The 54,271-nt window shown below is 37.8% G+C and overlaps 1 protein-coding gene across 1 annotated transcript; it reads left to right on the top strand.

The window, feature by feature from the left end:
* Positions 1-2,124: 2,124 nt before the first annotated feature.
* Positions 2,125-41,817, top strand: LOC104459201 (putative pre-mRNA-splicing factor ATP-dependent RNA helicase DHX15; the record flags this gene model as incomplete). Its single annotated transcript, XM_010080090.1, is given in 14 exon segments — positions 2,125-2,179; positions 2,182-2,537; positions 6,873-7,066; positions 8,156-8,315; positions 8,707-8,925; positions 20,945-21,112; positions 25,161-25,247; positions 27,055-27,204; positions 27,360-27,468; positions 28,632-28,823; positions 31,830-31,952; positions 35,250-35,440; positions 39,893-40,062; positions 41,253-41,817. Coding segments are annotated over 14 exon segments (2,292 nt in total), but the record flags the coding sequence as incomplete, so codon positions are not given.
* Between the last annotated feature and the right edge of the window lie 12,454 nt (positions 41,818-54,271).

The following is a 54,271-nucleotide window of genomic DNA, read 5'->3' as shown; positions in this document are numbered from 1 at the left end:
TGCCCCATCCCTGGAGTCATTCAAGACCAAGCTGGATGGGGCCCTGCACAGCCTGCTCTAGTGGTTGGCACCCCTGCCCACAGCAGGGGGGTTGGAACTGATGATCTTTCAGGTCCTTTCCAACCCAAACCATTCTGTGATTCTGTGATCAGTTGTGGATGCCCCATCCCTGGAGGTGTTCAAGGCCAGGCTGGATGAGACTTTGAGCAACCTGGTCTAGTGGAGGGTGTCCCTGTCCATGGAAGGGGGGTTGGAACTAGATGATCTTTAAGGTCCCTTGCAACCCAAACCATTCTGTGTTCTGTAATGGAGCCTAGTTTCTTCTGTTTTTAACAGGGGTAACTTTTCCATACCAGACAATATGAACCTACTGGGTTCTGCAGTATTTGCCTACCATTTCACAGTAAGAAGTGACTTCTAGTTTGTACAAGATTTGATTATGTTGGCAGTAGTGTTTTATGGTATCTCAGATTCAAGCAAATGATCTAAAGGGGCCTTAATTTTCAGACAATTCAGCATCCAAAGCTTTAGGAAAATCTATATAAAAATGAGTTAGGCAAGTGACAGTAAACAGCATAGAATAGTTTTGTAATCCTTTATTTTAAATGGGTCTGTGTTTAAAAAAATTAGTCTTAAAAAATACTTATTGTGACAACTGCTGAAGCCATAATGTGTTGAAGTACTGAGGGGAAGAAATACAGCCTGCATAGATTAAATTCATTTATACAAGAACAAGAGTAGTGGTTCTTTCCAGTGTGGAGTACCTTTTAATATAGTCTTGATAACTTCATCTTCCTTGTAGGTAAGAGTTTACATTTTACTTTACCAGTTAGATTTGAAGGTCAGCTGCATGTTTGTTTGTTTTTTTTTTAAAAAAAAGCTGTGGAGGGGAGTGTTGGCCAACAGTTTCCTTTAGACATACTCTACTCTTTCAGGCATGCCTGAATGGTGGTAGACAAGAGGCAGAGGTTTTGTTATCCCTTAATGACTATTTCTAAAAATGTTTATATATGCATTTACTGTAGAGCTGGTGTTGGCTTGTTGTTTTGCCTTTCTGATGGCATTTCAGTTCATGTACAGAAGAAGGTGAAGCCGGGGTTATCCTCAGTTTTGCAGGCAAAGATGCCACTAATCTTTTGATTTACACTAGATTAAAATGTGATGGAGCGTCTTTGTAAAGTGGGGCTTGTTTCAAAGTGCTGAATTAGGGGATGGGGATTTTGATTAAAAGCATGTAGCTATAGTTCTTCAGGTCAAACTGGAGATTTCTTGGAAGTGTTTCAGTGTTTGTAGAGAGAGTGAGATTATGTGGAAGAACAAGCATGTGGATTTGCAGAATCAGAAACTGCCACTAAGACTGAGCTAGAGGTTGAAATTTGAGTGTGTAACTATAGTAAAAATACTGTGTTTCTTTTGCAAGTGCAGTGAACTTTTTTTACTTGATATTTGGAACAAATGGTAATATCGAAACGCTGGTTTTGTGTGGTAGGAGGTTATACTGAAGAAGTTGGTGTGATTTTATGGGAGTGTTAGATTAATGGTTGGACTTGGTGATCTTAAGAGTCTTTTCCAACCTATCTGTGAAGTGTAGTGGCTGGCTTTAAGTCTGAGGTCTCATTGACCTGTATATCAAAGTTGATTGAGCCAGAATTGTATGGAAGGCTTTGAACCAAAAAAGCTACGAATTGTGGGGTGTTAAAATCAAACTTTTCTTCTAGGTCTCACTTACGATCTTGAGTTAGTTTTATATGGGTTAGCATAATTCCCTTGCTGGGTAGGCAAAAAGGCTATTTAGTGTTCTCTTATTTTTCTGCAGCAGCAGCAAGTAGGGATGGGAAGTATTGTGAGACAAATCTGGAAGATACAGCTGATACTTCATAGTCATTAAATGAAGAAGGTTAGGATGTTCTCTTCATGTGATAGATTTCTTCAGTCTTGGCTGTAGTGAGGAACTGTGGCAGTGCTTACGTACAGTGATTTTTAACTATGTATATGTGATAAGTTCAGTCTACTTCGTGTACTCCTTGATGCTTATCCTTCCAGGTAGCTGTTTGCAAGGCTTTAAAAAAGATTTGGTTTATATCTACTCTTTACCAGATACCTTTCAAGTTGCTTTGTATTTAAATTCCTACATTGCATTTAAATACTTAAGTATCTCATTTTCTGTTCTGTCTCTTAACTCTTTTAGGAAAGATCGTGACCGGGACAGGGACCGTGATGACCGTTCTAAAGATCGCGACAGGGATCGTGACAGAGATAGAGATCGTGACAGAGAAAGGGACAAGGAAAAAGATTTGCGACCTACATCTAACTCTACGTATTATGCAGCTGCTGGGTTACCAAGTATAAAACCAGCAATGATTCCACACAGTATTAACCCTTTCACAAATCTGCCACATACACCACGATATTATGACATCCTGAAAAAAAGGCTACAACTTCCTGTCTGGGAATATAAAGAAAGATTTACGGATATTTTGATTAGGCATCAGTCATTTGTGCTCGTTGGAGAGACTGGGTCTGGTAAAACAACACAGGTGAGTTCTTATCTGTATGATACTGCAGTTTTTTGAAGGTTGAGACTGTTGCTAAGTGTGTGTGAGGTGAAACTTCCTTTGGTTTCTTGAAATTCATTGTGCAAAAGCACTTCAAATTATGAGCAGAACTAATTTGTTAAATATTTTGTTTGCTTAATGAATACAAAAGTGAGAGGAGTCTTTTGGCATCTTCCCCTTTCACACTCTGGTCCTGTTCTCTGGCTGCTACTTCTGTTAGGCTTTATGATTGGTAGTTATCTTTTTGGTAAAGGAAGATAAAGAGATTTTAATGGCTAGACAGAAGTGTTCTAAAACTGAAGTGATGGTTCTACTTTTACATCTACAGTTTATTTATCTGTTTGTGTGCATAGCAGATGGAAGGTAGGAAAACTGTTAAAGAACTAGGGACTTGTTAGTGTTTTATGAAACTTACTGCTACAGATATGTGCTTAAAGGGAATTGAAATGGCAGACACAATTCTGGCATGATCCGATTGGTGATATTCAAACTTGAGAGGAGGAGACTTGTGTTTCCTTGATACTGAAAATTCTTAGAGGTCTCATAACTGCAGCTTTCCAGTGCTGCAGTTAAAATAACCTTTCTTTTGTAGATTCATGGCTTTAAAAATCTTCCTCAGCACAGAAAGTAGTGATAACAGATCTGTGGAGCCTCCTTAACTGCTAAGAAGAATTTTGGGGATCAGTAAACAGGGAAGATCTAAGATTTAAGGAGCACCACTGTGTATTTATAGCAGGGCAAACTTGCTCAAAACTTCAATATGTCCTCTGGTTTGCTGTTTAAAATCTGTGTGGAAAACAGATGTAAAAGTGTTGTGTGTTTTTTTTTTTTTTCCTGTAACCTGATAAATTCATTTTATCTACCCAGAAAATAAAAACTGAAGGATATTTTACTCTTTAGAAAATGGGTTATAGCTAGCTTACAGTGTCTTGCAGAAATAAATTTTTAGTCATAAAATAAAACTTGGATGTCTAGAAAATGTGAAGGACGTAATAGAATGTTGGATACCTTTAATAGCTGTGCCTGAAATATTTAAAGTTACATTCCCTTCTTGCTGCAGATTTTAGGAACCAGTGTCTTGTTTGGAAGGTGCCTTATTGCGTTTTTAACATGTATAATCGGAGACCAGGATTTTGTAGAATTCTTCAGAAAAGTTTGATTATGTAGTTACTTGGAAGAGATAGTATTCTCAACATTCATGTGAAAAAATCGGTATTTATATAAAACCAAAATTTCCTGTTGCATGATCTGAGAATTTGAAGGTCTAAAGACTTTGTGTTCTTAATACCTTGCTTAAACTTCAAATACATCTTACTATCGTGTCGTTCCCAAGGCATAAAGCTTTTCCTGATTTGTCTTACTACTTTACCCCTTATTTTCTGAAAGGACTTAAGAAACCTAAGGCATCTTTCCTAAAAATGGGGTTTAAGCTACCAAAAGCACATAATCTGTCTTGAAAGCTTCACCGCTTCTTCTGAATTCTCTGTCTTGATAACATTGCAGATAATGTTTTGAAGCAATTCAGAGTGCCTTTGTAGGAACATGATCCTGCGGCCTCTTAATTAAAACCTTGTTTTGCATCTGGTAGTGTCACATCCTTTTTGTGATCACATTCTGTCTTAAAACCAGTTGGGAGGTTGTTGTTTTTCTTCTTACTTTTGCTGATCAGAGCAAGATAAATAATTATCTTTGAGAAACCCTCTAATGCTCAAACTGGAGGTGGGCACAAACTGTTTATGGTTGCTTTTATTGAGATGAAGTTGGTGTTATTTGAAATATATAATGAAGTGTTCTTCCAAAATCATGATCTTCCCTGTCTTGGCAATAGTAGAAAGCTGTATGGTAGCAAATAATATTTTTGAGAGTGAGCTGCTACCTGTCCAGGCCCTTCCCTGGTTATTAGGTGTTTATTTTCCCTTTAGTCTTGTAGAACACCCAGGTTTGGGAATGCTTGGCTCTGACAATGGTAACAACAGGAGATAAAACTTTTCTGAAAGGCTTATTCCACATAGACTTAAAAACCCCAAAGCACTGAAGAAGTATCTTGGAAGCCAAAGCTGTTCGTTTTCAAGTCTTTGGTATTTGTAATGGCTTGATTTGTGATTTTAAACTTAGAAGGTCGAGTTAACTTTTCTTTAAATCCTCTGAGAATATGCTCAGTGATGGCATGGGTGTGCTGAATTTCTTCTAGAAAGAGGTTAAGTACTTGCTGTAATGGCAGTGTGTACTCCCTTCTAAATGTGGGATCATATGTGGTGTTGGTATAATAATTTAGATTTCTTCTGTAGATGGAATAGTATAGTAGCATCTGCTCTCACTTGAGAGCTGTACCTGTAAAGGATAGGATGTATGTGAACATAATGTAAGGGATGCCACTTTGTCAGCAAGTTTTCTTGGCAGATGAAGTTCAGAAGCAAGATGTTTCTGAATAATCTCCTGCTGTCCTTGTAGTCCACAAGAGAATTGATATGGATAAAAGTCTGACACCTTTTCAACTAATTAAAATTCTCAGAATTGTACTGTATAACTTTTTATGGAGAAAATTTTCAATAAGTTGAAGTGTCTCAGAAAAGCTAGAAGGACAGTGACTTTCCTTGACTTCGGAGTAGTCTTTAACAGCCCTTGATGCGTGTATTTTTGATCTTAGAGACTGCGGTATCTGTAGTCCCTGCCTCCTGTTTATGGTGGATATATTTGAAAATCTCTCAATTGAGGAAGTCCTTGAGGTAAAGGGCTGCTAACTACAGCTGTTCCTTGTGTCTGATAAAATGGCTTTTTTTAAAGAGTTAAAGGTTTTGATGATTTGTAATTTTTTTTCTGTCAGCAGAGTTGAGCTAACTTTGTTAGGTTTTGTAAGAAACAGGTGATAAGAAGTGTTCAGTATATTGCCAGTTACAATTGAAGTAGAAAATGTAGAATGGCATGGTCCTTTTGTGTGTCTTTTAAAGCTGGACATGAAAAGTATTCTGGTGGTCATCTAAATCAGTTCAACACATTGAAGTCTAGCCCTTTTCTTTCATTTGACACTAGTGCTGTAGGTTTTGCTGTTTGCTGGAAAACTGCTTTGACTATTTTCATTTGTACTACTGCTGCTTGACAGACCTGTTTTGAAGTTTATTTCAGGACTTGCTCTGTTTAAAGTTAAGCTTCACCTAATATGCTTAGGGTTATATTTTTATTAGTGACTTGGGAAGCAAGTTCCTTTCTTTACACTGAGCTTTAAGGGAGTGTGTGTGTTACAGGATAGGATATACTTGAAACCCTATCAGTGTTCGAGCACTGCTATTATTTTTAGTTTTGAATAGGGTTTCCAGAAATTTGAGTTGTTCTCAGCAGTCTAGTAGTCTCCTGTTGTATTTTCATCATCTTTGCTTCCTTTATTTATCATACAAGTATGTTCTCCATTTAAAAAAAAAAAAAAACCACTTGTCTCCTTGTGGGTATGTTTTAGTGTTCACTTGCATCCGTTTTGTTGTGGAAAATATGGTATTGTAGACAAAAAATTTTCCTGCTTTTCCTGTTTTTTCTGCATTGGTGCAATGTATAAATATTGTGTTTTTCTTCTCCCTCTGTAAATATGAGCTTTTAAGAATACTTGAAAAGCAATTACTAAGGAAGAGTGGATTTTTTTTTGATCTGTAGACTTGGAACTCGTTGTGCCTGGAGATGTCTCATAAAAGGTCACACTAGGAACATGTTAAGAGTATTCCATCTTCATCAAGCTGTTACTGACAAATCGAATGAGTGTTAACATAGGAAGGAAAACATGGGTTTCATATCTGGTTGACAAAATTTCAAAAGAGCAGTAATAACCAAATGAACACAACTAATTATTTTATTTTGCGTGATTCCTGGCTAAGATAATTTTTATATCACTAAAATATTTTCTTGCTTAATGTATTAATAAGCATTACTTTTTAAAGCCACAAAGTATAATTTGTAAAACTTTAAAACAATGAACAGTGCTATAGATGTCAAAATTCTGAGTGTTAACTTTTTAATTTTTGTTGCTTTGGAGCATGTTGGCTGCTGATAAATATCTGTATAAGGTACTGATCTAACAGAGCTTAAATGTACTGTGAACCTATGTATTTCCTTGATAATTTTAAAGATTGTTACGTACATGTTTGAGTGTCCTTTCTTTAGTGGCATTGGGTCCAACTAGCTAGTCTGTCTGCTCTGCTGTCATGTTTTGAATATTTTTTTTTGCATGCAGTTGGCATCTCAGTAGAATTGTAACTAACTTTATTTGATACAATACAAGGGTTACGTATTACATCTGGCCATTTGTTTAAAAGTGAATTTTGTTCTTGACAGATCCCTCAATGGTGTGTTGACTACATGCGTTCATTACCTGGACCAAAGAGGGGAGTAGCATGTACCCAGCCTAGGAGAGTAGCTGCAATGAGTGTGGCACAGCGGGTTGCTGATGAAATGGATGTTATGCTGGGCCAGGAGGTTGGTTACTCTATTCGATTTGAAGACTGCAGTAGTGCAAAAACCATTTTGAAGTAAGTATGGCAACTGCCAGGTAAAGGTATACTTGGAGGTGAGGGAGTCACGGGGTAGTAAAGGGTGTGAGCAAAGTTATGAAAGGAATAACGATGAGGGGAGTGAATCTGTGGACACGTACTTCTAGCGTCTGAGTAGAGAAGAGAGGAACTTGGAAGGTGGGCCTTGAATAGAATTGAAAATGAGTCATTCCTCCTAGGGAAATTGTTGCACCTCATGGAAATTAATATTAAGTGATCCATAAAGAAGAAGATGATATGAAGAATTTTTATGATTAAGATACTATTCAGAATAAAGCCCTTCAGCATTCAGTTTCTATTTGTCTTATGCATTCAGCTGACCTTTGTCTGTGGTATCTTCCTACTCAGGGTAATCTTGATGAAGTTCAGTAGCTTAGTTCAGTAAGGAGAACTAGCTCAGAACTGGCCTATGCCTGACTCTGGGACACATAATCCGTAGTGTTTTAGTTGTCAACTGTTCTGGATTCCTGTGCTGTGTAGGTGAAACCAGACCTACTTAGTGTGTCATTTGCAGATGACATTCGGAATACTCAGTTAAAGGATTCCACATAGTGTGGTTCAAGAAGTAATGTTTTTCTTTCAAAAGATATGTTGAAGGGTGGGAATAAAGCATTAGCTTTACGTATTAGTGTAAAAAGAAATTTAACTGAGATAGAATAATGAAAAGTGAAGAGATGGTCATTAAACAGACAAGGGAAGAAGCAATTGCAGAAACAGTATTTCTATGATTTCAGAGCATTTTTCCCTTTCTTTTTCTGTCTCTGATTGTAGACCTGGAAGTCTGCCTGTAATAGTCTACAAACTAGTTATAAATGTTCCTAAACCTTGTTTCCCGTCCTACTCCCTTTTTTTAAGCCTCCCCCCTACTCCCAGATTTCACCTATACTCTGCAGTAATTTCTATTGGAAAACTTAAATGGTCTTGTTACTGTGTTAGAAATAGTTTACTGATATTTGTATTTAGAAAAACTTGAAAGCTTATTTCAAGCAACATAGTGAATTGTATGAAAGGGGATTCTCTATCAGACTTACTAAATAAAATTTGTGTTGAAATTGTTTTTGTATTCAGGTATATGACTGATGGTATGCTACTTCGTGAAGCAATGAATGATCCTTTGTTGGAGCGTTATGGTGTTATAATTCTTGATGAGGCCCATGAGAGAACACTGGCTACTGATATTTTGATGGGCGTTTTGAAGGAAGTTGTAAGACAAAGGTCTGATCTGAAGGTCAGTAATGATGAAGCCCAGCAGCATCTCCTTTCTAGTTGCAGGCAGACCAAATAAGGCATCTGTGTGCTTACCATTAGCTGATTTTCATAATGAGCTGAAGTAGATCAACTGTTTTTTGATGTGGTGATTCTCTGTATTGGAAAGATAACCCTAGGAAATTACTAGTGCGGTTTGTGTTGAGGAACAACATAATAATAGCTTAACCTTTCCGTATTTGACTAGTAATTTTTTTGGTCCTTTATAACAAGGGTGTTGTAATCAGGTGATAAAAGCATGCTCAAATGACAGTTAACAGTTGAGTTTAGTTTCTTTTATGCGTTGTATGCGTAGCATTTCACAAATTCTTGTTAACCTTTGAATTAACTCTTTTTTTCCTCCAAAACTACAGGTTATAGTTATGAGTGCTACTTTAGATGCTGGCAAGTTTCAGATCTATTTTGATAACTGTCCTCTTCTAACTATCCCGGGTCGCACCCATCCTGTGGAGATATTCTATACTCCAGAACCAGAAAGGGACTACCTTGAGGCTGCCATTCGAACAGTGATCCAAATTCACATGTGTGAAGAAGAGGAAGGAGATCTCTTACTCTTTCTTACTGGACAGGAGGTACTTTCTTTTTTTTTATCCATCGATCTGTACAGGAACTGTTTTAAGTGGTTTGTGTAGGCTGAAATGTGTGGTTTCGTTTTCTAGTTTATCATTTGAATGACCTGAGGTTCTCTACCTGCCATATGCTTCAGGTCCTTGGTCATCGTATGTATCTGTGGTATACATACTCTGTGCAAACCCTCTCTAAAATGAGTATTTTCATCTTACTCGTGGTTCTAAAATAGAAACCTAGAGTATGAACCTTAGGTTTGTACTGATGTGAACTCAAAAGTTTTAGATACTTGATGGCATCTTTGGTTTTACTGAAAATGTAATTCTTTGCCCTTCTGGATGTGTAAGGTACAACTTGTGTGAAAAGTAACACTTTGGTTCTGCTACTTGGCTATCAGTAGTAGTTCTTTTAAACATGTTTAGTGTGTGTTTTTTATGGATAGCTTTGAGTATTAGGTTGTACTCTTTCTGTACCACAAACACTGGGAGTTATGTCTCAGAAATGGACTCAGTGCCTTGCAAAAGAGGATTGTACAAAAGCACTTAAGCTAAACTACATCAGGAAACAAGGATTTTCTGGAAATCTTAAATCCTTTGCTTGAAATAAACTGGGTTTTTTTTAGTCCTAATCTCTTGCTTTGAAGCAAGTGTCCCTGTTAGTGGACCGAGATGGAGAAGAGGTAAAAAGAACCCCCGTAGGCATTGTGCAAGTTTATTTCACTGGTTCAACCTAAACCTAAAATTAATATTTTTAGCAGGGGGAGAAACTCATCTAACGAAAATGTTTTTCTGACTCGTTTTTCTTGGAGTCACTTTTCTTGAAGAAATACTCTTCAAAGGATGTGGGACAATTCAGTGTTCTTAATCTAAGCATGCAGAGTCTTAACTATGCCAAGGGGGGAAAAATGGTACAAATAATTTATGATGCTAGAGGCGCACACTTTTTTTAGTAGATTTGCCAGTCATAAAGGTGTGTTGCCTCAGATGAGTTTTAAGACATTTGATTAAAATGTCTTCTGGCAGGTGGTCTCCTCCCTTAGAAAACTAAAACAAGGACTGTCACTGTAAAAGCAGATACTCTGGCCTTTCCATTTGTCCTTCTTTGACTGGACTATTTACCTTAACGATTGTGGCTTTGAACGTGACTCTTGGATTTTAGTTGCAAGTTCTAGTTCAGGTAAATGTGAGAATTAGTGAAACAACTGTTTCAAGTGGGTGAGTGAACGAGTGGTAACAGAAAGGAGCATTGCTGTCCAGCTGTTCCAGCAGATTTTGTTTTCTTAAAAGGATGCTACATCAGACTGATCTTTAACCTTTCATGAAGAACAAATAATTGCCCTTCTAATTATAAATTACAAATTAGATCCTTGCTATATTGGTTGCTATGTATTGCTCTAAGTAACATAACAATTACGGGAGTTAAGTGGAGGGGGTAGACAACTGCCTTCAGATGTTACCCCCTCTGAGCACTACTTGTGTTTAGCAAATGGCTCTAGACCTAGTTGGTCTAGTACCAGACAGTGCTGCAGAGGTACTCTGTTCTATTGTGTAAACAAGCTCTTTGATTTCCACTGGGTTAATTTACAGGGCATAATGTCTTAAACTTTTTTTTTAATCATGCAATAGTTTATGCAGGGGTCTGTACTGGAACCAGTGTTGTTTAACATCTTTGTCGGAGACATGGACAGTGGGATTGAGTGTACCCTCAGCAAGTTTGCCGATGACCCCAAGCTGTGTGGTGTGGTGGACAAGCTGGAGGGAAGGGATGCCATCCGGAGGGATCTTGACAAGCTGGAGAAGTGGGCCAATGCCAACCTCATGAAGTTTAACAAGGCCAAGTGCAAGGTCCTGCACGTGGGTCGAGGCAATCCCAAGCACAAGTACAGGCTGGGTGGAGAATGGATAGAGAGCAGCCCTGAAGAAAAGGACTTGGGGATATTGGTGGATGAGAAGCTGAACGTGAGCTGGCAATGTGTGCTTGCAGCCCAGAAAGCCAATTGTGTTCTGGGCTGTATCGAAAGCAGCATTAGCAGCAGGTTGAAGGAGGTGATTCTCCCCCTCTACTCTGCTCTTGTGAGACCCCACTTGGAGTACTGTGTTCAGAAGTGGGGTCCCCAACATAAAAAAAGACCTAGGACCTGTTGGAGAGAGTCCAGAGGAGAGCCATTAAATTGGTCAGAGGGCTGGAGCACCTCTCCTGTGAGGACAGGCTGAAAGAGTTGGGGTTGTTCAGCCTGGAGAAAAGAAGGCTCCGAGGAGATTTAATAGCAGCCTTCCAGTACCTGAAGGGGGTCTACAGGAGAGATGGGGAGGCACTCTTGATCAGGGAGTGTAGTGAGAGGACAAGGGGTAATGGGTATAAGCTGAAAGAGTAGATTTAGACTGGACATTAGGAAGAAATTTTTCACTGTGAGGGTGGTGAGGCAGTGGCCCAGGTTGCCCAGGGAAGCTGTGGATGCACCATCCCTGGAGTTGTTCAAGGCCAGGCTGGATGAGGCTTTGAGCAACCTGGTCAAGTGAAGGGTGTCCCTGCGCATGGCAGGGAGTTGGAACTAGATGATCTTTAAGGTCCTTTCCAGCCCTAGCCATTCTATGATTAATTATATCTGTACATAGAAACATACATGTGTCTAACAATATCCCTGTATTGCCTTACTGAGTAGCTTAAAACTTGCACTGGTAAGCCACCATCCTCTGTTTTTTGTCTAGAGTTCTCCAGTCCACATATCTATCCATGGATGATACTGTTCAGGGGCACTGGAGTGGCTCTGCCTGGGGCTGGTCTGAATTTATCTAGTTAGCATGAAGTTGAAGTCTGGTTTAGCTTCTGTAGAGAAGCTTTGAAATGTTATCCATCTGGATTCATCATGTTTTGGAGCCTCTGTTGAGGCCTATCTTTGAGCCTCATAATACAGTGTATGTGTGTACCACGTTGAATCTAGAGTGATAGGACCTAGCGTAATCTCAAGAACTGGAAAGTCTGCTCTAGGTACCACTGTGGTTTGGGTTCAGTAGGCTTAGTAGCTCGAGTCTTGCCATTGATTTTTGCTGGGCAGAAATGCTTTGTAGTTCTTTGTTTTCCAAAATAAAAAATATGAAGAGGCTGCAGGATGATTTGATTTTCTTGTCAGAAAGATGCACTTACAAAGCCAATGAAGCTACATAAAATGAAGATGTTTTAGGTGAAACCATGCAAGTGTGAACTGTTTTGAGTTTTAAGAGGCTTCAGATGTGGAGTAATTGTAGTGGTCTGAGGCAGAATGACGGTCCTTACTAGCTAGTGCCTTCACTTCCAGCTGAACCTGAAGTAATTTTATGTGGGCAATAAGATGGATAGCAGTTGATTAATACAGATTAGTTAAGACATGAAGTTGATGGAATGTGGAGATACTAGGGAAGATTTTGTATTGTTGGGCCCAAAAAAAAATTTAAATATATTTGGAAACCAAAGGAGTCTTAATTGTATAAGCCTGTTACTGGATTAAGATTAAATTTTTGTTAATGGTACAGAAATAAATGCTCAATAAAAACTTCATTCCTGAATCCTGAAAGGAGAAAAAGTGTATGATGATGTTAAATGAACTGCTTTTCAAGTCCGTTAGTAACACAAGAGGATGTTTTAAAAACAACATTTATTGGGAATAAACATTTTGAAACAGAATTTGGCCTGCAGTCCTTGTAAGGAGGAGAGCCCATCTCAAAAAACCACACTGGTATATGAGGGAGATTCCAGAAGATGAAAGTAATGTTCTTATTTTGTGCCAATATTAAAACAAGGTATAACCTGAGGTAAACCTGGAAAACTGTAAGCCAGGTTACCTGGCATCAGTCACAGGCAAAATTGGAACCTCTAATAGGAAATTCTGTTCTCAAGGAGATAGTATACTTACATTTCAGTCAACGTGTCTGTCTTAGACAGTAGGTTTTGTCAAATTTATTCTCAGTCACCGAGATGATAAATTTGGTAGTCTAGTTGTGTAGATACACATTTGTTAAACTCGACTTTAAATGTCCCAAGTCTGGATCACGTGCAGATCTCAGAGGTAGCTGGTTTATTGTCTACTGGAGTTCTGCTAAAACAGTGTTAAATTTCATTCTCTGTTAAGATCAGTAATCTGAGAGTAGGTGTAAAATCCCTACAGATGAAATCTGTGGGGTGGAGGAGGCAGAAATAATGACACAGAAACTGTATAGATCTGTCTTGCATATCTTGGTAACCTAAGGCATTTGTGAATGCAAAGTGTGTTCTCTGCCACCCCAGTACCGCCTTCTCCATAAGGCCAGATACATCATTAGACGTTTAGGAGGATGAATCTGGGCTGCACCTGGAGGTTTGAAGTACAGCTCAGCACTGTTGTTCTTGACTGTAGGTAAACATACTGAAAAATATTGCTGTGAAATTCTGGTGTTGGTGTTCTAGGGAGGTTTAAAGTGATGTTGGTAAAACTGATGTTGGTGTAGAAAGGAGTTGCAGAGCACTTTTGAGGTTTTGGTGGAATGTTTTGTAAATGAGGATTTATTTTAAAGGTACACTTTTTTCCTTGCAATGGGGCTGGTGAAGCACTGGAACTGTGGAAGAAAGTAGCAGAGACTTATGAGGAAATAGAAGTAAACACTGACAACATTTTTAGTCTCAGTGGTAGTGATTGAGGGAGGTTAAGGCAGTAGGTGTACTGGGCTGCAATGAACACAGGTTGTGTCTTGTTTAGCCTTGCACAGAAAGTATTGAGGAGTTTGGGAGCATAAACTGAAACGAGTAATTTTCTGTTCAAGTGCTAAGGGGAGGAAGTTGTATTTGCTTTTCATTCATTTGAGGTGATGTCAATATTAAATATTTCAAATAGACCAGGTCAAAAAGAGCCTGAGTATAGGAAGCATGCTGAGACAAGATCAGTTATAACTTACTGCCAGAGCAGTTCTCAGTTACAGTCAAGTGTTAACTTGTTCCATGGACAACTTTTTTTGTCCAGGTTTGTAATTTTACAAAGTTTTGTTTCTGAATTTGTATTCAGAGCATCTCCTGAAATGGCATATTTCTTGGGTTCAGTTATTTTTACTGTTGTTTCCTCATTTTAGCTTGTAGCAGTTTGCTTTCATTCCTGGGGGAAGAAAGGGAAATTGGTGAAGCTCCATGCAATTTTGAGGACAAAGACTAAATTTCTAGAAGGTTCTTGTCATTGAAGTCACATAAGATTGTCAGTGCCTCTGTCTGTGATAGGATTTCAAAAGAGAAGCGGGAAGGTTAAGGTGTCTGCCAAACATCTCTGGTTTGAGAAGTCTTTTTATTTATGCATTTATTTTTTGGTGTGCTTACTCATTTTACAGAAGGTAAAATTGCCTTATACTTTTTTTGGCATTTGTTTCCTTCAGGGTTTAACAGTTACGTCTACTTGACTCATTTATCCAAGGTGAAGATAAATCTAATTGTGTATAGCGTAGCAGCTGATCTGCTGTAGACAAGAACGTCATCTCTTTAAAAGATTCTTAAAGTATGTTCTATTTGGAGCAGTCTTGAAGTTTTGCTCACCTAATGAGATTCTTTGTAAATGCTACAAATATAGAGTCAAATGCAAAAAGGGTTTCTGAAATAATGTTCCCAAGTACCGTGTTCACAAAATCATTGAATTCTATTTTGTATGCCAAGTGCTCGAATTGTTCCATTAAATGTGCTTAAAATTACATCAGTAGCCAACATCTTTCTGTAGAAACAGTTTTTCTAAGGATAATGGGATACAGTTTAGGTCTTCAGATTGAGTGGCCTGACCAGCAAGTTAAATGGATGTTTACCTATACCAGTTTGGCCTGTGAGCCAGAGTGAATGCCAGCACTTGAAGTACTCTAGTGGCTCAGGGTAACTTGGGGTCAGTCATCTAGTAACTGCTGTTGAGCAGCAGTGTGATTTCAGGCCTCATCCATGGACGCACAGATGAGTCCTGCACCCAAACAAAAGGGAAGGGAATTTGGGTTATTGGATTGCTAGCTTAGCAGGAGCAGTTTAACTTGGTAATGTAATTGCTGCTAGTCTTTGTTTGCTGATTTTTATGTTTTTGGGGGTTTTGACTACCGTTCAGTGGAACTTTTTGTGTAAGAATCTTGACAGTATTTGTTCAGCACAAACTTGCTCCTTAAAAATGTGGTGTACTAACTCAATGTATGCGACTGCTCCTGTAACTCTTTCTGTTTCTATTCTTGCTAATAGTAACCTTTCAGTATGAGCACCTCACTTTTTACTGCATAAATACCATCAGGGAAAGAAATTAAAGTGAATTTCTACTGAGCATTCAGTTTGAATAGTGTAATAAAGACTTTATTTTCAACAGCAGATAAAAAAAATGTGCTGTGCATGATAAGAAGCAAAATTGGTCTCTTCTGAGGTTAATTTTATACAGCTCATTTTAGATGAACTGGTAATTATATGTTCACATCCTTAGTTTCTGAGCAGAGCTAGGGAGTATTAAGTGTTGGAGTAGTGAGATGATAAACTTAAGACATAGAGATGTGGTGTTGGAGGCAGCTGGGGAGGTATTGGTTTGTGGCTCATTTATTTCTGAGTCTCTTTCTCAGCTGTGTGTACTGACACAGAGCCCAAGGAACCAACATGTTTCTAAATTAAGCTGGCAAGACCATCTTTAAAAGTCATACCTACAAGATTTTTGTGATAAGGCTCTCAAAAGTGAGATGTTATAGAAAAAATACTGCTGAGTGTTCCTTAGTAATACTAAATCCTATTTATGTTTTCAGTATTGTTAGTATTTACTAAAGCAAGACAAAGAGAATGGGGGGAGTTGAGTGGAATTTAAGCACTAGTCCTTTAAGTGGTACACTTGAAGTTAAGCCATAGGAAAACTATCAGTTCCGTTCCTCTTAGTTTCTAACGCTTGACAGCTTTTCATCATGTCTTCCCAGATCGGTTATGTCAGACTAGAGAAACGAGCTTCTCCAGGAGACTCCTTTGTCCCCTTGTCATGCTGTCCTTTGAACAATTTTTCTCTCTCATTGCGGAAACTTTAGCACTGTTATGGTGATAGAAGGAAAAGGATTTAGTTTTACAAATAAGAGGGGTAGGAATTCAGCTCTACCCTCTGTGTCTTTTTCTAGCTGAAGTAGTTTTTCTGCATGTTCTAGGATGAGGGAGGGATGCAAGGAGTACTGGGCGGTATGAGAAAGATATGGAAGACAAAGGGGCAGCCTGTGAAAAAACAATTTTGAGCATTAAAAAAACTAACCTGCAAGTAGTGCTTTCTGTGGTTAGTTTAAGTCTTAAAAAGAAGTCAGACACTGACCAGAGAGCAGCATTCGATACTCATTGTGCAAAGAGTAAATGCAGCCAGGTGTGTTTCCACAGTTACAGTCCAGCAATTTTAGCTGTGAAATATCTCCATGTGTGACATTGAATATGTTAATCTCACTGAATGGTTGAAAGTGCTTTGAGTACTTAACTTTGACCACAACCTGAAGAATTAAATACACCTTCTTTTACCTGAAAAGCACCCGTAGTTCTTCTGTTTTCTTTGATGCTGTAAGATGCGTAACCTTTTCAAAGTGGGTGCATATTTTGTGTACTGTTACTATAGTATTTAGTGCTTATTCATGAGTGAGTGTTTGTGACTTGGGACTGCTGTTCTGTGTTTTGACTGCTTATGTAGTTATGTATGCTTAGATGAAGTTTTCTCACTGTATTTCAGTGGAGCTGGAGCAAAAGTTCTGCTCTGTGTCAGCTTGAATAATTTAATATAACCAGTTATTTCACTTGTAGATGTATCGATCTGCCATGAGAAGGGGAAAACAAAGAAAGCACCATGCTTTTAATTTTTGAGAGCTGATATGAATAGTAGGCATTGCTGTCCATGTCGGGAGGATGCTAAAACAATATAAGCAGCAGTCCTGGCTTTCTGAGAATTCAGGACTCCTTTTGTCAACAGGCTTTGAACTTGGAGTTTTCCTCTGGTTTGGTGGATCTTTACATTTCTAGCTCCTCAGAAACATAGCTTCAGTGAGAGGAATAAAAATCCTCTGCATCTGGTTAAGATGGAGTAAATATTCTGCAAGATACAGGAGGCGTAAGTACCCAGTTTGCTGTTACGTGAAAATATAGATGGCTGCACTGCTGTTTTCTAATAAATCGGGGGAAACTGTGCACTCCGTTCCTGCTTTGTTTTGTAAACAAGGGCCTGCTAAACATTGATTCCCATACAAGCTTAGGTCTTGCTGAAATTTGTGGCACAATGCAAGTTCCTGTTGAAATCATGAAGCTTTTTGGTGTCTCAGAATTGCTTTCTGATACTTAAGCTCCTGAATGAAATCCAATCTAATTGGACAGGTATTGTAAGTACTGCCTGTTGTCTACCAGTTGTTTGAAAACCCAGCAGCCATCTCAGGACTGTTTGTAGAACCAGCCTTAATGACACCAATTTCTTGGAAGGAATACCATTTAAATTATCTTAAATTTGATTTAATAAAAATAATCTTATTTTCCTTGTTACTGCTTTTTTTCCTTCTGTAACCTATCATTAAGTGGATGTAGAAATTACAACTTGCTGACTGTCTTACTTGAATGTTTAGATGACTTTCTTTGCCCTGGTTAAAAAGCACTCATCACCCCATTACCTCCTTGATCACTAGGATATCCGTAAAAAATATTTTATCTTTGCTGGTTCTTGTCTGTCTTTGGAGCTTTTCCAGTGAGAATTGCTTATGCTGTTGAGGGTGTGTAAGAATGTTGAGGACTCCATGTTAATATTCAGAGTATGCTACTATGGAGTTACTAACTGTTACTTGAATCTGGTTTCCATAGTGTTGCAGCTGTACTGTAGCTATTGTATGTATATTGTTAATTCATTTTGATTGGATTAAGGAAGAAGTTTTTTGGGAACTTTACAGTACATAACAGACTGGGACAAATCTGGTGCCTAGATGTTGTGAAGTATACATATGTTGAGTCTAAATAATACTCCTAAGAAATCTTTGGTTTTGTGAGGAACTAGGATTAAGCTTAGTCTAGTAACTTCATCATTGTTTGTGCATATTAGGCTTACTTTCTTCTTTGATTAATTCTGAAGCAGGTGTTTGTGCTGATGCACTGGGATCTCATGGGTCTGTCTAGCTCTTTGGATCCTGTGGCTGTTCCTACTTCCAGTACCCTGGTATCTGCTATTTTGGGTAGTCAGTGTGATAGGCAGGACCCTGGGTAGTTTTACAGGCATAATCTAAGCGCAAGGCAAGTTCACTGTAACTTCCCTTTTTTCCCCCCAAAGAAGAAGAAACTTCCTCTTACGTGTGGGTTGCTGGAATAATCCACCTTCAAGGGGTTTTGTAATGGACTTGGAATAGATGGTGTGCAAATACTTAAATGAGTGTGGTATGTTTTTTTTTTTTTTAAAAAGCGTTTTGTACTTGAGTAAGTTGGGGCTGTTGAATGAGACTTGCTGAATCTTCAGGGGATGAAAGTTAGTATTGTGCCTTCAACTGTATCTCTCATCTTCAGATTTGAATGTTTTCATGTGATACAATCAAATCTTTAACACTTGATTAATCCTTAATACTTTCAAACTATTCTTACTACACATAGGCCTTCTAGATTGTGTACTTTGGGATACCAGTTTTAGTTGTCTGCTGGAATTGGAGGATCATTGTGAATACAGTTGAAGTAGAGATACTATTTTCTGCCAATGTGGTAAATAAAGGGAAACCATTGTGTTGTGTTTTTTAATAATTAATTCAGCTCTAAAGAATTCTCTTTTACTGTCTTTAGATGAATGACGGTGTCTCGTGGTGACTTGCATCCTTCTTTCAGCAGTTTATGATGAGAGGTCTGTAGGTACCTCTGCAAATCTGCAGAGAATAATGTTTATATATGCACTTGCCATCTCTATGTTGAAGTATTTTAATGAGTCCTGATTAGGGATACTTTCAAACTACATTGGGAAGCTCTAGGGAGAAACAACATTATCTTTTCTGAAAGATGATAGGAGGCTGTGAACACATGTGACCTGAAGAGTGTAGTGCTTTCATTTATCACTGCTTGTATTTTACTATCTCTTAAGTATGAAACTGTCCTGGAGTGTCTAGTCATTACTGTTGAAGATTAAGCATCCTGTCCAGCATCAGGGCTTTCCCAATTACACAGGGTAATAAGCTCAAATTCTATGAAACACTGTAGTGACCTTCAGATCAGGAGCCTAAGGTCTGCGTTACATTTTTTGTTCTAGCATTGACTTTTTTTTTTTGCAAGATGCAACCAATTTTTTTAATTAAATATTTAACAGGCTTGTCATGAATTTGACTGCATGCAGATTTGAGAGGGAGTGTCGCTGCCTAGTGTGTCAGCTATTTACTTTTAACATGTTTTCTTTTTACATAAGCACCATTGTTAAATGACAGATTATATACAGCAGCTCAGTAAAGTAGTACTTTAAGTTTTTCCTGTTCACTGGTATGCTGTTACTGGACTTCAGGGGGTTTGTCAGCAGAACACCAGGTATTGACACCTGTGTGAAGAAATTTATTCTCTGTTAATAAACCAGTAGGGGGCATTCCAGCTTAGTCTCTTGTATGCCTCTTACATTTTTGTGAAGGGTGTATTGGATTTGTTGGCAAAGTGCACCTTTGCTTAAAAGATTTCTTGTAGATATCTGCAGTTCATTAAAATTGGGAAAATAATACCAGAAGGCATTAGGCTTACTATTAAAAGGCTCTTTGACATCAAAGAGGAAGAGCCTTCATTTTGCCATGCTTACATTTCTTATATATTCTGATCAATACAGAACATGAGTATTGTATTGTCTGTGCTTCTTTAAAGCATACTGAATACAGTTGTGCTGAAAACAAGTCTCTAAGAACAAATGAAAAAGGCACAGATTTGTTCCAGGTTCTATCTCAATTTATGGTTTCTAAAAAGGCGGCTGCTTTTGCTTTTCTAATTATGGTTCAAAGCAGTAATTTTACAGAGCCTTTAGATTAGCATGTTCCGTATACTTGCTTAAGCATCAGTTCTGCTTCAGGCTGGTGAAGTATTTGTGATAAGGGAGGTCTGGCCTCTTTCTTAGAGTGTCTTGTAGCCTTTTTTTTGGTTTTGCCTACTATTGCTTCTTGTCACGATGACTTCATTCTCCCATCACTGGTTCAGCTGTAATATCAATAGTTGTTAAGTGTGCATCTTAGTTATACCAGTGGAGGTTCTGTTGTAATTTTTAAGTTGAAGTTAATGAGTTGTGTAACTCGTTGACCTACATTTCTGTGCACTTTAATTTTCATTAAATCTTGTCATAACTATAGGTCACCTAGCTGACTTAAACGTGTTTTTTTAAAATGAGACAGAGCTATAAGTGACTGGGATGTGGTGAACTTTTTTGGCTGGTAAGCTAGCCAGAAAATAGGCTAGCAAACAGTGTAAAAAATACGAAGGCAAAAAAGTCACAAAGAATCTTTCTCATCTTCAGGATACTTCACTGACTTTTCTTAAGCTTAAATGGGATTTCAGTTAACTTAAAGTAAAATCGGTAGCACTGGATTGAGAGGTTTGGTTTTGAGCATCCATGTTTATACTGTAAAGGTGTTTGTTCTCATTAGGTACAATGAAACAAATTTTCCATATAATTGCATTAGTGATACGTGACATTAAAGCTTAATTGGCTTATTTTAAATATCTTGCACATCAATTTCTTTTGGATTGTGAAAATTGAGAAGGTCATGAGTGCAGTTTAATATTCCAGGGTGAGAGATTTCAATTTTAGTACAATTTGTAGAGAATTAATTAGGAAACATAACTAAAAGGATGTTGAATACAAATTAGGCTGTTCATCAGAGTATAAAAGCTGAGGCATTCTTGAAGTACTGTGGAAATTCAATTGCAAATTCAGCAAGCACCTTGATTGATTTATTTATTTTATTTTTATTTTTTAAAGTAGAAGTTATTGTAATTGTTCTTCAGGGTGTAGACTTAATGTGATTGTCATAAGGCGCTCTAAAATAAAATGTGCTGCCTTTTTCATAGAGTTCTCTTTTAACCGATATTTTTCTTTTGCAGGAGATTGATGAAGCCTGCAAGAGGATAAAACGTGAAATTGATGATTTGGGCCCTGAAGTTGGTGACATCAAAATCATTCCTTTGTATTCCACCCTTCCTCCACAGCAACAGCAAAGGATTTTTGAACCTCCACCACCAAAAAAACAAAATGGAGCAATAGGAAGAAAGGTAAATAGAATGCTCTTCAGTAATTAGCTACTCACAGTTGTGTGGGCAGTTACATATGAGCTTAAGCTGTTTTAAGTGTATTTTTGATAGCAGCAAGTAGAAGGTTTTTTGATGAAGTCTTAATAATGCAGTATTTTATCACTCTAAAATTAAGATAACTCGGAGGTTGTTTCGCAGTGCAATTCAAAATTCTGGCTTCCATCTATGAGGCCGGAATGTTCTAGTAAAAGTTGAATTTGACTGAATGGGAGTGGTATTCACATAGGTTTCTTATAAGAAATACAATAAGTCAGATTAAATACTGAATTTGACAACCACATGATTTACATGGAGGGATGTGATTTTCCGCTCGCCCGCTTCTTTTGGGAGTGTATTTTCCCCCCCCCCCCTCCCCCCCCAGCAATTATTCTGAGACATGCTCTTTTTGGAAGTGAAATAGACTATCCCTTCATGGAACATTATCAGGCAGGTTTTGTCTGTTTCTCAAGGTTTATGGGAAGGTGCACGTTAAAACAAGTAGGTTGAAGCTAGAGGTTTGTTTTCTGTAATAGTAAGCAAGGAACTGAGGTACTTTCATCGGGCAAAATGGATGAAGAAACTGAAAAACTTGAAGTGACCCTAGTGAATGTTCTTCATAAAATTAGTAGTTCATTTCCTGAATGCTCACATAAACCACATTAGAAACTGTGTGATTATTGCTCAAGAACTGAACATTTGGAAGGAGTCTTAATAGAGCTTCCTCAAGTTAAAATAATGCTATATGAAACTGTAGCAATCGCAAAGTTAAGATTTTGAAGGTCAAAGCTGAATCATACTATCTGCTCTAGGCAGGGTTTGTTTCTTGATTATTTGCTGTTTTGTGCAGTACAATGCATGTAGAATACTAGTGACAACTTTCTAGTGTTCTGGAAGAATAAATCACTTAATAAATTTAGTGAAATGGTTCTCTTTCCTATTGAAGTTGATTGCAGAAAGCATTCACTATGAAATAATGAAACTAATGCTGCAACAAGATTGTATTAGCAAATGACTTAAATATGTTAAATTGCTTTTCAGTGATGAACAAGTGATAGCTGTGTATTTCATTAAATTTTCATTCATGTTTAAAACTGTCTACTTCAAACCAGACAGTTTCTGGTTTTCTTGATAAGAGGATAACAGATGCAGTGTGTAGTTTTCATTATGTTGAACTGACAAAGCCAGTACCCATGTCTAAGAGTAAGATGCTCTCAGTGTAGCAACTATTTCACTACAAGAAAAACTGACATGTTGGAAACATATAAACCGTAGGCAAAAGCAGGCACAATATATGTAAGTAGCAGATTCCTTTTTGACTGCTTTGGCTGAAATGTTCTGGCTTCTGTGTTTTGATTTTTATTTCCATAGGAAATCTAACAATGAGTGAAAGTGTGTCTGTGTGTTGTAAATTTACTTAGATGTTCTTTTAGTTTCAGTTGCTCTTAGTGCTCAATGTATGTAAAGTAGGACCATGGGTTGCTGTGCCTCCATTATCTTGTGAAATGTCTGCTTTCATATAATCTCCTGTGGGGGTTGAACCTAGTTTTTAGAACTGCTGAGGGGAGAGAGCTAGCAGGAGGCCTGAATCATTTCAAAGGCTGTAATGGTCATAAAAACTACAGGAAGTGCTTGCCGTATATTAATAAGTATCTCTTGAGCTTTAACTTTTTGAAAGAAAAGTAAGATACTGGAAGTTGTGTGGCATCTGACAGTAGTAGTGATGGTAACAGTGAGTACTGAATATAGCTTGATAACTTTTTTGGTCCTCTTAGATGTGCTAGGCAAGATCAGCTATTATTGCAAGAAAGCTTAAGGTTAAAGATAATAAAATGTTTTTACTAGTTACAGTTAATCAGTGTGTTTAATTTATAATTTGGAGGAAGATGAAATTGACTTAACAAGGAGCCTTTGTCTACTTGCCTTTCTTTCCTACTTTATCCGTTCTTTCCAAACTGCATTCTGTTTTTTGTTTGAGGAGTCTTAAGCATTGCTAGTTAGTATGTATGTGTGATATATCTATATTTTATATAGATATTTTTGTATATAGATAATATGTAGCTTTTAGTATTCAAAGTAACTTGTTTAAATTTATCTCTAAAACTCTTTAGTGTATCAAACTGTTAATCTAATATTTAAAAACATCTTTCATTAATTTCAGTAATTGCAAAACTGCAGTTAAAGCTCATTAGGTACAATTTATTTTTTTACATAGTTTAGCACTAGTTTAATTTGTTTGATTTCCAAGGAACTTTGATTTAGGCTTGAAAGATGTAGGGTAATTTCCTCAAGTTTTCTTTTTTTCCTTCATTTTCTTGTGTTTTTACATTCATTAACTATGGTTTCTAAGCCTTGTGACATTAACAAGTGAGATCTATGCATACAACAGAATCCACTGTGTAAAAAAGCTGTTTTTTCCTTATACTTTTGGAAACTTCTGTGTGATTCAAGTATAGGTTGAGTAAATTCAAGTACAAGTTAAATGGCTGGACATTTGTGGACTAAGCATACTGACAGTATTTAATTATTGGTATTGAAGTGTCCTAATAGAAATTGATTAAAAGCAGGGCCAAAAACCTTTGACACTGCTGTGTAGTTGGTATTTGAAGATTCTGGGTATGGATGCTCCATACATTAGTAGATCTGGCAAAAAGCTGAGACCTTTCAGATGAAGTACACTCTGTAACAGCAAGTTGAATATTGATTGACTAGATTTAAGATGAGAGTGCTAGTTTAGTTGGCATATTTAATAACTTGCAATGTTTTTATGAAAATGAATTGTCCTTTTGTGTCAGCACTTAATTGCATTGATGTTTGGCTTTTGTCTCTTGACTAATCTGTACTGTTTATCAGTGAATGAAAGGAATACAGGATTATTTTTTTTTTATTTCAGGAGTTCTAAGTAGCACATCATTTCAGGGTGGAACGCTATAATTCCAAATTAATGGGAAAAAATTTGAAATTCAAGTATTGCTTTCAATATATAGTAGTATTTGGGCAAGCTTAGACCTTAAGTCTAAGCTTAAGAAGAGATAAGCTGAGAGTAGTAAGTAGCTGACTAGCAAAGTAGTCAGCCAGGAAGAAGGCAAATAGGCAGGATTACTAGTCTAGTCCATCCACTGGCTTTGTTGTAATTCTGAGCAAATTGTTATGGGTCTCTCAGATTCTAATTGCTAAACAGAAAACAATGATGACAGAATGCTCTGAAATTAAGAAGTGAAAGGTAGGTAGTTCTGATGAAGTGCCGAATGGATTTTGGCTCTTTTCTGAGGTGGCTGATTTAATTTGCTAATAACATGTGATTTAATGTGGTCACTACTGGGATGAGAATTAATGATATCTGTAGACTGTTACACCATACTTTTGGACATAAAATTTAAGCTATGGCATATCAAAGCTTCAGAATTTGGATGTCACATTTGCTTTAATTTTTGCATAAAATTCAATCTTCACAAAGTTTTTATAGAAACTTAAGAATATAACCTTCAAAATATGTAAAGATATTTGAATATCTGGTAATTTAAAAAGACATGGTTAAAATTAAACATATATTGTTTAGGATTTTAACTGCAATGTTTGGTAACTGCTTTATCGAAACAAAGTAAAAGAACATGCTGTGCTGGTATAGTTATATAACCTTTGATTGAGCATTATTTAGCCAGTATGACCTGGTTAAAAAGCAGGAATTAACAGATAATATTAAAGGGATCCAGTGTAACTTGTAATATTAAAGGGATCTGGTGTAACTGAATAGCAGTTTTGTAAGTAAAATATTTGATCTTCTGTTTCTTTTTCTCAAAACTACCATTTGTTTTGTTGTTAGAGACATAAGGGAGCAGAAACAGTGGACAAGAATTGCTCTGATTTCAGAAGGTCAGCTGATTGGTTTCAGATGATCCTGTAAAAGTATTGGAACACAGCTCTGGTAGTTACTGATGAAGTGAAGGAAAGCTTGCTTCTCGGTGCAGAGATAGAATCTGAGCTCTTAATATTCAGGACAAAGTAGTTATATTACTATTTTATTTTTTAACAGGTTGTTGTGTCCACTAATATTGCTGAGACATCATTAACAATAGATGGTGTTGTGTTTGTGATTGATCCTGGCTTTGCAAAACAGAAGGTAAATACTACTTTGTTTTCTCTTTATAGTAGAAAAGATACTGGAATCTGGTTTGCTCGTGTAACGTCCTCTGGAAGAGCTGATAGGTCTTTTCCCAGTTGAAATATTGACCTTGGTTGTTCTGTGTTTTTGGGGTTTTTTTTTTAATTTACGGTGGGGTTTGGACTTAGTCTGCAAACTTTAGATGTCTAGAACAGTCCAAAATAGTGCAGTGCAGAAGAATTTTATTTTCAAAAAATTGAAATGTGAGGATTTTCAGAGTTAGATCTGGAATATGGATTTCCTAGATATTTTAGGAAGAATGGTCTTCTACTACTTCTAGTGCTCAAGTAAAACCAAGAAATCATTTGAAACAAAATCAAAATAGTGCTGGAAGCCACCTGTTAAGTCATGTCAGCGTAGAAAACTCGAGCACTAAAATGAGAAGAGAGAAATTATACCTAGGGTAGTACTGTTTCTTGTCAGTATTTGTCATGTAGTGTTGCAGCCCTGAAGATTGTAATCGGACTTGTATTGTGCTTTCGGAACTTCATGGGATGTGTAGAGGAACTGGAGTAGCTTGCTTGCGGTCACCCCAATAACTAAAAGAATAAAATGCGAATCTCTTACATCTAGTTTTTTCCCTAACTGTAACTGTCTTTATAACTTGGTTTCTTAGGCTTTTCCTTTAATACTCATACACATTGTCAGCCTTTTAAACTTTTTTGCAAAATGAGAGAGACAGCAGTATGTGAGTACAGTCAATGCATCTTCATAGAATCATAGAATGGTTTGGATTGGAAGGGACCTTAAAGATCGCTTAGTCCAACCCCCCTGCCATGGGCAGGGACACCCTCCACTAGTCCAGGTTGCTCAAAGCCCCATCCAGCCTGGCCTTGAACACCTCCAGGGATGGCGCATCCACAACTACTGGGCAACATCTTTTTGTAGGGGATGCAGTCCCCCACTACCTTATGCAGTTGACTTTGCTTGTTTTCCTGCAAGAAATAAAGTTTCTTATTACACAAGTTTCAATCATAATTTATGCTGGTTTTTTTCCACAAGTAGTGGAGGAATACTTTCTGTAGTAAGAAATAAAGTTTTTATACATGGGTTATACCCGTTCACGCCAGGAGGATGTTAAAACATGGGCCAAAGAACATCTTCAGCCGAAACTACTATCTCACTACAACCCGCCACCCCCGCCCCCCCCCCCCTTTTGTTTCTTTTACAGTATATTCTTTTCCACGAACCCTAATGAGTTGTCAAGGCTGCTGTTTATGTATGACTGCAGTGGAAATTTTACAGTAAATTCCAGCATATATTTTGTACTATGACAGTCTCCATGTACCTTTGAAATACAATCTTGCTTTGCCATTGGTCTGATTTTTACAGCTGCGTTCAACCTTAATGCTAGATTTTTCTGACCTCTAGAACATGATTATTCAACCTTATAATTGTATCAGACAACTTTTTTCATGGAATTATTTCAACATCAAGAGTGTGTTTAGCACTCTATAGAACAAATTGGACACGTTCCCTCTGCCATGAAAATCTTATCTAAAAATACACACATTTAAGGAGGACAGGGAGCCTGGCAGGAGTTGTTAACAAATGAATAAAAAGTAAATGCTGTTCTCTAGGTGTTTGTATTTGAAGCTTTCTGTCACTGATCCAAAGGCTTTTGTAGCCATTTTTTTCTCCTTTCAGATACTTGCGATTTCCTAGTTAGAAGCTGTGTTTGAACATAAGTTTAAAGCAGTATTTATTTTTTTAGATAGTTGTCTTATCCATGAGTGGTGTTCATTCTGATTCCACTTTCAAATAGGTATATAATCCTCGTATCAGAGTGGAGTCTCTCTTGGTGACTGCGATTAGTAAAGCTTCTGCTCAGCAGCGAGCTGGACGTGCTGGTCGTACTAGACCAGGCAAGTGCTTCAGGCTTTATACAGAGAAGGCTTACAAAACTGAAATGCAGGTAAGATTACTTTTTTTTAGATTGTGCATATAAGAACATCTGGTCAATACAGGTAGTAGAGTGCTACAAAACAGAATCAGAATTTGAATGCTTATGTAGTTAAAAGTGCTTGGTAGAACAATGTTCTGAATTTTCTTTTTTCCCTTCGTGCCCAGGATAACACATACCCTGAGATTTTGAGGTCTAACTTAGGATCTGTAGTATTGCAGCTCAAGAAGCTTGGTATAGATGATTTGGTGCACTTTGATTTTATGGACCCTCCAGGTATCTATTTCTATTTTACCTTGTCTACTGTTTTATGCTTTGATTTCTGAAATCTTTTGTTTTGGTGAATATTTCATATAATAACAGCATGGAATAAATACTTAGTTTTTTTACTTTTATTATTTTATTATATTCTGTAAGGCGTGTCTGTTGTTTATCCTGAAATTTAGTGTCTTATGAAAGTAAGCTTTTTATGTTTCTGTCTGCATAACAGCTCTTAATGGAACCAAGGAATCTACTGAATGCCTGTTACCTGCAGAGGATAAGACAAAATTACGGGCATTATAAAACCTATTACTTGATGAGGTTTTTTTACTTGTCACCTTGATTACACATTCTAACTATGTATCAGCTTCCAACTGTATGTAAAGAAAGCTGGCTAGCACATTTAAAGTTGAATATGTGGGTTTTGTGTCAAACTACAAAGTTAGTGTGCATCTCACTTCTAACAGTGTTAAATGTTCATATACACTTCAAAAATAACTGGGTAATATTGCTAATTAAAAACATAGGTCAGCCAAATATAGATACATCAAAGCTGTGTTTTTTTAAATAGAAGTGGTTTTTTAAAAATAAAAATATAATTTATAATCTAGAATATTTAAAATAGCTCTGCAGCGCAGTTGCATTTTTTGTGCTGTGCAGCTTGTGTGGTAGCTTAGCAGGAAGGCTTTTGGATTTCCTTCTGTTTTTCTTTGTGGGTGTAATATACACTTGCTGTGAGGAATGCAGAGAACATTCTTGCTGGCTCAGACTTGTGAAAGACTATAGATATCTAAAGTTGACATACAGAATCGATCTATTTTGTTTGGAAAAAGAGAACATGCATCAGTACATTTGGGGGGGAAGTGATGTTACTATGATACTGAATATTTCACAATACCACTCATGTCTGAATTTTGAAAAGCAGTAATCTTGAACTATTCAGGCCTTTTGATCCAGTTGATAGCTCTTCTAAAGAAAGTTGCAAGGGTGTGGGTTTTTTTGCTAATTCATCCATGTCTGGATGTATATAACTGAATTTAGTAACATTTTTGTGTTTGGAAGTCAGTTGAATGGAGAATGTAAAATAAGATGACTTATAATAGTCTATGCTGTTTATTTTTTGCTTATTCAGAGCAGTTTTAGGTAGGCACATTAAGCAATATTTTTTTTTCTTTCAGCTCCTGAAACTCTTATGAGAGCCTTAGAGCTTTTGAATTATCTGGCTGCTTTAAATGATGATGGAGACTTGACTGAGTTGGGATCCATGATGGCTGAATTTCCGTTGGACCCACAACTGGCTAAAATGGTTATTGCAAGTTGTGACTACAACTGTTCTAATGAGGTCCTATCTATTACTGCCATGTTGTCAGGTATTTTTTAAAGAGATGCTAAACAAAATGCAGATCTTCAGTATGGGGGAAAATTTGAGTTTTCCAAATGGAAATAATAAAAACCAAATATATTTCTAATAAAATTAGAATAGTTTTGAAAAACTTTATATAGGAGTTTAATCAATCATTATGGGTTTATGTAGAGACCTTGAAGCTGATAAAACTAACGTTAAGAAATTAACATGCATAAAATGGTCAAACAGTTTGCTCATAACTTCAGTTAAAAGTGTTTTGAGTTGGTAGAGGGGGAAAAAAAAATCAGGCTAGTGGAACAGAGTTTTATTTTTAGGCTCACAGGCAGGACGAGAACTGTCAGTTCAACCACTCTGTTTTTAAGGCAGTGAAATGTATTTTGTATTGTGCATTCTTCTGCACTTGGATAAATCCCAGTATTTCCAAAAGGATTACAGTGTAATTTCTATTAAAGCATAATCTTGTACATGAAATAATGATACATTTTTCAGTCATTAAGTGGCAAAGCAGAAGAACAGTCATTACTTTTAAAGGGAAGGAAGAAACTTCGGGGGAGGGTATATATAATTAATTAGTGTGCACAGCTGTACTTTACTGCCTTATGTGGATAGCACTACATCAGAGCAGACCTGCTTATCAAGAGAGCTTGATGAGAGAAAAGTGTTATCAAGCAAGCCTTATCTTTCATTTCTCAGTTACAGAACTGACTTTGTTTTATAGTTAGTTGTCATAGCACAAGTAGCAGTATTTAGTCTATGATGAAAATAGGCATGTTCTTGCTCGTAACTACTCTTTTGTCTTTTGGGTATGCTATTTTACCAGGCTCTTCACAATGCAGGTGTACTGGTTACATGCTTAACTTGGTTGAATAGAGGGGGGCAAAAAAAATGTTTTGGTTAAGTGTAAAGTCTGTTGCTTCGGTTTAGTCTTACAGTATATTTGTATGAAAGTTTTTAAGAACAAGCTGAAATAATTGTTGCAGAGTTATGATTGTTCAGACTCAGAGCAGATGGGCAGGGCAGAATTGTAATAATTCTTTTAAATGGTAAGCTTAATTGCGGAGGTGGTGGTAGGTTGGTGCCTGTCTTTCTCTTCCCTTCCCTCTTTTTTCCCCAGTCTCTACTACAGAACAGTAAGTTTAGTATTTTTGTCTTCAACTGATTCATCTTACTCTTTTTTTTCCTCTTTACCTTTTCCTAGGCCATGATTTTTTTTTTTTTTCGTTTTAAGGCACAATTAATGTCATGATAAAAAAGTTTTGTTTTTTTTTATTAAATTGAAGCTGCTTAATGTATGGGTTATAACTAAAATTCTGCTCTTAAAAAAAGAATGGTCCTAGTATTTGTGAGGACTGTTTGCCAAAATAAACACTTTTAAACCAGTGGCATGATTATGTCATTGGTGCCTTAAGTCCACATAAAGATTGTCAGGCTCTGGATAGCAGTCCAAACTATTAATACATGGATTGAATGGAAAACTAGGTACCAGAAAAGAGCAGAGATGAGCATTGAGTAAGTGAGCAGATTAAATGATTGTATTTTGTTTTATAAGAGCCGTGGTGTCTTGCTGTGGGTAGAAATGGCTATTACATATTCAAAACAGTAACAGAATAATTTGGAATTTGCTTTTATTAATCTGAGTTGGAAATTAAAATACACTTTATATTATCATCTGTTTTCAAACACAGGACCCAAAATAACAGGGTGTTTATTTTGCACCTGCATCTCAATTTTCTTTAATGCATTGGTCTTTCTGATTTGTTACCATATGATTCACTGTTGCAGTGTATTTTTTTTCTCAAGTTCTATCCAGTATTTAACTTCACGTTTCTGAAATTTAGTGTTTTGTGGCTTTTGTGGGAATTTAAGAATCAAATCAAGTAGAATCATGTGACACCCCACAAAAAGGCCCTCATCTGTTAGGAACAGATGAGGTGCAAAGAAGTGCTCTTATGAGACTGGTGGGCATCAGCTATGAGAAGGCTAATATAGTCCCAAGCAGCTGGAAAAAGAGAGAGGATTTGTAGGATCTTAGCACTAATTTTGTTGAAATTTAATATCTTAAAAATTACATCTATTTAAAACTAAACTGTTTTTTTTTTCTCCTGTTGATCTCTATAAAGTGAAGATCTCTTGTAACTACTTTCAACGCTTTGTGAATTAAGTATCGATATTACAAATCTATAACAATGTTGATGGACCCTGAATTAAGTTGGCTTCAGTACTATTTGTGGTCTTTGGTAGTCTGTATTTGGAAAGGGGATGTTAAAACATGATTTCTGGATTCATATCAGATTGAGTCAGATTTATGTAAGAGAATATAATGATAGAGAAAGCTCATCACTTTGTGATGGGGTGGGGTTTTTTTTTATTTCAAGTAGTGCCAAAGGACGGTTTAACCTTCCACCACTACCGCTACCATCATGACCTTTAGACTTATTAGTACCATCTTTCGCATGTTTCTGTATACCAGTGCTGATAACAATACCATCTGGGGAAGAAGACTTGACTTTACTAGTGTGTTCTGTCTAGTAGTAGACTGTGGTAAAACTCATGTTTGTTTAGACTGTGCTAGTGCAGTACAGTTTCCGAACTATCTTCTTCACTCTGTCTATAGAGGCTTTCTGAGAAAGCAAATTTGCAATTAAAGTGTTTTGTTACATGGGGTGCTAGGTCCTGGTAAAGCTATCAGCACTGGGTGTTGAACTACGATCTGTTTAGCCTGTACACATAGGCAATCTTGATGGCCTTCAGACTAGAGATTTTGATGCCTACATAAAGTTCTATTAAAATAATCAGATACTCTGTAGCTTTGAAACCCTCTTGTCTTACAGATGTGGTTAGGTGTTGATGTACCAAATCAAGGTAGTAAACAGTCCAAGATGCAGTCGGAGGCCATCCTGCCCTGCCCTATGCTCTGTGAACTGACCTAGCTAGGCCTTGTTCCTCTGTCTGTGAATGCGTGACTCATCGATATGGGCGTTTGTGTTGGGCCCATACCAACCTTGTTTAGTCCCACAGTGTTTTGTTCGCCCCACGGAAGCAAAGAAAGCAGCAGATGAAGCCAAGATGAGGTTTGCCCACATAGATGGAGATCATTTGACATTGCTGAATGTCTACCACGCTTTCAAACAAAGTAAGTGTGCACCTGTTTTAGGAAAAGTATTTGTAATACTTTGTGCTGCTGTCTTTCATTCTTGGGTTCCAAGGATAGTTGAAAGGCTTGGGCTTGTTTTTTGAGCTGTTCTATTGTAATCTTAAGTATTTTTTTAAGTACATAAAAGAGCTATTTAAGTGCTACTTTCCTTTGAGGGGAAAACAAAACCAAAAAACTAGCCAAGAGATCATGTAATAAACTGATGAGTATGGAGACAAGCCAGACTTCTAAATCAGTGCTTGGACAGAAGGAAGTAAGTATTCCTATAATTAAGAAATATTGGAAGTTTGTTATCTGACGTTAATTACAGAAAAATATGCATAATTGCTTAGTAATTTTTCAGGGAGAGCAGTGCAGAAAATACTCTGAATTTGGAAAAGGATGTGTTACTAGAACTAAAACCTTTTTAATCTCAACTTTTTAATATAGTTAGAAATTCTGTAATAAGGCCTTGAGATGGATTGAGAGGCAAAGGGGTGATGCATCAACAAGAAGTAACTTAGAGCCATACAATAAACTTATTTCTTTTACCTCATTTCTGTGTATGGATTTTAGGGAAAAGGTATGGTCCTCAACATAGCTGAAACATATTTTAGCAGCTTGAAAAAGATGGGAATGAGCAGGTGAAGCTAGGAAGTCTCTTGCAAAGTGACTATATAAGTAGCACACTTTTTTAACAGTGATTTATCCTGGTGGTGGGTAAAAAGGCTACTCTTAACTGCCGACCAGGTTAAATTAGGTGCTTCAGTTGTATTTTTCTGTAACCAAACAAAAAAGCAGCAATTTCTTACCCTGTGTAAAAAGAAACACAATTGGATGCCCCTGTTGCAGCTTTGATCTAGAAATTTTGCATTGAAACATTCTAATGGATGCTGGATGCCCACGAAGCCACTGTATCACTCTCCTTCCTCAGCTGGACAGGGGGAGAGAAAATATAATGAAAGGCTGGTGGGTCAAGATAAGGATAGAAAGATTACTCACTGATTACTATAATGGGCAAAAAAAACTCTACCTGAGGAAAAATTAAGTTAATTTATTACCAAGCAAATCAGAGTAGAATGATGAGAAATAAATGGCAAATCTTAAAACACCTTTCTCCCACCACTCCTTTCTTCCTGGGCTTAACTTCAGATTTTTCTCCCTTCTCCCCCTGCAAGTGGCACAGGGGGCTGGGGAATGTGGGTTGCTCTCAGTTCATTGGATGTTGTTTCTGCTGCCCTTTCCTCCTCCAGGGGAGGACTCCTCACACTCTTCCCCTGCTCCAGTGTGGAGTCTCCGTGGAAAAGTTCTCCATGAATGTGAGTCCTTCCCACAGGCTGCAGTTCTTCATGAACTGCTCCAGCGTGGGTCCCCCACGGGGTCACAAGTCTAGCCAGCAAATCTAATCCAGTGTGTGCTCCTTGGTCCATGGGTCCTTGCCAGGAGCTTGCTCCAGCGTGGGCTACCCATGGGGTCACAGCCTCCTTCAGGGGCATCCACCTGCTCTGCTATAGGGTCCTCCAGGGGCTGCAGCTGTATCTCTGCTCTCCCGTTACCCTCCATGACTGCAGGGGCAAAGCTGCTTCACCATGAGCTGCAGGGGAATCTGCTCTGGTTCCTGGAGAAACTTCTCCCCTCCTTCTTCACTGACCTTGGTGTCTGCAGGGTTGTTTCTCTAACATATTCTCACTCTTCCTGCTGCTGTTTTTCCTTGTGCAGGTTCCAGCCCCCTACCCTTCTTAAATATGTTATATCAAAGGCGCTACTACTGTCGCTGATGGGCTCTGCCTTGGCCAGCAGCAGGTCCATCTTGGAGCTGGCTGGAGCTGGCTCTGTCAGACACAGGGGGAGCTTCCAGCAGCTTCTCACAGAAGCCACCCCTATAGCCCCTTTCCACCCTTCTACTAAAACCTTGCCATGCAAAACCAGTACAGTGCCAGTTCAAAATAAGGGTATCTTCAGAGTAAAAGTCCAAACAAAAGCATTCAAAACTGTTTTAAAAATATAGCTGAGAACCTTCTGCTGAACACCTGTGAACTGGGGTCATCTGCTGCTTGTTTTTCTTACTAGGTTTTTAGTTAATAGGTTCCAGTATGTCTTGGCAGACATTTTGTGTGTGCCTGTTTCTGGAAGCCACTGCTTTCATGCTCAGATTGATGATGGATGGAATTATTTGGGGATCAGTATTTTGTTTGGTTTCACTGGGAAATTGAGTAAAACTTCTGCAATTCAGGATCAGAAGACAAAATGCTGCTACTGTTTTTATCTAGAACAATATAAAACAGTTATGGGACATCTAAAATGCACATTTCAGTGGCACAGAACATAACATGCTATGATACGTCTATTATGATTCCACTGTATAGTGTTCAATAGCTTCAGCATTCATACTTCATTTTAAATATATTCTGTAAGATAAAGTGCAGAAACAAAAAACTTTACCGAAATTATATAACCTTCCTTTTCAGTGCAAATTCAGGATAGTCTCTGTACAAGAGATACTTTAAGATTTAAATTTTGTTAAGGCTGGTTTTGTTCGATTATTAAACTGACACAGATTAGAAGATCATCACTTGAAAAAGTAACGGAATTGGTGGGACAGCTGGGTTCTTGGTGATAAACTTGCAGGTTTTTATTCTGACAGAATGCCTTAGGCTTTCTGTCTTAACACGTTTCTTATTAGGGCTATCAGCAGTAGAAACGGTAGCTTAAGAGCACTGACTTCTGTTACTGACACTGTATTTTACCAGTCACCTACATTTACTTAACATACTCTGAGGTGCATTGCACTTAGATTAGTCTGTTTGTATAGCTCTTAGCTGTTACTTGAATGATTAATTTTAGGAGGGTTTTATTTCTGAAGTATAATTACGTACAGTCTTCTTGTGTGTTCATTGTGAACTAGTTAGAGATTGTACAGTGTTATTTAGATACTTTTTACACTGGAGATTTGGGAGATTATTTTTCTAGTTGCAGGACATGATGTTTGAAACATGTGAAACTTATTGGTGTGGTATTTTAGCAAAACATTGGTGACTGTGTGTATATTATTTTGGTTGGGGGAAGAGCTAGTTTTCTTTTGTCCTGACCATGTTGTTCCTGAATAGAAAACAATTTGGGCAAGTTATCTCTAACACAAGAAATCAACTGAATAAACTAAAAGCTGTTGTCATTTATAACAGTTTATGGATATTTTTTCTGGTTCATGTGACTGATCAATCAGTTAGTTGCTGTTTTATTTACTTGTTCTAATTGGATGAAATACTAATTTCTGATTCATGTTTTTTAATGTTGCAGATCATGAGTCGGTTCAGTGGTGTTATGACAACTTCATTAACTACAGGTCCCTGATGTCTGCAGACAATGTACGCCAACAGCTGTCACGAATCATGGATAGATTTAATTTGCCCCGTAGAAGCACAGACTTTACCAGCCGAGACTATTACATCAATATAAGAAAGGCATTAGTTACTGGGTACTTCATGCAGGTATGTGTGTATTCCTATAGGGAACATCATTGAGTGTTCATGTGGCTTTTAATGTTAGTGTGGTGGTCATAATTTATCAAAACTTTATGAATGTTACTTAAATTGCATATGGCTAACAATACTGCTTTGTCAGGTTGCTTGGTTGTTACTCAAGTAGTACATTCTTTAGTCAAATCCTGTTTGGAAGAGAAGCTGTAGGCAGTTCTACTAGTATCACAATACTGTTTCTGGAGTGACCAGTCAGGAATTGACACCTAACGTCTGAATAGCTGAGGAAGTAATTTCATAAAACATCTCCAAGTAACTGCAGAATATGTAGTTTTAAAATTATTTGTAATCTGATACAAGCAGGGGAAGCATAGTCATATATAAATATGAATTATATGTAATCCTTACAGAAGGAGAGTATTTTCTTTTGCATCCTTCTCCCTATTTATATTTCACTTCTAAATTATGAGTCATAAGTACTGGAGCAGGTCTGTAATCTCAAGCAGCTTGACAGGCACACACTTAACACATCCTGACTGGGGCGCAGACTTGGGTGCTATGTATGTCTTAACCCCCCTCCAAGGAAACAGTGCCTTACACCAGGGCTAAGCCAGTCAGTCTGTAGCAGAAAAATGTTCCTGGGTTTTTGGGATGCAGCTGCTGACATTGATATTTCTGTATTTCACTGTACTGCCAGTTATCCTATAGGAAGTAAGCTAAGGAAACTGTTAAAATTGATCTGGAAAAAGCAAGTGTATGCCAAGTATCTTAAAGATGGGTCATCTTCGTCTTAGCAACATTTTATTTTTTTGAGACTGATATTACCAGTTGTCTTAAGGAACTTCGGTTTTTATCATTGTATTTCCAGTCTAGTAGTGAAGGCAGAACAGGAATTGATAGTTGAAAATTTAAGTCAGAATTTAAAGGTGGAACAAAGTGCTGTAGTATGTGGTAGAGCCACTGGTGTCTTGTGGTGTCTTCAGATCAAACTTGGAACCTTTTTTTGGAAGATGTGGCTTGGTCAAACACGGGATATATCAGGGTCACTAGAGGATGAAGTCAAATGACCTGTGCTATACAGGAACTTAGGTGTCAAATGATTGGACTGCTAATTAAAATCTCATTCTTGCTGCTACTCAGTCTTTGGTCCTATTTTTTTGTATAGAATGATGTATATTTTGAAATGTTTACCTAACCAGGCTCTTAGGCTTCTCATTACTGTTCTATTATTCTATGATGTGAAGGCGGTCACCAGTGCATTTAATAGTGTTCATTTTGCTCTTTAAGAATGCAGAAGAACAGTTTAAAACCTTTAATAGCTTCAGAAACACTGTTGCATCTCTAAGCACAAATTGCAGAAAGCCAAGCAGCTGATGTTGCTCCTTTGGCACATGCTAGCATAAGGTTGGATCTTGGGAAACTATTCCTGCTTTTGCCCTTTTTAAGTGCATTTGGATTTGATGTTTGACTAAAGACCCCTGGTTGGGCCCTCTTCAATTACGTGATATATAACAAATAAGCACAAGAACACTTAAAATTTCAGAGGAGGGTGTGTCATTCTTAATAAAATTGTGACATCCTTGAGACCTCTGTTATGAGAACTAAAACATTTTCCTATGGTGGCATGTGCCATGGTGGCCACTGTTTCCATGTGGGTTTGTCATGTTGATAAAAGCATTATAAATCTCTAAATTATCAGCAGGTGGGCTTGCACAGTCTGTGGAGTAACCTGTTGCAGAGATTTGTGGGCTGGCTTGGCTCTTTGATTTCCCTAGTCATGTTTGTGTAGCTCCTTAGGTTGTGTAGTCAATAGTGTTAATAGCTCTTTCCTCAATTTACAGCCCCATTAAGTGTGTTCCTAGTATCTTGCTTACTACCACTACTCACTGAAAAATTAACCCATTTCCTAGACATGCTGTGTATGATTATGTGGTTTCTGTGGAAGCTCATGCTTTTTATGCTCTGACAAACATCACAGAATGGCTGAGCTTGGATGGGACTTCTGGAGGACATCTGGTCCAGCTACCACTGCATTATATTTTACAGGCTCTGGAACTGGTTGCGTGCCAGGGGTTTGGTTCAGTGAATGTGCTGCGTTCCCTGTGTCCTTGTTTGCTCCCTTAGGTCAACTTGGTGCTTGCCTGAGCCCATTCTACATTCCTTCAGCGTAGTGATCTAGTAAGACATTTACACCTTCAGAGAAGAAGCAGAATTGGTGCTTTGTCAGGTGTGCTGAACACCTCAGGCCAGGAGGGAGCAGGAAAATGTGACAGCTGACAGTTGGATCATCATTGCTTGCTGTGGAGCCATAGCTTCACTGTGCATATTTCATTATAGTGTTGCCATTACTGAACCTGAAATTCTTTACCAACCTGTGTGCTAACAAGCGCACTTAATAGAAACTTAAGATAAATAAGGTAGCTTAGTGTTAGCTCAGGATCTGAATAAGTCACAACAGTGTGTAATCGCTTAAAGATGACTTATCCCTGCTATCCATTTTTTTCTTAATTGGGGTTATTTCAGTCTCTCTCACTTCCTGGAACTGAAGACCTAACTGTACTTTTCTGTAGCATTTCTTTTCCTTTGAGTATGCTTAATTACTTATTTCAGATTTTTTTTTACTTTGTTCAGAATTATGCAAAATACAAAAGAAATACACACTACTTCCTTTTCCATGTCATTTATAGTGATAGCAAAGAGTTATATCTGGGAAAGCGAGATAAGACTTTACTGTTTTAATGCATCTGAGTGAGACTAGATTTGCTAAAGGTAAATTCTGTTGTTTTAGATTTAACAGCACATTGTTTTCTAGAATGAAACACAAATGAATTGTTCTGTCCTTTTTATAGGAAGAACAGATAAGACTTTACTGTTTTAATGCATCTGAGTGAGACTAGATTTGCTAAAGGTAAATTCTGTTGTTTTAGATTTAACAGCACATTGTTTTCTAGAATGAAACACAAATAAATGAATTGTTCTGTCCTTTTTATAAGAAGAACAGAAACAGCTAAAGCACACAAATATTTTTGTATGCATGCTTTACTTTTGATCTGAAGTACTAAATTATTTTTAAAAATGCTTCCTTAGAAAAAGCATCATCTAACAGCAACATGCATGCTGTGATTGTAGTAGGTCTGTGACAGATGAGTGTCTAGTCTGGTTTGCAGCTATATTGCTATTTAATTTTGCAAACTCTGGATTGAGGTGAATGAAATTAGGCCTAGATCTGTTAATCTCCATTTAAAAGAGCATCTCTAGGCTCCTCAGACTTGAAATAAAATATAAAAGAGAAGACACTCTAATCAAAATCAGTTACATGTTGCTGAGGAAATATTCTGACTTAAAATTTGAGGTAGCTATTGCTTTAGAAGTTTTGGGATTTTAATCTAATGGATGGAATTTACCTTTTACTAGGCTTGAAAAAAAACCCTGAAAAGGTGAGATACACCTAAGAATTAAGAAAACAAGGAAGTACATGGTCTATATTAGAGAAAAGCAGCTAATGATTATCTCATTAAAATTTGTCTTTCGGACATCTTCCAGCTGTTGTCTGTCCTGCGTGATCTTTTTACAGTATTTTGTGTGTGTGTGTATATATATATATATGGTGAAATAAGTACTGAGGTCATCTTGAATTGCCAGTATCAAAAGGTTAATTTTAGTTACCTCTTCTGTCAGAGTAACTGTTCTTACAGAGGATATATATTTCTAATGTTAACTGTCTGCTTTACCAAATCTTAATGAGCTGGTATCGGAGCATCTCGGTGAGGTAGGCATTATTCCCTTTCATAGAGCAAAAAGCTTGTTTAGAGGGAGGTTAATTGATTTTCACCAAGGTCACAGCACAAGTGTGTTGCTGAACCTACATTTTCCAGCTCTGAAGCTCATGCTGTAACAAGACCATTCTTAATTCTGACATACTAAACTTCCCATTCTTCCTGGACTGACACTTTTTTTTTTTCAGGCCCACTATGTGAGAGAATTTGTAGAACAGTATGTGCATCAGTAAAAATACTACTGAAACACTGCATTAATAAAAACTTGAAAGGATGACACTGTGGCTTACTGGTCCCACAGTATCTACTGCAATGAAGTGCTTGAGGTCCATGTCTGTAGCAGACCACAGTTGACTTTGTGTGATGTTACAAACCTGTACAATATTCCCCTCCAATACTACTGTTTGCATTGCTCTTGTTCTAATACTGATTCTTCTCTTTGGGTGATAACTATTTTTATATGTTCATTGAATTTTATAGTATAGACTTACCGTGGCAGTTAGGAAGAACATCTGGCATCTTGTTTGTGTCTATAAAAAAACCTGGATAGTTGAAGTGGTCAAGTAATGTGCCAAATTTAGATGAGGTTTGGAAGTTGGGATGTTGTATTTTGTATAGAACACTTAACAGTCGGTTTGAACTCGCTTAAATGTTTCCTGTGGTAGTAAAACAATGTTTTTTTACTTAGGTGGCACATTTGGAACGAACAGGGCATTATTTAACAGTAAAAGATAACCAGGTGGTGCAGTTGCATCCTTCCACTGTTCTTGATCATAAACCAGAATGGGTGCTCTATAATGAGTTTGTCCTTACAACAAAGAATTACATCCGGACATGTACAGACATCAAGCCAGAATGGTAAGTCAAAAGTCTTAAAACAGTCATGTGGTTTGGGTGTTTTTTTTTTTTTTTAAATTGGGGTAATTGCTTTCACTTCAGCTAATGTTATTGAAATGGTTTGTGAAATGGCAATGGTGTGCACTTAGAATCTTGTGGATGACTAAAGGTTTTCTTTGTGGATACTTGTTTCTGTTTGTGGGAGCTGTGTGTGAAGCTTGGATGCTCAGGCTCTGTATGCCCTGTGCAGAGAGATGCTTGATTTAAAAACAGTTACTTCAGTAAGCGTGTTGGGAAGGAACTGCTTGGAGGTGCTAGGTTTGGGGATACGTCCTAGCACCCACTTGTGTACCTGAGTTAAGAGATACTGGTAGATGCCTCTGTCCTCAAGATCTAGGACCTCTCTTGGCATTAGATGTCTGTAATTTTTCTGGAAGGAAGAGGACTGATAATGCTGGTACATCCTGCCTTGTCATAATATTTATTCGTCAGTAGAGTCCTATCAAGGAAATTAGAGGCTTGGTCCTCTGCAGACAGGGAGGGATCTGAATTGTCTTGCTTGTCTGTAAGGTTGTACTTAAACGGCCAAGTTGGAAGCTTTGGGGACATGGGAGGTTCTTCAGCTGTTGTTGAAATTGTGCTGCTGTGCAGCAAGAGTTTAAAGATTCGTAAGCCGGAAAACATAGCGTGTATATATATATATATATTGTCTGTAGTATTTTAATTGAAAATGTGTGTTTGAATTCTTCCTTAGAAATCTTTTTCTGAAGAAGTGCTGAATAGCCTAAAGCAGGATTCTATGGCCTTGGTTGCGTTTTGAAGCTTAAAATGGCTAAGGCTGAACTGTACTCTTGCACAAGCTGGTGTTTAGGTGGATGTCTGTGGCTTGTGGACTTGGACATTAAGCAGCTGGTCTGACTATGGGCTACTGCGGCATGTACTGAAGCAGCAGTGTGGCTCTGTAAGAGACGTGACAGAACAGCATCTCACTAGACTCGAATGTGTGCTTTTTGCTTTGGACTTGGGTACTTGAAGAGGATGGGACTGAGACTTAAATGTGTGTGCACGCATGTGTGTAAACTTCCATTAATCTTAGAATCACGAAATGAGCTGGAAATACTGGATAAATTTTGTTTCCCTCAGTTGCAGAATTTCTGTAGGATGCATCTTAAAGTTTGAGTATTGGTAACAAACTTTTCCTTTTTTGACAGGCTCGTGAAAATTGCCCCTCAATATTATGACATGAGCAATTTCCCACAGTGCGAAGCAAAGAGACAGTTGGATCGCATCATTGCCAAACTTCAGTCCAAGGAATACTCACAGTACTGAATTATGCTTTGAACTGAAGTTGCTCAGAGGACAGCTTTAAGAGATGAAAGGATTTAAAGTTCAAGTTGTGCTCTTCACTTTGGTTCAATAATGGCCTTTATTTGAAAGCTTTTTAATTTTTCTTTACAGTAAATATTCCATTCTGATTTCATAAATTAAACATTTATGCCTCCCTTTTGTGTTGACACTGTAGCTCATACTGGAAAAGCTGATCAATGTTTTGCAGTTTATTGAAAGTAGTTCTATATATAACAATGTTATAAGCATTTCTTTAGAAATGGTTGAAAATGCTTCTAAAAATGTGATTATCGACCATGGTATGCATGATCGTTGTAATTGTTGACATTCCTTTTAGAAGTTGTGAAATGTTACAACTTGTGCTTATGTAGACACAATCTTCAGCTTCAGTACAAAGGTACTGACTTCAATAAAGTCTATTTATACTAATTTTGTGCCACAGTATGTCAGTATTTCTATTGTTTTGATCAAAACATGAGAAGCCATTTAGTTTCCCATTAAACTGCTGTTTTATTGACATGGCAGTAGTTTAATATTTTAATATTAAACGTGTGGATGCTTAAGCAGCACAACTATGGTGACATCAATATAATACATACAATGTTGATACCTTGCAAACTTGTTTAAATTATGTAGGAAATTGTTTTTAAAAATCAAATGCATGCAAGTGTTTTTGAAGAATGCTTTCTTCAGACATACTCCTAGTTATTTCTTGGACAGAACTGTAGTAACTTTACTTCCTGTAAAGTGAACTGTCTGTGGCCAGTTAGAAATGAGCATGCTGTAAAATGTTCAGGTACAGTTTAAGATCAACACAAGTAATAGCCTAAGTGACACTGTAGGTGAAATTACATTGCACCGTTGTAATTTTGTAGTGATTTTTAGTGAAATATGACTTGGCAGAATTTTCAATTTGGGAAAGCTAATCCCATGTGGAATTTATAGTAAGACTTGATCAGTGGGCTGGAACACCTCTCCTGTGAGGACAGGCTGAGGGTTGGGGTTGTTCAGAAGGCTCTGGGGAGACCTTGTAGCAGCCTTTCAGTACTTAAAGGTGGCCTATGAGAAAGATGGGGAGAGGCTTTTTACTAGGGTTTGTAGTGACAAAGATGGGGAGAGGCTTTTTACTAGGGTTTGTAGTGACAGGACAAGGGGCAACAGTTTTAAACTGGAAGAGGGTAGGTTTAGACTGGACATAAGGAAGGATTTTTTTCCTGTGAGGGTGTTGAGACACTGGAACAGGTTGCCCAGAGAAGCTGTGGATGCCCCATCCCTGGAGGTGTTCAAGGCCAGGCTGGATGAGGCTTTGAGCAACCTGGGCTAGTGGAGGGTGTCCCTGCCCATGGCAGGGGGGTTGGAACTCGATGATCTTTAATCTCCTTTCCAACCCAAGCCATTCTATGATTCTGTGATTTAACATACTTGGTCAGCTTTCAGTTTTCCTCTCTCTGGAATACACTGAGGTTTGGTCCTTCTGGCAAAGAGAAGCTGGAGCAGCTCTTGCTGAAATAGGTTCCTGCAGAATGGGAGCTGTGTGCTTTTCAGTATTTATGCTGAAGGGCTGAACCAAAAGTAGGTTATGCTTGGAGAGATTACCTCAGTAAGACTAACTGTAAGCACTGGTGTTTGGGGTATCCTATTTAAATTATAGAAGTTGACTATAAAAATTACTTGGAATCAAGTAATTTGAGGATTTTTCTTTCAATTCTAACTTTGTTTTCTAAATTGCCATTTATGTGATGGGGAGTGGAGAATTGAGAACTTTTTTTGTTAGCAATGAAAAAAGTATTGTGAAGGAAAACATGTTTGAAGATTAAAATTTGAGTGAATTTATAATCTACAATGAGATTTTTGAGTCTGCCCCAAGTTTGATAGGTGAGGGAGTGGGGGATCTTCCCCCACTTCAGGTGTTATGGGATGAGTCTGAACTTTCCTGCCCTGTGAAATTTTCTGCAGGAAGGAGGGAGGGTGACTCTTCATAAAATGTTGAAGTTTTCAACTGCAGTTAAAGAGGTTTTTATTGAAAACATAGGGATCCAGAACTTCAGGAAATCTATTTCAAACTAGTATTCCTAAACATACAAATGTTTGTTTTTTACAAAGTCCTGCTCTAGGATAACTTGGGTTCAATACATGTTGTTTCATGACAGCTTGCTCATTGTCCTCTTGGGGGATGGGGGAGCTCCTTTGTGCAATGCTGAAAAATGGCTGCTCCCCAGGTAAGAATTTCTCCAGTATTCATATGCGGCCTTCAGCTAAATGGTGTAGAACCACCTTTTGTGCGACTTTTCCTAGATACGGCAAGGTCCCTGAACACAGCCAGCTCTCAGCATGAAATCCCTTGAGGACCCCAGAACCAGCTGGCATAAACTGCAGGAGATTTGGTACTTGTGGATGGGGGAGCAGATGGCTATGGCTGTGAGTGGAACTTGACATGAGAGACTTTGGCCTGGTTTTCTTCCCTTTTTTTTGTAGTTGTCATACCCACAAAGTCAGCTTGGGCTGTGACAGCCAACCTGGGATCTTTCACTCTCCTTTGTCTTTGCTACCAGGAATGCAAATACTACAGGCCAAATGAATGTCCTCTGACAGCTGTGCAACCCTGCTATCTTCCAATTAAGTCTGTGACACCTGTGCAATCCACCTGGAGGCACTGGGGTGCACCGGTGTCTCTGGCTTAATTGGAAGGCTGTCGGGTGTCCCAGCTGTCACCAGGGAGAGAGCAGACCCAGGGCCCTCTCCCCTCTTGGCAGTGGGAACCTGTGCTATGGGAAGCAGCTTGTCTGTTGGGATCCCACTGGAATCTGGGGGCTAGTGCTTTGAGAAGGTACTGAAGCTCAAGCATTTGGGGAATCTAGTGGATTTGATATTTGCATTACATTTGTATGTGTCATTGTGATTCCCTGGAAAACACTTCTGTTACTGAAGAACTGACAAGCAAAGCCTTTGCAGTACTTCACTTCAGGACAAAAACATTTCCTCACACCAGACTGTGTGTGCTAAATAAATGGTCAGTCCTTCACTAATGATCATGTAGTGGTGAATAGCCCTAGGGCTGGAAGCTCTGTGTCTGTGCAGGTACCACACAATTGCTGTTCTATTGCACAATGCTGATCTCCAACAACAGAGTATTTAAGGGTTTGGGGCAGTAACATATAGGTGCTTAAATCACTGTGGACACCCTCAAGTTACTGCAAATGTCATTTTTTTTTATTTTTTTTAGATGTAATTTTAGAGCCCTGTAATGGTGGGGAAAGAGCAAGTTATCTAAGAAGTAGTTGGCCATCTCTGAAGGAGTAATGGAAGGGACAGCATGGCTTCACAGAGACATTTTCTAGGTCCTAAAGGGAAACTGTATTGGGAACCTTCTTAACTACAGTTTTCTTAGGGATGCACAGATACATGCAGAACAACTTGGTTTGGAGAATAGCCCTGGTTTTCCATAACTCAAGTGCTGAAAGGTAAAACCTCATTCCCCTCCTTCTGGTGGAAAAACTGTCAAAGTTGCCCAGAGAAACAAAAGGAGAGCAAGAAGGAGGTGTAGGAACGAGGCTGCTCTATCTGTGAGTATATGAAGGTCACCACCTCCCTCTTAGAACAGTTAAACACCTGTGGTCCTGTTTGTCATTAGAGCTTTGATTTTTTTGGCTGCTTGTCTGCAGTAAATAGGGAAAAAAGTTGGAAATTGCAAAATATACAGGATTTTGCTAATGTCAAACAGAAATTCAGCTTCCCATGTGTTTTGTTTTGTGAAATGCCATATCTGACGAAGAGACCCTGTGGCTCTTTCTGCTGGCTTGTGGAGCAAGGGATCCTGAAAAAAAGTACATCTGCTGCCCTGACCAGCTTTAGCTGTTTGCTCTTCAGCTGTGTTCCCTGCCTTACTAATTTTGCTTCAGAGCATTCAAACCCCTGGCTAGGGTGTAAGCATGTTCGTTTCAGAGTACTGAGGAATTGCTCCCTTAAGATGAGTTGGTTATCTGCTTTGGAACAATCCAAAAGGCAAAGCAATGCTTTGTTTACTTGAGTGATATAGAGGAACTCTGGTGGTTTTCAGAAATACATGGTTTGCATACACTAAGCTATTTATATTGTGTGACTTTTGAAAATACAGAATGGATTAGATGACAAGAAAATAGTACTAAGTGAAAGGAATATTTTTTGAAAAAGAGGAGAGTCTTCCATCTTAATTGTGCTTCTGTACAATACCTCAAAGCAGTAAAGGGCTAATACTGATGTGAGGTCCTAACTATGTTTAAGTCTTTTAGATACAGAGGTAGTGAGTGATGACTGAGTACATAAAGCTGTGTTTAGGTACATAGTGTTACCTGACATTATGGAGACATAAAGAAGTGACGAGTTATACTGTGTTTAGATTTGTAGGGATTTTATAGCATTTAGAATTTTTGTCAGAATAAATGGTGACTTCATGCTTCGCTATGTCTTGATGTCATAAAAAACCCTGAACTTTTGCTTTTGGGAGATCCGTATGCACACCAGTGCAAAAGACATGTGCTAAAGTTCCTTTTGGGGTTACAGGAGTATATTCGTTTGTGGTACCTGTGTTTGTTCACTGAAGTTGAAGTGCTCTTGGTCCAGGCCAGTTTGTGTAGACATGTTCTGTATCAGTTTGGTCAGCTTTGCATCGCAGAGCAATACCATAATTTCTGATCACCTTCTCCCTTTTTGGATCAGGACTTGTGAAACACCATTGGTTTGTGACGCAACTTTCAGTCTGCACTGCTATATGTATTGGAAACTGCTAATTATTTGCCATAAGAAATGCAGTGTAAAGAAAAAATGCTAAAATTAGGTTTCAGTATGTAATTTTAAAAGATACCTTGAAAGAAGTTGAAGGGCAAATAGTTTTTCTTACATCCAGTCAACCTACAATTACTTATTTGTAATCAGATTGCTACAGTTTTATTTTCTGACAATTTAGCAACACAAAGCCATACCACACCATGATACTAGAAAGCAGAGAGTTTGTTTATTCACTTACTGTAATTTGTGAGGAATAGCCATTTATCTTGCATTTAGAACAGCTGAAGGTTGTGATAATAAACATCTTTTACTATTAGAAGTATAATCTTGTATTGGTACTCTGACCTTTTAAAATTAGTTAACTTCAAGACTATGTATGTGACATAAAGGTTTATGTGAAGCAGAGAGGGGAAAAATGATCTACTTGGTCAACCTGGTTCATTTTTCTACTAATACATCTTACACTGGTAGCTTGCTTGTGTTGTCGTGTCCTTCCTAGAACTGTTCCGAGACAAAACTGGGCATTGGTCCCCAGTAATACAAATATCAGATATTTTTGAGCTTTAAACCCAGGATGAAACCATTATATGAGAGCGTTTGCCCCTCTTTTTCCTTTTCCTTTGGCAAATGACAAGCTTGGGCTGTGTCTAATTTGCACTGATGCGTTTGAGATAAGTGGTTGGCATCAAGGAGATCCCAGCTTCCAGTATCAAGGAGTTAAACTAAATATGGTGACAGCAGTAAAATAACATTCCTATAGCAGTGGTAATAGACTAGTTCTGCTGATTTGGAGGTGTTCTAATTTTGCAGTTTTAACTCAGATATGGTAGTTTCTCAGGACCACTGAATGTATGTTGGACAGATTATAAAATAACTTTCATTTGTGTACATCTTGGCTGTGAGTGATTCCTTAAGCTTTTTCCAGCTATGAAAGCTATGCAGTAGTTATGTTGTATAGAAAAATAAAACATAGCACACATTAATGTTGATAATAAATATTTCCTGTGGCTCTAAAACATTTATTTCTTTGGGTTGGTCTTATTCTTTTAGCTAAAGTAGGCTTTTGCCTTCCATTTGAATTCCGGGTTTATTTTGTGAGCATATCACATTATAATGTTCTCAGCCTCATTGCTTCCAGCAGCACAAACACTTGAAGTGTCGGGCAGTTATCAGGATCCATAGAGTAGAGGGCTGCTGGTGGACCTATTTCCTGATTGCTTTGTCTATTTAAATATTCAGCTGTCTACTGAAACCGCTTCTGCTTATATTAATAACCAGTTTTATCCTCAAAAATATCAACCTTTTTAGCTTTACAAAGACGCTAGTGTTTACTATCAAAATATGTGTGATTTTAAAGAGTTACAAACTAAACTTGACCTTTCAAACCTTAGAGTGGTATCTTTGAGGTTGTTTCATTTTGCATGTTGAATAACAAGTAACTGATAAGCCTTTTATTGTGACAGGGATAGTATCATTCTTTTAAAAAATTTAATGCACTGTGAACCTTTCCTGAAAGGCTTACAGTTTGTACAGCGGCAGATGGCTAAAAGCAGTGCGATTCACAAAATGCTTCTATGAGCAGTTAGCTGTCCAAGAGGATATTGACAGCTTCGTTGCAGTGAGTTATTGGGTTATGCAATATAATGGAGGTGAACCTAAATTATTGCTACTTATACGTACTTTAAAAAAATTATTATTTGATTAAGAGCAGCAATGAAATATAAGAATTGTCAAGAATTTAAAATTTGAGCGTTAATGTTCAAAATAATATGTACCCTGTTTATTGAAAACAGTAATTTAATTTTCAGTGAATTTATGGATAATGAACAGCTTGTCCCTATAAGCAAACTGGTGTTGAAGCAAAATCTATACAGAAATGGATACAAGAACATTAGAATATTTATTTAATTTTGGATGTTAGATGGGGATATACTTGGTGTTTTTGCTCTGAAGCTCTTTGTTGGACACACTGCTATGTACATCCAAACACCATTCAAATGCCTGTTCTCTACATTGTCAAATACGAGGTTAAACAGTAACGTGGTGGTAGAGTTGTGATTTTTCTGCAGCCTAGAGAAATCCTGGTTGTTTCTGGAGGAGAATTATGGCAGTAATAGTGAAGAGGAAAATATTCAATTACGTGAAATGGTAATGGCCTACTTCATGATCTCCTTCATAATAATATTTGTTCTTCCCCCAGTAACTGCCTGCAATTAATATTATTTTTGCAAGTAAAGCTTAAGAATCCAACCGTTTGTAGTCTACTGGCTTGGTATGAGACTAATGTTTAGATCTCTCATTAAGTACGGCAAGGTTTCGGAAATTAATTTGCTTTTTTTAGCAGTCTCCTGATCAAACTAATCTGATTATAAAAACAACTTTATCAATGCTGGGCTGTCTAGACTCAGAACAGAACTTCCAAATTAGCAGCAAAGTCAGCAGCAAATCTTTGTTCTTACTACTTCTAAAACTTCTATGTTAAAAAAGTAAAAAATTGTACATGCATTCTAATTGCCTTTCATTGCCATTCACTTTAACCTGCCTTAAGAAAAACAATTATTCTTTCCCTTGATTTTGGGTGATATGCAACAGAAAGGACATGTGCTTACAAGCTGAAATACAATGTCTGGCATAGCCCAGAGGAGGTTTTCTCCTAGTGAGGTTTGTTTATATTAATTGGATCAAATAGGATGATGTCACCAAAGAAATCCAAAGTTAATGATCTGTCAAATCCCTTTGAAATATCTATCAATTATTTCTGAGGGTTTGCTGCCTCTTTGTGGTATTTCTTATGTAAATATGGAATTCTGTATTGATTAAAGCTTTTATTGGGATTGTGCAGAAGACAGTTGAATGCAGTTTCCCTGAGGTCTACACCGTGTGACTGGGAGCCTTTCTTTTTCCTCCTCCACATTCCTCCCCACACGATGCGTCTTATAGTGCCAAAGGAGTAGCCCAGTATCTTTTTAATGTCTGTAATATACTTTGTGATGATGAGGTGCTACTGCTTTATCAGTAAAATTTGAATAACATGCTGAATGGCGAAGCCTCATCTTTTTCATTATCTGAGCGATTACAACAGATTTCGTCATACCTTTAAGTACCTTCCTTCTTAGATAACATCTTTACCATGAATGATAACATTGTGGTGAATCTGCTCTATTTCTATCACTCAGTGTTTTGCTAATGATAAAAACAGGCAGAATAGCTGTGAGGTTTTTCTCAGATGTAAAGATACGCTAGAGGCAGAGACTGATGACAGGCCAGCCATCTTGATTCCTGGTAATTTGGGTTATTCTAGGATTCCCCCCCTCCCCTTTGATTCGTTACTTCATATAGTTACTTTATAACTATAATCACAAAAATCATAGAAACATAATCACAGAAATGTTATTTTTGGGAAATTATAATTTGATAGGGTTTTAGTAATTTATTTACATTGTTAATTGGTGGTGAAGACTATAAAAGTTGTGAACTACCTCATAAGTTCATGCCTGCCTCCATTTGAATAGCACGTATTCACTGGTGGTTATTTATAATTTTGGGGGTATTGAACTGATGGAGATTACTCATGTTGAAAAGCTGCTGGAAGGCCTGAACTAGGAATTAAATTATCATAGTGGCTTCATTTTGTTAACAGTCTCATTGAAAATATCTTGCTTGCAGGACGATCAAACTCATCAGTGTTCTGCTCTTCCACTTCAGCACACAAAGTTTTAATCAGTGGCACACTTGATCTTGCAGAATTCAAGGAAAATAATTTCCTGTATTTCTGAGATGAGCAAAAATTCATGTAATCTAGCTTTTAAACTCCTGGCAATTTTTCTTTCTTTTTGAGTAATCAGCTTTACTTCATTCAGTTGCCTGTTTCACATAACTTCAATTATCAAGATGACCCAATGTTTAGATGGGATTAGCTCATGGATGAAGAGCAAGCAACTGAATCTGAGCTCGGGCCAGGCAAATAATTGACTGATGGTGAGATCAAAACACTTGGTAAAATGTACCGTTTTCTCTGAAGTATATTTGCAATTGGTGTTTGCATTTACATGGCTTTAAAGAACCTTGTTATTAATTTACGATGTTCTCTCATAGCAGCATCTACCAAAAAATACTTTTTCTACTGTCCTCTTTTTCTTGGAGCTGCCATCCTATTTTAGCGGTCAGTCATCTAGCTTCAGTTATCTTTTTATCTTTTGGAAGAAGCACAACAGTGTATGCAATCTTCACCACCTAGCGAACTTACAAAAATTAGTTATATTCCAGGTCTTCTGGTTTTTGGTTGGTGTTGTGGTTTGTGTTTTTTTTTTGTTTGGTTGGTTTTTTTTTCCAAGACTCTTAACAGCCTGGACTCAGCTCTGGAATGAAGACCAAGCTGTTGGTTGCCTTTTCCAAGGGTCTGCTACTTAAACCATTGATCTCCTCAAATATTAAAAGGATGTAATATCTAGCTTCAGAGCTGTTCGTAAAGCAAAATAATTTTATTTCGTCTGCAGTGCTAAAGGAGCTTTCAAGTATTGGCCTAATAGAAAACCTATCAGTGGACTTTTAAAACCTTTCCTCTTCAATTTTTATGGACTGTCTTAATTGCCTTTAAAAGGCTTTTATGCACTTACGAATAGACTAAGGAGAAATAGTCTTTTTTTTTTCCACCTGCAAATAAGGGCTTCTAACTTTATTTTAGAATATCTGATATTATAGGCTTTTGCCCTGTGAGAAGAGATTTTCAACTAATGAAGTCTAGTAAAGTCAAGTATAAAAAAGTTACATATGTCTGCTAATGCTGAAAACTGCTGGGGGGTGGGGGGGAAAGTGACAAAGGTGAATAAAAGAATAGTACCCATCAAATATTTTGAGTTATTTATGGTTGCAAGCTTTAAAAATAGTGGGGACCACAGCACTCAGTTTAAATGCTACACTGGTTATTGGAGGAACACTAAACTGCGTAAACAAAACATATAGCCATGGAATATCACTTTGTGTTGTAGAATCTTAATTTAGAGGCTACAGCTGAGATGAATCCTGATTCCCTTGCAACTGTGCTGATATGTATCTGTCTGCTTACATGGAACATAAGTTGAAGATGAATGTCTATTCTATCTCAAATTCTCCATATGCTTCCCAAACCAAAGACCTCTAGAAGCCTTCCTTTTCAGGGAATTTCTCAGGAGATCACTCTATGTAAAGAAAAGAAAGATGTGTTCACGATACTCTGGCTTTTGCCTGCAGAAATGGGGTACATTTGCTCTTTGAGAGGTCTCTCCCAAAACTTGCACCTGTTGATAACACATCTGTTATTGGCTCAAACAGCAGTCCCTGGCCTTAGTCTTGTCTCTGTGCACCAGCCTCAGAGGAATGATGATATTCTGTCTGTGAGAAGACAGGACCAGCCTCAAATTGAAAGCTCCACCTTGATTCACCTTATTCCCATACCAGACAGTCTTTGCAGGTTCAAAAAACTGAATCCCACTGCCCACTTCCCCCCCCCCAAAAAAAAAAAAAAAAGGAAGATGGTTTCTGGTTTGTTTAATAGAAAGTCTTTAAGCTGAAAAAATGGAAGCAAAGAGCAAGCACAATTAAATTCTAGACTGTGTTTAACAAGATGCCTTTCTAGCGGCTTTGCTATCCTTTACCTAGTACTCTGGCACATCCTACCTGCACAGTATTATGCTGTGTGCATCTCTGAAGAGATCTGAGTAATCTGTGTTCCACCTGCACCAGGCCTCTTTCTTTCAGCACAGATAGAGTATTAATGGTTATCCTGAAGTTACTTTTGTTACTCAAACATTTCCTGGATTTTGCTGTTTCCTCCACCCCTCATCAATCCATTTGTTCCAAGTTCCTTACTAGAGCTTAATTTATTTTATCTACAATTTCTCCTTCCTGGCCACAGGACTGAAGGGACCCTAGCATCTACTCTATGGAGCTGTTAGCACACTGGGATATTAGACCATGGTTATTTGTGGATTTTATTATGTTTGGTTACACACTTCTAGTACCAGAAGTAACATACAAAGTTTTTTGCTTCATCACCTACATCACAGTAACAATGATGTTAGGTGTGCTAAGTCATGCGATAGAAAAATAGATTATTAACCATTTCAGTAACGGCTGGTTAACTGAAAACATCTACAAATAGTCTGGAGGAGCAATACATAATGCTATAAATAAGTTTTCAGATCGTGTTTTGTTGCCAGCAGAAGTGTACTCTGCAGAGGCCTTGAATAGGTTCTGAGTAGTTTCCAGCTATAAGAGAAGACTACAGCTGGATCTCCATTAGTAACTGATCACTGTGCTATTAAGCTTAACCTCCTACTGGTAATGGTCCCCCAGGGGCAACTCTGAACTTCAACTGAAGAGATTTTGAGCTAGAGCAAATGGTTAACAGCAGGATGAGGAACAATGTTTGAAGGAAAAAGATACAAAAAACCTCACACATAATCTCTTTTGAGACTTTCAAAGAACAGTGCATTGGAGGTGCGTATAGTATGTCCATCGCTAGAGGAGGGAAAGTAGGGTAAATGCCACCTACTGAAGTGTATAAATACATCAGGTATTAGGGACAAAAAAAAAAAAAAAGTAAAAGAAAAACAGAAAAGGAAAAGAGACCAAACTAGGATTTTCAGTTCAAAATGTAGGAATTTGGGTTCAAACCATAGAACTTTATAGTGCAAACTTGACCTGAACAGCACAAGTAGCTCAGAGGCCAGGCTATGCTGGAGCACAGGTTCAGGGTGGAACACACTAAGACTTAATATGAAGATGAAACATGCAATGTCAAGTTGCTTCACATTTTAGAAGCGAGATGCTTTGAACACTGACCCCTCGCAGAGGGAAGAAAACAGTTCAAGAAGGATGGTGGAAAGGAATTTTATGCCTTAATTGTTGCTGTCTGAAAAGTTGAAATGAATTCTTAAACCACATGAAGTTTTGTGTGCCACTGATGAACAGTGTTGATAGGCTGAAGTCTAAAGGAAAATACTGAAGCAATTTGAGAAACAAATCATTGTGGACATCGTGAAGATTTTTTGATGTAGTTTCCATATTCTGTTGCTGGGGAACCTACCTGCTGTATTTTTACCTTGTTTAGGGCAGGATGAAAGGGTCTTTGACAGGAATATTGTGTCCTGTTCTGGGCCCCTCAGTTCAAGAGGGACAGGGAACTGCTGGAGAGAGTCCAGCGCAGAGCCACAAAGATGATTAAGGGAATGGAGCATCTCCCTTATGAGGAAAGGCTGAGGGAGCTGGGTCTCTTTAGCCTGGAAAAGAGGAGACTGAGGGGTGACCTAATTAATGTTTATAAATACGTGAAGGGTGAGTGTCAGGAGGATGGAGCCAGGCTCTTCTCTGTGACATCTAGTGATAGGACAAGGGGCAATGGGTTCAAGCTGGAACATAGGAGGTTCCGCTTGAGTATGAGGAAAAACTTCTTTACAGTGAGGGTGACAGAGCACTGGAACAGGCTGCCCAGAGAGGTTGTGGAGTCTCCTTCTCTGGAGACATTCAAAGCCCGCCTGGATGCGTTCTTGTGTGATCTGATCTAGGTGTCCTGCTCCGGCAGGGGGATTGGACTAGATGATCTTTCGAGGTCCCTTCCAATCTCTAACATTCTGTGATTCTGTGATTCATTATGGAACAGAACTGGCTGTCACAAAGGTTCCTCTGGGTGATTAATTCAGGTATTCCTGGCTAGCCTTTATTCAAAGTCAACTCGCATCAAAAAGATGAGTTTCTACTACACTCAGGTGTGTTTCATGATATTTCATGCTCATACCCCATTTGGAGACAGAAGAAACTATTTCCTCAACAACTAGAATGGTCAGAGGACTCCATGGGTATTACTAAACTGTGGTTTCTTCCTTAAAATATCAGATGAGGGGGAATGAGGAGCTTCAGCCTTTCATCAGAATTGTGGCAGAAAGCCGTGTCCATGGATGATAAGAGCTGTTATGACTGTGTTGGGTGCTGCTCAACAAACCATCAGCTCTCCCACAGTGCGACTTTCCCTTTTGGAAACAAAAATATTTTTTTAAACTAAAAATATATAATATATGCTTATATAAAAGAGAACAATTATTCTAAAAAACCCCACCACCTACACTATTTGCTTTCTGTTTAT

Source organism: Pterocles gutturalis, unplaced genomic scaffold (assembly GCF_000699245.1).
Source record: "Pterocles gutturalis isolate BGI_N339 unplaced genomic scaffold, ASM69924v1 scaffold43554, whole genome shotgun sequence".
NCBI lineage: Eukaryota > Metazoa > Chordata > Aves > Pterocliformes > Pteroclidae > Pterocles > Pterocles gutturalis.
This window is presented reverse-complemented; position numbering and strand designations above follow the sequence as displayed.